The sequence below is a fragment of the Trichosurus vulpecula genome, chromosome 7 (assembly GCF_011100635.1).
Source record: "Trichosurus vulpecula isolate mTriVul1 chromosome 7, mTriVul1.pri, whole genome shotgun sequence".
NCBI lineage: Eukaryota > Metazoa > Chordata > Mammalia > Diprotodontia > Phalangeridae > Trichosurus > Trichosurus vulpecula.
Window position 1 is genome coordinate 4,681,797 of NC_050579.1, and position 72,089 is coordinate 4,753,885.

Below are 72,089 nucleotides of genomic sequence, written 5' to 3' on the forward strand. Positions count from 1 at the left end.
TTTAACCTCTACCCTGGATCCTGGCACTCACTCTCATATTGAAAATCCATAACACCCAGGGGCTGGTTTCTCTCATCAGTCTAATGTTTCTTCAATAGGTCTGGGAAATACTGGCAGCTCAGAACAGCTGTGTCTCTGTGGGATTGGGTGCCCATCTGTTTCCCCCTGCCCCTTGCTGGTATCCTCAGTGTCTGACAATAACCCTGTCAAGAAGAAATTGAACACCAAGATGGGGCAGAAGGTATTCAGAGCACTTAGCTGCCTTAAATGAGTGAAAATCTCCAGGCCCAGACTAATTATATCTCAAGGGGCTGTTAGAAATAGCATGTGTGATTGCTGATCCATGGCCAGTAATCTTTGAGAAATCATGGAAAATAGAAGAGGTGACAGAAGACTCAGGAGAGGCAAATTTTGTTCTGGTTTTCAAAAAGAGAAAAAACAAAGAATTTTGAAAACTATAATGAGGCAAGGTGGTATAGTAGATAAGACAACTGGCCTTAGAGACAGCAAGACCTGGGTACAACTCTCACCTCTGACGCGTTGGCTCTGGCTGTGTGACCCTAGGCATGTTGCTTAACTTCTCAGTGCTCTAGACAATTCTCTAAGACAACAAGGTGCCAACCTGCATTGATAGAGGATGTTTCCCCTTCTGGGAGTTCCCTATAGCAGTAAAATCATATATCCTCTATTTAGAAAGTTTCCAGTTTCATATAACACCCCAAAGCATTTTTCGAACAGATAATAAGTAGCTTAAAAAGAAAGAGAATTTTTTAAAAAGCTGTGATTACTAAGAGCCAGCCTGGGTTCACTAAGAACAGGTCATAATGAACTTCCCAATCCCCCCTAGTCACCAATGACCTCAGTGCTACTGACTCCTCCCCCTCACTCACTCTGCATATCAAATCAATTGGCATATCTTGTCATTCCAACCTCCACAATAGCTCTCAGGCAGGACCCCGTCTTTCCACTCACAAAACTCTCTCCCTGGTTCAGACCCTGATTGCTTCTCACTCAGATTATTGAGGTGGTTTCCTAATTGGTCTTCCTGCCTCAAATCTCTCCCCACTCTTCCACCCTCCACACAGTCACAAAAGTCTGACCATGTCATCCTCCTACTGAAGGAGCTCCAGAGGCTCCTTCTTCCCTCTAGGATCCAATAGAAACTCTTCTTTATGGCCACCTGACCCCTTTCCACTAGACACACCCATGACTTCTCTCCATCTTCTGTGGTCCGGCCATGTTGGGCTAACCACCCCACACAAAGATCTGGCTCTCTTCTCTGCCCCTTTGGACCAACTATCTCCCAATCTTGGAATGTTCTGCCTCACCTCCGCTTCTTGGAATCCCTGACTTCTGTCAACCTCAGATCAAGCCCCAGCTACTATGGGAGGTCCTTCTTGATCCCAAAAGTTTCACTTCCTCACCGTCTAAGGTTACCTTGTCTTGTATATTCCTAAATACATATATGTTGTCCTCTCTGTAGAAACATAAATTAAGGGAAGAGACTATTCACTTTTGTCTTTGTATTCCCAGAGCTCAGCACAGTGCCCAGCACATAGTAGGTCCTTTAGAAATGCTGATTGATGCCAATCTATCCACATTGCATTTAAGTTTAAAAAGTCAAATGCAAAAGTATACGTGTGGGGGGTGCTCTAACTTTGAAGCAAAGAATATTAAAGTGGAGGAAAGAATTGGGGACCATCTTGGTACACATCCAGATAAAGTCAAGTCAAGTACATTAGGTCCAGTAGGTTCTGACTCATTACAGTCTTGGGACTTATATGAAAAGGTAAACAGGCAGGAAACATAGACGGTTCTAGAGCAAAGGAATAATAGAGTGAAAAGAGGGCATTAGTAAGATGAAATTGGCAATGTTACATAGGCTGAGAAAAGGAGAAGAGGAAAGGCGAGGGTTTAGGATCAAGCTGGCACGTGTAGATGAGGGCCTTTGTCGTGTTGGCAGCAGTGGGGATTGGAAAGAAGTGCTGGATAAGAGTGACATTGGGAAGGAAGAATCTATAGGAATCAGAAGATGGTTAGAAACAGCCTTTGCGGAGCTTATATTCTATCTGGAGAAAGGACGAATTGATATGAGTAAACACAAAACAAGCCCAAAGTATTTTTGATGGAGAGGACACTAAAGTCTTAGGGAAATGTGAGGGAATAGATGTATGGGAGAGAGAAGAGCTAATGAGATGGGAGAGGGATTAGCAGACATTTGGAAATCAGAAGTGGGGAATAATCCCGAAATGAAGCCGAAGAATGACAGATACAAGGAAGGGAATGGGGACTGTACCATAGGAGGAGAAAGAACCGGAGATATTTAGGCTGGAGAAGAGAAACATTGGGAATGGCCAGATTGTTGACTTCAAGGATTTGAAAGGCTGCCATGGAAGAGGAGCTGACTGATTCCAGATAAATTTAGGCTGGGTCATTACAGACATAACAGATGAACATATAGAAAGGAAAGTGTCCACATGACTTCATCAGGAATGGGTCACACCAGGCCAGGCTCATTTCCTTTTTTGGACAGGATAGTGGAATGCTCTGAATATAGTTTACCTAGATTTTGGCAAAGCTTCTGATTAAAAGTGCTATGGAAATATTGGTTATTTTTATTGTAGCACCACATTATAATAAATAGCTCATTTAAGCTTGGAAGCAATATAATGGCCCCTCAGGTTCATGTGGTTCTCTTCTTTTCAGAGTTTATTTGAAATGAAATGTTATGAACTTAGGCACTAACATTTAGGCAGAGGTTGTGTTCAAATTTATCTCCAGGTAACCCCTGGCCCCTTTGTGATTAAAGCAACACTCAGTTTACTGGAAATGTTTGTGTAATGATATAGCAGGGTATATGATAATCTCTGTGGATAGACAGGCACCAGGAGGGAAAGGTGGGGAAAGAGCTGACCCTGACCTTTTCTTGGTCCTGGTCTTTTATTCGGAGATGCCTAAAGAGGCAATAAACCTTCTTGGTATCTTCCTTCTCTGTCCTAGCTTTTCCTACCTGTGTTCCTTCCTCAGTGATATGCTGGGATGCCAGCTTCAACCAGTCAGATGAGTCCTGGTCTCTAGCTAGTTCATTTATAGATAGTCCTTGAAGCATGGGTGCATCTCCTTGGTCTATCTAAACTCGATTCTGGTACAATTTCAATACAGTTCAGATGGCTTTTCCACATTTACTCTAGTGCCTATGCGTGTAAATGATTGAGGAGGCATCTCAGCACTTTACGTAAGCCAGGTGGGGCTGAGGAAATCAATCACCAGGCCCTTCCATCGTTGCTAACATTGTCATCAACATTTGCTTCTCCTCATCATGACTTCTGATGGTGGTCAGGTGGAAAGGGCCCAGAACGTGTTACTTTGTGGCTATTGTTCTAGCCTCAGCATGTTCCGTAGACTATCTCACAGAGATAACATTTCTGCTATTTGTAATTGAATAAAAGCATTGGGATGTCAGCTCGTCTTCCACAGACTCACTGAACAATTTTGTATTATGATGAGTGCGCAAAGCCTTTCAAAGGAGTGCGGTGGATGATCATGCACAGTATCACATCAGAAAGCTGAGAGAGGCAGAGAGCAGCAAAAGCAGGCCACAGGAAGTTTGAGGAGACATCTGAGGAGCAAAGGCATCCCAAGGGCGTTCAAGGCTGAACGTGGCAGGAGGTTGGCAAAGAGAAGGAAAACGAGGAAAGGAGTGCAGTAATGATTGAGTAAACACATTTCTCCACCGAGTAATGTGGAGCCACCACACTTGGACCCTTATAATCTGGTTACTTCTGGGCTTACCAGGCTGGTAGAATTGAACTAAAAAGAACAAAGACAGGGACAAGCAGCAGCCAAATTGGATTAACGTGTGCACACACATGCATGCATGCACAAGAAGAGTTATATTGGTCACTATCTGTATATATTCATATGTATATGAACTCATACATGCACATGCATATATAGGTAAAAGTATAGATGACTTTTATGTACGTGTGCATGAGCATGGATACACAGAGAAATATGTCTATATCGTCATATGTATATTCCCATACATATACACACTCATAAATGGGTGCATGCACACCTCTGGGTGGATGAGTGTGATGTGAAAAAAATCAAATAAAATAATGTAAATAAAAGTGTTTTTTCCCCAAAAGGTGACGCTGATATGAAAAGTTCTTAGATGCACCGGGCAATTTTAAATTGTTTGCTCAAAGAGGGGGAGCAGCAGGCTCTAGTGGATAGAGAGCAGGTCTTAGAGCCAGAAAGACAGGTCAATCCTATCTGTGTGGCCCTGACCAAGTCACTTGAACTTTTAGGGTTCTAGACAAGTCTCTAAGATGATAAATTTCAGAGAAGATGCTGACCTGAACTGGTAGAGGGAATTTCCTCGCTTGGGAATTCCCCAGACAAATGCAATCACTGGTCCAGACCATAATTTTACGGAGTAAAAGAAAGAAATCCGTGATTTTAAACTCAATTTCCATTGTTTTCTTCTCTCCCCCCTCCCTAAATCCGGTGGGTGAAGGGAAGGGCCCTTCGGACAGAGCAAATTTAAATAATTAAACACAGAATTGTAATCTTCCTGCATCTTTGGCTGCACAGATGGTGATCAGTGAATAGAATCCAAAGTGGGAATTTTGATTTGAGGAAAAACAACAAACCAACAAAACACCCACTATCCAATCCTTCCCTTTGGAAAGAGGCAAACAATGTTGGCAGCTGAGAGTAGCAGAGGGGGCTGAGTGGCAATCTTTTATTTCTATCCCCTTTCCATATGAATCCGTTTACCCAGCACTGACCACCGAACAGCTTCCTCCTCCATCCGGCTGGATCATTAATTGAATTCCCTACCAGGCTTACTTTCAGGGCCCCGAGAGCCCAGAGCTAGGATTAGCGGCAGGGGTCCTCCTGGTTAATGTGATTAGAAATTATTTCACCAGAGCTGAAAGTGTTTCATTATTCTCCTTTGTATTATTCAGGAGCGCTGTCAGAGCAGGGGTGCTAATGATGAGATGCTCCTTCAGGACAGCCGAGGGGATGCTGAGGAAATCAACAACATGTCTTGGCAATGAAACCTCGCACCAGATAGAGCCTGCATACGGACCTGGTGCCCAGGACTTGAGCAATCGAAGGCTGCAGTCTACTCACCAAGGCCAAACCACGGGTACTAACGAAGCTTGGCAGGTATTTAGAGTCCAAGCGCAGTTACTCACTACCCAGCTGACCTTAAGAAAATCATGTCATCCCTCTGGATTTGAGTTTCCCCATCAGTAAAATGGGATGACCTCTTGGGCCACTTCCAGCTCCATCTATTTCCAGGCAGGAGAAGGACTCTGGGGATCGCTTAAATATTACTGCCACTACTGCTAATGATGGCTAACATGCAGTATTTACTATGTGCCCAATGCTTTCAATTATTTTTTCATTCAATCCTCATCATGACCCTGAGAGGTGTTATGATTAGCCCCATTTTACAGTGGAGGAAACTGAGGTAACTAGAGATTAAGTGACTCATCTAGGGTTACACAACTAGAAAGTGCCTGAAGTGGGATTTGAACCTAGATCTTCCTGCTTCCAGGTCCCTGCGCTGGATCCGTGGTGTCACCTAGCTGCCCCCTAGTGGCACTACCTGATTCCAAAAGAAGTCGGGTACTCACAATTTTGTTATTTTTTGTTTCATCATGTACCATTCTTTGTGACCCCATTTGGGATTTTCTAGGCAAAGATACTGGAATGGTTGGCTATTTCCTTCTCCGGCTTGTTTTACAGACAAGGAACTGAGGCAGACAGTTAAGTGACTTACCCAGGGTCACCCAGCTAGTAAATGTCTAAGGCTGGACTTGAACTCAAGAAGAGGACTCTTCCTGACTCTAGGCCCAGCTCTGTATCCTCTGCACCACCCTGTTGCCTTACCCACAATGCCAGCCCACAATGTAAGTATTCTGAAGTTTAGTGAGCTAACTCTGAGGTGACTGCTGGTGGTATTCCACCTCTAGAACAAGCTTCCTCAGACTGTCCTAATTCATTTCTTAGACCTCACTCTTTCTTTACTTCACTCTTTCCCCCCATTCTTTCAGAAGGCATTGGGGATCTTGGGGAAGTACAAAGTACTTGGAAACGGGAGAGATCCAGGTGTGAATCCTGCCTTTGAAGCTTCCAAGGTATGTGATACTGGGCATCTTACTTAATCAGCCAGCAAGCATTTAGGCATCCAGCTCTTAGCACAGTGCTTGGCACACAGTAGGCGCTTAATAAGTTTATTGAGTGATTATTATGTGCCAGCCCCTGTGCTAGGCATGGAGAATACATAGCTTTTCTGACCTCACTTTGCTCATCTGTAAAGTGGGGTTGAAAACAGAGTATCCCATGGATTTGTTGCAAGGAATGTGCTTTACAAATTTCTAGAGAGACAATTCCATTCATTAACATTTATTCCTCAATAACAACCTTACTCTGGTGCCTTTTCGCCAAGTAGAGGAGAACATGAATCTCAAAGCATCATATGTCATAGAAGGACATTAGAGGCCATCGAGTCAAACCTCCCTCATTTTACACATGAGGAAACTGAGGCACAGACCAGTTAAATAGCTTTCTGAGAGACACAAGTGGTATGTATCTGAGGGGATCTTTATAAATGTTCATTTTGCTCTTGTCACTCTACTTCTGAGATCTTTGCCCAAGGACCAAAGAATGGATGTACTATGGGTATGAATTGGACCACATCAATATTGGCATCTTTGCTAAAATGGAATCCAGAAGATATAATGAGATTATAGTTGAAGAGAGCCTAGCACATTGCTTGGTATGCAGGAGGACTTAATAAATGATTGTGGACCAACTGAGAGATAAATAGATGAGCTGGCATTGATTTTATCATATTAATAAAGGTAAGAAACATCATGTCATGGGGACCCAGATCACAATGAAGAGAATTGTACCCTATGTACTGGAATCAGAAGGCCTGAATTTAATGTCCTGGTCCAGCTACTCCTTAGTTGTGTCGCCAAGTAACACAATAGATAGTGTACTGGAAAAGGAGTCAGGAAGGCTTTTGTTCAAATCTGGCCTCAGATACTTTCTAGTTCTGTGGCCCTGGGCAAGTCATTTCATCTCAGTTGAATTCTTCAACTGCAAAATGGGGATCAAAACAGCACCTTCCTTTTGGGGTCAAATTCGACAATCTCTGTAAAGCACTTAGTACAGTGTCTGGTACCTAATGAGCACTTAGTAAATGCTTGTTTCCTTCCCTTCCCCACACCCTGGACTTAACTTCTCTGGATCTCTGCTTCCTAGAAAAGGGGTGAATTAAGTAACTTGCCAGGTGCCTTCTAACTTCAAATGCATTCCTACGATCTCTTTTTCTTTCTAAAAAAGAATTTATTCCTATCTTTTGTTTTAATAAGAATTTCATTTCTTAATATATGCCTCCTCCTTCTGTAACCCAGAGAGCCATGCCTTAGAACAAATATTTAAAAAGAGAGAAAGAAAAATTAGCTCAAGAAAACCAACCAACACATCAACTGAGTCAAGCATCATAGGTGTTACACACCTTCAGTAAGCTACCTCTGCAAACAATTAGTGAGCCCAAATTCACATCTGCTGCAGGAAGTGATGAAATAAACATTCTACAAAGAAATCGGCATGCTCCCCTAAGTCATGTTGGCCACCACCTTGATCTTGAGTGATGTGAATGTCAAGGTGAGCTTAATGGAAGATGTTTATAGATGTTGGAAATGTGGCTCAGATTTAAGAAGTAAAGGTGGCCCATGGCTTGGAGATCACTCTAAAGTCAGGCATAAGGTTGGATCGATCTTCAAAAAAGAGTTAGAAAATACGGATGAAAGGCAAACAACAACAAGCAAAACAGTAATAGTTAGCATTTATCTAGTGCTTTTAGTATCATTTTATCCTCACAACATCCCTGGGAGGTGAGTGTTGTATCCTCATTTACAGGTGACTCTTGTTTTACAACATCATTAAAAGTGAAATTTATTATGTCTTAGAAGAGAAGAGATGACTAGATACTGACATGAGAATTATTTCAGAATCTTCCATGTGTGTGAGATTAGATCATCAGCCAGTTATGACACAAAATCTGCCTCAAATTAGACGAGAAGTTCTTGGTAAGAATCAAATACTGTAAATAACTGCCACGGCTTCAATCTGACCTATTCAAACAGTGAGAAATGGAAAAAGGCAAAGATATTGGCCTTGGTTATCAACATTTCCTGTAAGGATTTAAGTGCCATAAAGCACACACCATAATGAAGAGGCCAGGAGAGCCCAGAAACCCCCTTCATTAGCTTGCCAGGTTCAGCGACATGGTGGTAAATGGTAAGGGTGGTTATGAGTACAAAATGATTGATTGTGGACAGGACTTAGGATTTCAGTGGTGTAGAGAGTTCCCAGGAAGAAATCCATTCTAGCGATGCAGGTCAGTGCCTGTTCTGCAATTTATAATCTTAGAGAGTTGCATTGAGGAGTTAAGTGATCTACCCAGGTAACACAATATAACAATATTACACAATTATTATATCTGAGAGGCAGGACTTGAACCCAGGTATTCCTGATTCCCAAGATGGCTCTCTATTCACTTACTTGTAAAGCACCATGACAGAAGATGGTGAAGTATTTTTAGTAATGACACTTCACAAAAGAACCAAAAGAGAGAACAAGCCCATGAGTTCCCTTCCTTCATTCAATAAATAATATGTTCATTATGCCTGAGGCTTAGTGCTTGGGTGGGAGAGCTAGAGGTGGGAGAGTACAAAAGAACAGAGATATGGCCTAGTGTGGAGGGTTCAGACTCACTGGCAAAACTTCCAAATATAGCCTGAACCAGAATAAAATGTAATTGGGGAATGCTTAACAAAATGAACAATGTGATGTAAACAATGTTAATTTGTGGTTTTCTGTGTCAATATGGGCCCACAGGATCCATTTCTATTTGGGTTTGACACCACTGGAGAAAGTCAACCTTGGAATGAGAAAGACCTGGGGTCAATCTTGTCTCTGACTCACCCTGGTTGTGTTACCCTGTGTAAGCATGTGGCTTCTCAGTGTCTCAGTCTCTCTGTAAGTTGGAGAACAGGTCCTTATATTCACTGGGGCAATTTATTCACCCAAAGTTTCTTGTACCAGTAAAACCACAGGTTCAGGTCCTGACCCACCCATATGTTTATTATAATTTTCTATATATCGTACATAGATATATTAATATAGTTATACAGTAAGCCCATATGTTACTGTAGTTGGAATGTAAGCTTCTTAGGAGCAAGGATTCTTCTGATCTTTGTCTCTGTATCCTTCATGCCTAGGACAGTGACTGTCAAATAGTTGGCTCTAAATAGATATTGTTTGTTGATTTACTGGTTATCAGCATATGCCCCCTTTACCAGATAATAAGTGCCATGAAGATAAGAACCTGTCTTAGCTAAACTCAGCACATTTTCAGTGTCTAGCATCGAACTTTGCAAACAATATGTTCTTCTCAAACATTTGCTGAATTTATTGGAATTGTTGTGAATTTGAGTCTGAGTTAGAAAGATGCTTAATGGTCATTTTGGCTGCAACCAGAGCTATAACAAGGGTGAGGTGAACAAGATGTTTGACTCAGGCACATAAAACTGAGGAGGCAGAACAACCATAAAATATAGATGTGTTATCCTGAAGCAGCACCTCATACCATCTGTGTGTGTGTGTGTGTGTGTGTGTGTGTGTGTGTGTGTGTGAGAGAGAGAGAGAGACAGAGAGAGAGAGAGAGAGAGAGAGACAGAGAGACAGAGAGATAGAGAGAGAGATTGAAATTTTATATTCCATCCTTGGGATCAAAACAGTATTGCCTAGAATACATTATTCTTTTCCAAGATGAGGAAAGAGCCAAGGTATATCCTCATGCTCACCCTCCGACTTTTCTACCAGTTATGATATTCAAGAGAAATAGAATGCCAGTGGTATCATGTTTCCCATGTTTCTCTGACTACTTATCAGAACTTGTCTATATCTCGATTTGCAACTTCAAGATAGCTTGATGCTAATCCTTTGAGTCACCTGCTTCCCTGTGGGGCAGGTAGTTCTTCACAACCTTCTCTGCAACAATAAATGATAATGAAGAAAGCATCCCGGCAACCTCAACCCACAACTGATCCACCCGTTGCCATGCCATTGCACAGTAACACAACCCCGGGCTCTGGTTGCCACTGTGCATCTGGAGTTTGCAGAGCACTCTGGAGAGCTCAAAATGAGAGGATCAGCGTGGAGAATAGAACCGAATGGAAGGAGAAGAGAGTTCACTGATCTCAGTGGCCTTTTCCTGTGCTGAGTCCAAAATTTTAGCATTTTACAATAGAGAGAAATCTACGGCTGATGTGACAGGGTAGGAAACAATGTATTTTGGCAGACAACTAGAAACATATAGAGAAAGCTTTCCTGAAAGTCTCTAAACTGTACTTACAATATCAGAAGGGTATTTTTCCTCTTTCTTTATGATACTTTTGGGATCTGTGGTCTCGTCACTGTGGGTGCCTTATTCAACACTGTAGATTCCCTATCGTTCCATCCATGCCTTCTCAACCCATATTATCCTTGTCAAGGCACATGATGACATAACAGATAAAGGACCAGCCTTAAAGGCAGGAAGACCCGGGTTCAAGTCTGCCCTTTGCTATGAGACCATGAGTAAGCCACTTAATCTGGAGCGCATGCTGGATTGGAAGTCTAATGACCTGCTTTCAGATCCCAGCTCTGACACCCTGGCTGTACAGTACTGGGGAGATTATTCAGCCTCTGAGCTTCAGTGCCTTCCTCTGTGAGATGAGGGCTCACACTACATATTAAGAGCAGCTGACATTTATATAGGGCTTTAAGGCTTGCAAAGCACTATACCTCTCTCTCTCTCTCTCTCTCTCTCTCTCCTCTCTCCCCTCTCTCTCTCTCTCTCTCTCCCCTCTCTCTCTCCCTCTCTCTCTCTCTGTCTCTCCTTCTCTCTGTCTCTCTATCTCTCTCTCTCTCTCTCTCTCTCTCTCTCTCTCTCTCTCTCTCTCTCTCTCTCACAATCTCTATCACTCTATCTCTATCTCTCTATCTCTCTGTCTCTCTCTCTCTGTCTCTCTCTCCCTCCCTCCTTCCCTCCCTCCCTCCTTCTCTCTCCCTCTTCCCTCCTTCTCCCCTTTCTCCATCCCTCTCCCCTTCCCCCCTCTTTTTCTCATTTAATCTCTAAGGTCTCATCTACCTCCAAATCTATTATCTTCCAGTTTCCAGTGCCCCAAGCAACTCTCCAAGACTATCAGGTACAGAAGAGTTGCCATTCTGTAGGAATGGAGTGAGTTTCTGCACCATGAACTCCTACTGAAATAATAATTCTGAACCAAAAGCAAACAAAGTATTCTTCCCAGAGTCACAAAGTGACAGACTTTGAGAGTTGTGAGGGGCCACTGTGTCCATCCACTCCAACCCATAAATGGGAAGACTCTTTTCTCCATAAGCTTCCTTTTATCCTTGAGCTTTCAAAGCAACATTGATTGCTTCAACAAGAACTGGTGGTCCCTGCAGGCTCTACGTATCTCAACCTTGCCTATTGGCTCCTGTTCGACCCCCTACCCTAGAACGAGGAAGAAGGAAGGGCCTGGCTACCTACAATGCACTGCTTACAGACATGTCCTCACCAGATTTCAGTGTCCTTTCTTTGTTTTCAGGTCCATGCATACCTACCATTCTCTCCCCATTCTTACTGCTGTCATCCAAAGGTCAGGTAATTCTTCCAGCTCTCTCCACAAATTCAGTAGCTAGCTCATGCTCTTTATCTCCACCCTCTGCCATTATCCTCAAGTCATATTCAATTCAAAAGTCATATTGATGAACCGTTTATCAACCAGACCACATAATTCCCCAATCACTTCAATGCCAATGGCTTCCTTCTCCCCTTTTCAGCTATATACCAATAACATCTTCCCTTCAGTATCTCTCAGAATGGCACCATCACCAAGGTCTGAGACACTGAAAATCAACTCTCCAACTATAAACTCCTGTCATTACACTTCTCCCTCTGCTAAAGAGCTAGGATAGTGACTTTCCCAAGGTCATAGATACTAAGTAAAAGAGGCAGGGTTTGAGCTTATGTCCTCCCACTCCAGCCAGTGCTCTGTACAATATACAGAGTTTCTTTCCTTAAAACTCAAGCCAAGAGAAGCTGTCTTGGGTTGGCTACCTAGTAAATGTCCAAGGCAAGATCTGAATTCAGGTCTCTCTGACTCCAAGTCTAAGATTCTATCCACCTAACTTGACTATGTATTAATCAAAAAGCATTTACTAAGCACTATGTGCTATATATTGGTCTAGCTATGGGAATATGATGACAATAATTAACTAGTGTTTGCCCTCAAGGAGCTTATATTCTATTGAGAAGACACTATGTGCACATATAAATACATACAAAGTAACTTCTTTGCAACTTTTACCATGGCCATTCTCTCTTAATAGTCTTTGCTTCTTTGTCTTCTGAGATAGCATTTTCTTCTGGCTCTTCTCCTACCCCTGTTACCACTTCTTCTCTGCCTTCTTTGACCTCATTCTCTGTCAAACCTTTTGAGGCATTTGTGCCTAGGAGACCACCCTCTGATCCCCATCTCTTCTGTCTGTACTTTCTTGCTTAGCTAGCTCATTCACTTCCATATCTTCAACTCTCACCTTAACACAAATGATTCTCACATGTTTTATTTGCTCTTCATCCATCTTCTGCTCTCTTGACAGAGGTGCCCCTTGCTCCAGGCCAGGGCTGTCCAACCTTAGGTTATCTTAGGGCTGCATCAAAATAAAATAATTATTCGAGGGCTGCAGCCAGAATAAAAAATACAATACACAAACAGAAAGTGGGGGAACACGCGTCATCAATACGACAGGCGAAAGTGCGAAGAGTGAAAGCAGACACAAAACAACAAAGCGACAACACAACAGTATAAAGGTAGGTGCATACTGACTAGTCTGCACCGTACAGACGGAACGCATCCCACAGATAGATCGAAAATTCCGTGTGATATGTTCCGTCGGTAATACTGCTTAGAAACCCCAAAGAAAATTAACACCAACGACATTATTAGTGATGGAATTAAAAAATCTAATACACACTCCATGCAAATTATTATTTTATTTTTTCTCTTGTGAAAACTAAAACCCACAGGCGGGCTGCATTAAATTGTATTGTGGGCTGCATGCAGCTGGCAGGCTGTGTTTTGGACAGCCCTGCTCTAGGCAAATAGGTAGAGAGACACTAGTGCACTGTTTGTGGAGCCATGAATTGGTGCAGTCATTCTGGAAAGCAACTTGGATCTATTCCCCCAAAAGCCATTCAACGAAACATACCCTTTGACCTGAGTGATCTCCCTATCTCAAAGAAATAAAAAAGGAAGAAAAAGAGTCTATATGTAAAAAAATATGCACAGCAGCTCATTTTGTGGTGGCAAAAATTGGAAACTGAGGGAGTCTATATCAATTTGGAAATGACTATAGAAATTATGGCATATGAATGTGATGGAATACCATAGTGCTAGAAGAAGTGACCAAGGTGACCGGTTCAGAAAAACTTTGGAAGACTTGCATGAGATGATGCACAATGAAGTGAACAAAGCCAAGAGAACAATATATCTAATAGCAATAGCGTTACAAAGACAAACAACTCTGAAAGACTTGGGAACTTTGATGAACCCAATGACCAAACCGTGCTTCCAGAGGACTCATGATGAAACATGCCGCCCACCTCCACATTCCCTAGAAAGAAAGAGAACCAAAACTGTTTTGACCATGGCCAGCACAGGCATTTGTTTTGCTTGGCTTTGCATATTTGGTTTTTCTTTCTTTCTCAGTGGGGAGAAGGGATAAGAGAGAGGAAAGTCAGATTGAAAAAAAATATTTAAATGGATAAAAAAGTAATCTCTAAGAGATCTTTGAGTGGCTGTGATGAACCTGATTTACTTCTCTTTTTTTACACTTTTCCCCTTAATCATTTCATCAGCTCCTACAGATCAAATAATCCTTTGTGGGTATATGACTTCGACATTTACATATCCCATCTTTACTTCTCTCCCATCTGCCTTTTGGACATCTCCACCAGAATTTCCAGACTCATTTTAGGCTTGCCACATCCAAATTTATTCCCATCACCTCAAGTCTGTGCCTCCTCCACCCTTCCCTATCACTCTGAGGGTCCCATCATCCTTCTAGGCATGCAGGTTTACAAATGTACATCCATCCTAGAGTCTCTTCTCTCCTTTGCCCTCATATTGAGAAGTCACCAAGTCTAATTGATTCTGCCTCTACAACCTTACCTGCATCTGTCCCCTTCCCTCCACTCACAAGGCAGCTACCCTGGTCTAGGCCCTTGCCATCATCTGCCTAGATTATTGCAATCATTTTCTAATTGGTTTTCTTGCCTCCTGTCTCTTTGCTTTCCAATTCCCCTTGTACACAGATGCCAAAATAGTGTTCCTATAGCACCTGAGACACATGGCTCTCTTGGCTACCCCAGAGACATGATGTGCTGGAGGTTGGCATCCATTCAAAACTGTAGTTCATAAGCCCCACCCAAAACGTACACTTTTACCCATCATGATGAGGACAGAATTCAAAGCAAAGACGTTTGATGAAATAGCATAGTTAGAGAGGTCACAGTAGAACATTCTCCCTTAAGCCTGAAGCATACTCTCCTAGAAATCGACGGACCATCAGTGAGAAGTCCAGGCACCCCTAGAGATCACCCATGAGCATCACATCTGTGGAGAACACCAGAGGCCAGAGGATGAAAATGAAGGCACATCATGCCTCTGGTGTTAAAAGCTCGGGGCCGATGCATGTTGGTGATGTAATTGTGGCTGAGCTAAATGTCTGCAGAGATGTTTGCAGATATCCCATCTGTCCATCATGAGACTGACTCGCCTCCTTCTGTGCTTCTCTTTTATGTCTGCTCTGCTGACATTACATTCAAGCTATCGCTGGCGATGTGTTGGTGCTGACTTGAAGGTGGCAGTCATTTGTCCCTTCTGCCTCCTGTTACCTGCCAGCTGAAAAAGAAGAGTTTTGTTTATACCTTCAGGTTTTACATTGTATTCATTTCTGGAAATCATTATATCGTTAATTTTGTCTTTGTTTATTGACTGACCTTTTCAGGCATTGATAACATTAACAAGGATTCACACATTGCCTTAAAACGGGCAGAATGATTGACAGGTCTTGTCTCACTGGAGCCTCAGGATAAACCAGGGGCTGAGTGCTATGGCTCTTATTACTTTCATTTCCAGATGAGGAAAACAGGTTTCAGAGAGGGGAAGTGATTTCCCATGAGTCACACCCCTAGAAAGGGGTGGGGGTAGGATTTGAACCCAGATCTTTCTGACTCCAGGTCTAGTGCTCTGTCTAGTAAGCTAGATCCGTATCTCCTCCCAGTCACTCAGCCAGTGAAATCATCTAAGAAGCATTTTTCTTTTCTTTTGTGTGACTTGTATATGCAGCCCCAGAGCAAACAGCCTGTTGAGAAGTGAATTCGGCCATGTGTAGGGCACCTTTGTTCACTTTCTCAGAATTTTCTGGCTGCTTCAAGATCTGATGGGTATCCTGCCTGAAAGGACTTGGGGCCTGAAGGAACAAGAGATGGGAGGCTGGTCTTGGGGATGTTCGTGTTCCTCGTAGAGGGGCACCAGGCAGGATGGAGCCCAAACCCAGGGTGAACAGACGGTCTGTACAGACAAACGCAAGCTTTTTTGTCAGCTACCTAACAAAGTAAACTGGCCAGGGACAGATCGTGGGGATCCTCCAACTCCCGCCATCCCCATACACACGAGGCGGGCCAACAGGAGTGTATCATGCAGTTGGGGGTGAAGAAATAGGTTGCTTGGAGTTCAGTTCAAGTTCAGTCACTTTTCGGTTGCGCCTCATTCTTCATGACCCTGTTTGGGGTTTCCTTGGCAAAGATGTTGAAGTGGTTTGCCATTTCCTTCTCCAGCTCATTTGACAGATGAGAAAACTGAGGCAAACAATTAAGTGTAAGTCCAAGCCATCTGAGCTGCAAGGACATCTCTCTAGTCATACATTACATAGTCTATACAAAATACATTCCAGATAAATACAAAGTAATATTGAGGGAGAGGCCTAAGCATCTGGGGACTCAGGAAAAGCCTCATGTAGGAGTGGCCCTTGAAGAGAGATCTGATGGAACCCCCGGGTTCTAAGAGGTGAAGGGAAGGAAGGAGGAAGCTAATTTCATGCCTCGACACCAGTCTGTGGGAAGGCATGGAGGTGGATGGACAATGGAATATTGCAAGTGAGTAAGAAGGCTGCTTTGTCAGAAGCCTGGAGTTTATAATCAGAGGGGATGCTCAGAAATGCAGAAAGGCAGCTTGGAGCTAAATGGGCTCTAAATGGGGCTTTAAATGCCAAACAGGTGCTTTGTTCGGATCCTAGAGGTAATTGGGAGCCATCAAAGGTTACTGACTAACAGGGGATATGCTGTTTCAAGTCCACTCCATGCCTAACACATTGTGGAATCAAGGAAGACTTGAGCCCCACATGAGAACAGCATTTCAGCTGTTCCTGTCAGCGGTGACCACGGCTGTGGAGGAAAGAGCCCTTTACATTTGGGAAAGGGAGAAGAATGAGGGAGGCAGGGAGGCCTGAGGAGGCAGCTAATGAAGTACCTGTGCCAGCTGTGTTGGGAGTAACCCAGGGTGCCTGGGAATCTGGCCATTTCAGGCCACTAAAGGTAGCTATAGCTGCTACCTGTGCCCTGTTAACATGTTTTCTAGTCCTGCGAAGGCCATCTCTCCAAGCCCCCAATCCCATTGGATTTCTGTCTTGCTGGCACTGGATGGTGGCCAGAGATGGAAACAGAAGGCAATAGGAAGAGATGGGGGGATGATGAAGAAAATAAGCAAGGAAGGTCAAGGGTCTCTCTCCCATTTGTTGGGCTTTTACTGAAAGGATTAGGGGTTGTTGAGCTGGAGGGGACCTTAAAGACCATCTAGTCCAAACCTCTCATTATCTAGATGAGGAAGCAGCCAGAGAGAGGAAATGACTACTCCAAGGTCACACCAGTACCACACAGCAAATTTGGGGTGTAAAGCCAGATCTTCTGACTCCCAAGCTGGGATTCTTTGCATGACACCATGACTACTGTCTTCTCCTCTACCTGCTTTAGCCTCTTGGATTAAACATAGACTCCTCAGTCTGGAACTTCAAGCTCTTCACAACCTGACTCCCAGCTCCCTTTCCAGCCTTATTCCATATTCCCACCCTTCAAGCACTCACCATTCAAATCAAACTGGTCAGCTGGTTGTGTTCCATAGGCAATCAAGGTCATCCCATGGCCCATGGGAGGAGTCGTCCTTCCTAATTCAGATCAAACTCACTCTGACATTGGGTGTATTGAAGGTGAGCCAACTGTACTGAATACCAAGACTCAATACTGAAGGATGTGGGGGCTTTGTATGGATGAAGCCGTCTCCTCACTGGCTGCAGCCTCATGCTCCATATCTTGCTTCAGCTCGCCTCTGGAGCAGGTGGTGCCCTCTGTCACTGAGGTGGCTGTAGAAGGATGGGTGGCACACCGCACCCCCACCCCACAGGGAGCATGGCTTTACTCCGGGAGGCAAGCCTGTGCCCGAGTGGCAGGTGGCCATTTTGGCTCTGTGTTTCCTTTTCTGAGCAGATGACTGAACATCATTTTTGAAGTAGAAATGCCCAGGCTTGGAGGAGACCTCATAGAGGGTGGACCCTCAAAAGGAGACCTGAATGCCAACAGGGGAAGCTTCTGCATTGGAGAAAATGTTGATGGAGAGGAAGAGCCCACATCTCTGGTCTGATTGGCTTCGCCTGGGATTGGAGAGTGGGTGGAAGAGGGGGGAGTGCAGGGCCAAATGCTTCCTCAGCAGACCTGCAAACTGCCTTATGTTTAGTTGGGTTTAAAGGTCAAACTTCTGGCATAAGAAAATCAAAATTGGTACTTAAAACTAGTTTGTGTTTCTGCTTTGTCAAATCCCAGCTTTTGAGTATTTAGGGCTTAGCATTGCTTTTGTGGCTAAGAAATGACTTGATTTTTCCATATTCTACAATGAGGACCATTTTACTTCAATCATGCCCCTTGACCCTCTGCCATTCCCCCCTCTCCCCAGATGATCTAGGCATGTAATGGTGGTGGTGGGTTAATGAATCAAAGGGTCTGAGAAAAGGAAATCTGGAGCTCAGCCTCTCTCTTAGAGGCCAGGTTCCCCCAGGGATGAACCCAGTTCAGATCATGCACATGGGTCCAGAGTCAAGAAGGGCCCTTTAGGGAGAAAGGGTGGGGTACCATGCCATGTCCCCTTGAGTTCTGGAGTCTAAATGTTAGATGCATGACCTCTATGCCTCTGTCCACCCGTCTCCTCTGCCTAGAATGCCCTCCTCCCCTCTGCCTTTTAGGATTGATGGCTTCCTTCCAAGCATAGCTCAGAGGGCCACTGTTACTGGGGACTCTGCCTTATTTCACCAAATGTGAGCTCGTTCTCCTTTTGGAAATCACCTCATCTGAGTTTATGGATCTGGATATGTGCTATATATAGCCTCTAAGTAGAGTATAAGCTTCCCGAGGACAAGGCTAGACACAGTTGTGCCTTTATGTCCTTGGAACCCACCACAGAGTAGGGTCCTTGTTAAAGGTTTGCTGAATTCTGTTGCGTGGTACTTGCTACCACCTTCCTTTTCCTGTGACCCCTATTAGCCCCCAGGGCCCCTGTTGTCTAAGAAATGGCATTTGATACTTGGCTTACAAATGCCACTTGGAGAGAATTGATTCATCAACATGAGCCAGACTTTTCAAAATCCCCAGAAGTGATGTTTTCAGTAGACTTGGGCTCATGGCAAGCCCGAATGGCCACCCTGTCTGGGGCTTCTGCCAAAGAGACCAAGGTGATTATTACACAGAATGCATCTCAAACAGAAGTTGGGAGCAAATGTGGCCCCAAAACAACCATTTCTCAAAGGTTAAATGAAAACCAAGCCAACCCCTGGAGCATCACATGACAGTCCTTGAACAGGTGGAGGAAAAAGCATCCTTCTATGGCCACGTATTTAAATGACTTTACAAAGGATGAAAATACTGACTTCATAGGATCACATGGCCTCTTTGGAGGTCATCCAGCTCAATTCATTCCTTTTTTTATGAAGTGGGAAACTGAGGCCTATACAGGAGAACTGACACATCTAAGGTCAGAGGAGGAGGGAGGAGGATGATAAAGAGAAAGAAGGAGAAGGAAGAGGGGGAGGAGAAGAAAGAGGAGGAGGAAGAGGAGAAAAAAGAGGAGGAGGAGAAGGAAGGAGAAGAAGGAGGAATGGGAGAAAAGAGAGAGGAGGAGAAGAAAAATGCCCTTCTGCAACAAAGGGAGGGATATTCATATAATGGAATTTTTGAAAAATTCAGATGAGGCTGAACCCATTTCATATAGTCTAAGAACTGGTGAGAGGGAGCCCAGAGCAGGTATATTGGGTATTATTTCACAAATAACACATGGGAGGCACTGGAGTTTTGGGATTCAAGCCTCTATCTAACAGGTTCCCTCTTAATCTGGTCAGACAGGAAGGATAAGAAGATAGCTTCAGAGACGTTAATGATCTTACTTTATTCTAGTCTAGTCTTCTCAAAGGGGTTGCTGATAGTAGGAGCACCAGCTCCTACAGTTTCCCTAATCACCTTTCTCACAGGGGCCAGTGAGAAGCGGGGGAACTATCCCTACATTTCGATGGGATCAATTGAGGCAGGCACAGCATTCCAGCTTGTGCACTCTCCTACATCCCTTCAAGCCTCAATGAGGCCAGTTGAGGCAGGTACATGCATTCCTCTATGCATTACCCAAATCCCAAATGAGTTCCCCATTTACTGACCAGTACCCACTTGCTTTATAGGGCAACAGATACAGAAGGCTTATTGCCAACAATTGACTCACAAGTTTACATTATCTCGCCATTATATCCCACTGCACAATCACAGTTGATATTTACAATTTTAAACACAAAGGTGTTTGAACAACCTGGCTAGCAGCTTCTATGGGGGTATAAGATTCACCCACAGCCAGCACCCAGAAAGCTGCCAACAGCACAGGTTCTTCTGATCTGCTTAAGCAAGAGAAGCAAGGTGAAGGGGTTGACAAGCTTACTTTTAATTCAGCATTCAAATATCATTCAGTTAGTTCAGGGGAAAAAGCCAGCACCCTGAACTTCAAAACAAAATGCAAACAAATTACAAACATCAACAGACTTTATCTGATTCAATCCCAACACAGAGTTACCAGAGTTCAACAAAATCTCAACATCCAGGTTTACAAGCTGGAGGGCTCCTTTGCTACAGCTGCCCAGAGTCTCCTCATCAACACCGTCTCCAGAGCCCCGCACAAATGGCTTTGTCCTCCCTTCTTATAGGGCTTCAGACATCATCAAACATCATCTGAATCACCAGAGCTCAGGCTCTGGTGATTGGTTCTTGAGTTGGGCCCTCCCCTTAGGACCCTGGAAGGTTCACATCCACATGGATTACATTAACACCTAATGGAGTTTGGGCCTGGGGCTTAGCACCTAGTAAAGCTCACTGAGATAAATTGAGTCACTCAAAGAAAACAAAGGCCATTCTGGTTACAAAGGGTTTATATTATTTATCATTATATAAAGCTACACAAGCATGGTAGAGATGTTTACAAGTCAGGAGCCTGGGAACTAGAGATTGTTAAGGCCATGGATCCTTGGAACTATCCCCTAAAAAGAATAACAAACTCCTCTTTACTTACAGGTATTTAAATTGGACATTTTCTGTTCTATTTGAGGTTGAGGATCAGAACAGAGAGCCAAAGGCCTATAGAATGTTACCAGTAGGAGGGGCCTTGGAAGACATTGAGTTGGATCTCTTCACTTGACAAAAGAAGAAACTGAGTCCCAAATAGGAGAAAGTCTTTGTCCAGGGCCTCACATGCAGCATCTGCAGCCACAGCATCTCTCAAATATGCCAAAATTTGAGGGAAAGAGTGCTGGCTTCAGGCTCTTTGAGAGCGCAAGGGAACTCTGCTCTCAACTTCCTGTGAGAGATGAAAATGGCAAACAGAGACAAATACGCTCCCTTATTCAGCTTTCTGTCCATGCTGCTCAGATACATTTTCCTCACAGTAAATGCTGGCAATACCTGGGCCCTGTCCAGTCAACAAGCATCCATTAAGTTTTGACTATATATCTGGCACCATATTAAATGCTGGGGATAAAAAGGGAGAGCCAAACAGCTGAAGTTACTTCAAGAAAATGAGAATGAGCCATTACAATGCAAAATATGTTAAGAAAAAGACGTGCAATTCTTGCTAAGGCCTTTATTAATCAGGTAACTGTTGTTAACAAGAAAGAAAGCCTGTGAGGTCCCCACAGCCCATGTAAAGCAGCAGCTGCAGAGCTCCCACGACGGCCGAAGCTGTGGATTTAAAGTCAGATGTGGGTTCTAGTCTGAGCTCTGCCTGATAGCCGTGTGACTTGGGATGACTCTGGGATGGATAACTCACTTAGCCAACATGAGGTGGGTCAGCCAGATGGGCTTAAGGTCTCCATGGTTCTAAGGATTGTAAGCCCGAGAACAGTAACTATGTAGGGGCTTCCTATGGAAGAGGGATTTGCCTAAATCTGCTTGGCCTTGAGAGGAAGAGCCAGGCCCAATGGGGGGAAAGTACAAAAAGACAATTTTACTGCATTTCAGCAAAAGCTTCCTAACCATGAAAGATGTCCTAAAGAGAAATGGGCTTCCTGGAAAGGTGGAGGCTCTCCCTCCTTGGAATCTTCCAAGCAGAGGCTGGACAAGAGCTGGTCAGGGAATTCTTGTCCAGATACGGGGCAGCCTAGATGGCCCACAGAGATACCTCATGGCTCTAAAGCTTGGTGATGCTGAGTTTCTCATGGGAACAGCCTTGTAGGAAGAGTCCAGCCCCAAATTTCCTAATTCGAGGAAGAGATAGAGACTCACTAAGTTCTAGCCAACTCTTAACCATGTTACTTCATGAGTCAACCTCTGATCAGGATATTAAAGATCTCTTTCTAGCAATTCCCAAGACTCTGATTTCCTGAAATTTCTTTTAAACATTCCAGACCTCTCAGTTTTTATTTTCACATATCACAATTTTCACTAACAGGCCAAGGTGAAAAATTTAGGCTTAGTCTCATCTTTCTAAAAATCATTTGAATTTCAAAATAGGAACTATACCATCTCAAGAATCTTCATTCTGTAATGAAATTAAAAATAAGGCAAGATGGGCTATAGTCTGCTGGTTCCGGAAAAAAATGAGACAGGTATGATGGTGTATTGGGGAAAATGCCTATCAGCTAACTAATGACTTTCCCTGTGTTCAGGGCCCTTGGAAGCTTCTCCATCCCGTGGTTTAAAATTAAACTTAAGCCTTTCTGGTTTTTGTCATATGTAATTGACAAAAAATGACTGTCTGGCATGAATAAAGGAGAAGACCCAAAAGCTATTTTAAGACATGAAATGAATCTTCTTAAAAACATTTTATGAAAATTATGAAATTAGAAATATGCAGATTGAAGTCATGTATCTGGAGGTTTAACAGGAAATAAACTATGTTTTGGTATTAGAAAAATCTAAGACCTTTGAAAAGCGTCAGATTTCACAGGGGGTATGTGTTAGTAACCTCACCTATCCAGAACTCACCAATCTGGAAAGTTCATCTTCCACCCCCTCAGGGTACCCTCCTGTACCTCTCCTCCCATTTACAGACAAACTCCTGGAAAATGCTATCTATACTAAGGTACGTACAGTGCCTCTAAGTTCAAATCTAGCTATCAGGCCATGGGCAAATCACTTAACCCTGTTTGCCTCAGTTTCTCATCTGTAAAATGAACTGAAGAAGGAAATGACAAACCACTCCAGTATATTTGCCAAGAAAACCCCAAATGGGGTCATGAAGAGTCAGACATGACTGAAATGACTGAACAGCAGCAGCAGCAGCAGCAACACCACTCCTCCTCCCACCCCTCAAACCCTTCCAGTTTGGCTCCTCACCCCACTGGCTCCTTTGCCACTTCACTTAAAGGGCACTGTCCAAGGTCCTTTAGAAAGTAAGTGGCAACGTGGTGCCATGATGTCAGTTTGGGACTCGTTGAGTTTGAGGATACACCTACATGGAGCTGCCTTCGAGCCATGGTAAAATTATCGTTGGAACACACCATATAAGAAAGCAGAAGCATCTGTAATACACTTTAGCAAGATTTCTAATTAAAGTGGTTACTATAAAAAGAAGGTATCATTGGTTAGAGACACTTAGTCCTGGAGGGCTCTAGATGGCCACACATTTGTCTGAACCAATTTATTTCTTGGTGGAACCCTTCCATCTCCGGCCTCTTTGCTTTTGCCCAATTGCTTCCCACCCATACTATGTCTGGTACTTGCTTACTCCTTCCAGATTCCTAAGTTCCCACCCCATTGCCCTCACCTTTGAAGATATTATAAATGTGTGAAGAAACAATGAATTTTTATATATCTATGCAAACATATCTTTCTTGGGAGAACAAAAGCTCCCTGAAGGCAGGAACTGGTTTTTTTTTATCTTGTATTTTGCCTTTGTATCTCTGGCACACAACACAGAGCCTGGCACAAAGGAAATGCTGAATAAACATGTGTCTTATCGAATTGAATCCATTTTTATCCCTGAAGCTCAGAACTGTGCTTAGTCCCACCAAGGCTGTCACACTGGGAAATGGGTGGTAATGGGATAGGGCTAGCCAAGAGGGACTAAGAAAAAAGTCAAGCTAAATGGGAGAGGATTGACAGATACTACTAGTCCACAAAAAGGGCCAAGAAGGTCAAAACCAGAGAAGTCAGCTAAAGTAGAGGGGCGTGGCTAGGTGCCATGGGTTTAAGAAGGGTAAAAAGTCTCAGAGGTCAGACAGTCAGCATCACAGCCCTAGAGAATGAGAACATCTGGTGAACTCTAATCTGAGGGCCTATGCTATTTCCCCATGGCCAGCTGGGCATGAGCTGTCCAAGAACTACAAGAGTTAATCAGCCCAACTGAAGTCAGAAGACTAAAAGTGAATCTGCCCATCAGAGGCAAGAATACAGAAGTCAGTTATTTCACACAAAGATTAAAAATGAAAACATTTGTAATAATTGTATTTTCTCTGGGTTCAGAGAAAGGTTATGGCTATAATATAGAAAGGCAATTTGAAAAGGACTCATAAGGAGAGGTGATACATTGGTACTTCTTAATCCTATTCAGCAGGCACTTAATTGCCAATGTGCCAAGCACTGTGCTTGGTACTACGAATACAAAAAGTCCAAAATAAAAGAGTTCTTTCTTTCCCAAGGAGATGTGAATCAGCAATAGTCAAATGATTGCCTCTGTCAAATAAGAAGCCACTACTGGATCCAAAGGGCCAGGGTGCTATGCCCCCTGATTCTCTATTAAGTGGATCCCTCTCTCAATTATGGAATTACACACACAGTACATACCAGGTTCAGTCCTAGGAAATACCTGTCCTTGGATGACAGGGGTTAGAATAATTTTCTTGTTTTGTTTCATTATGACTCTACCCACCTAGGCACACTGGGGACAACTTACTTTTAGATTAGGTTTTGGCTCATGTCTGAAGTTTCCCCAAAAGTACAACATGAATGTACAAAATGAATCAGGCATGGGACAGCTATTTATTTCCTCTACATAAAAGAAATGTAACACAAAATTCTCACAAGCACCCGTTGACAGAAAAACTTAAAAGAGGACTCAGTAACTTACCTTATAACTATAGTTATATTCTCTGGAGGCTGAGACTTAAAATCTCCTAAGACCATACAGCTGTTTTGTGGATCTGCTGAATAGGAGCAGTTACATTTCACCTTGGCTCTGCACTGTCTCTCTAAGTCCATATCTACTGGCCAGACAGTCTAGGAGCTTAGGCTCCTCTTCTCATGAATGGCCATTTTCAGTGGTGAAGAACTTCCTCTGCCATCAGTCAGCTATGCCTGATAGACCTCATAATCTCCAATGTCTCCACCTCATAAAGCCACCTCCCAGCCTGTACAAATCCATCCCAAAATTAGTGTTCAGTTCACCTAGGAAGGGAAGAAAACAGAGCAATGAAGGTAGACAGGGAAGCAGGCTCCTGCTCACCTAGGTGATACTCCTTTCTCTAGGGGCCACATGACAGCACATGCCATCATTCTATGATGAGGGAAAGGTTTTCAGAACAGCCTATGCTTCCTAGACTTTCCCAGGGACACACCTAGCAGAGAGCATGAGCCTGAATATGTAAGGAAAGTCACTCAGGACTCTGCTTGCCTGCCACAAGGAGGGTTCCTTCTGCTCTCTTGCTCTCCCTCCCTGCTGCCTTCTTCTGAACCTTTTTTCTCAGCATCTGGCCAGGATTTTATGGCCCCCTTGTCACAGCACTGTCTGACTTTTCTTCCAATCTGCCTCCCCACTCGCCCTTTCTCTGAAAGACTGGGGAATAATAAAAACCAACCCAGCTATTCCCTCTTGGCATTCTCAGTATATTGTTATTAGTAATGGGCTGCTGGCCTGACCTTGACAAGTCTTACCTCCTTTTCCCCCAGGCTCCTCTCCTTCCTGCTCGAGGACTCTCAGCTACCTTCCTCATGTTGTGAAGGATGATAGATAACTCTATCTCACCTTAGATCATGATTTTGTGTTGGCACCTTGTGGTCCTTGTGCCCAGGTGACCTTGAAATTGGGCTTTCATTGCAGTGGAGTCCCTCCCCCATTAAATGAAAGCTCCTTAAAGGCAGTATCTTTTTCATTTTTGCTTCTGTGCAACAAGTTCCTGGCACATAGTAGGTACTTAATAAATGCTGGTTGATTGATTGATTAGTCCAGTTGGGAGGAGGTTCATGGCCCCATTTCCAGTCAAGGAGAGATATGCCCTGCTGCCTGTATCTTTAGGCCAAATGGCCAGGACCACCACACTAAGTAAGACCATAGGACCCAATTCCATGTCTGTCAGCCATACTAGGTTTTCTAGGAATGCACTGTTAGACAGTTTTGGGGTTCTTTAATTACTTTAGGGTACTCTCGACCAGCACTATTTCTTTCCACACCAAGATATATCTCAGCACCTGACCTCGTCACTGCCTATGTGTGGCAAATGGTCTTGTACTCTGACATTCAGCTGACCGTGACATGACAACTTCTTGTTTTCTGTGGTGATATCCTGATGTAGCTAGGGATATGATACAGCTTTAAAGGGCTAGTAATCCTCCAGCAAAAGTGTGTGTGGATTTTAAACTCTCTTCTGGCATTTGAAGACCATGTCAAGGGAGCAACCTTGTTCCACTTGGCCTGGAGGCCAGAACCAGGAGAACTAGAGGAAAGCTTCAAAGAGACCAGTTTAGGCTGAGTATCAGGGAAAAATTTGTAACAATGATCACAATCACAAAAGGGACTGGATGCCTTGGGACACTGTGGATTCTTCCTTCCCAGAAGCTTTTGAGAAAAGCTAGGTGGCCACCTGTTGGGTGCGTGGTAGAGGGGATTCAGCACCACTTAGTCATAGGTCAGACTAGATGGACTCAGGTCTATTTTGACTCAAAATTATGTGATGTTGATGCGGAGTTGAGCAGACACTGCCCTAAGAGGAATGGTGATTATTGCCATCATCTCCAGAAGGTGACCAAGGTTTTTGTTTCTTCTGTCTCTGTTATGTTTAATTATTTCCTGATGTGAAATGGACTTTTTCAACACCAGGGAAAGTGCTGTGTAAGGCAGGCCTAGAGTGGGAGCCTTCCTGCTGAGTTCAGAAGGTCAGCCCCCTTCTGCTATGATAGCTGATGCCTTAAGCTTCACAATGTCCTAACCAAACTTTCTGGTCTGATGAGCAAAGAAGGAGCAAATTACTTATATCCTGATCTCTCTGTCTGGGCCATGCATGCCTAAGAAAGGGCACAGAAAGGGAGCCAAGAGCACAGACACTGATGACCTTGTACCACTGAGTCATCATTCTCCGCTCCAAAGACCTCAGGCAGTTTTCAGCACGGCTCAAAACACTGCACATGCCCTGGGGATGCATAGAACACAACACATAAAAACAGACATGCAGAGAAAACCATTCTGAAACACTAGCTCCTTGGTGCCAAGATGCTTTTTACTGTAAGAAGAAACCCAGAAACCATATAATTTAATATATACATAGCTTCAAAATGTGGGGTGGGAGAGACAGAAATGAGAGAGAGAGAGAGAGAGAGAGAGAGAGAGAGAGAGAGACAGAGAGAGAGACAGAGAGAGAGACAGAGAGAGAGAGAGACAGAGAGAGAGAGAGAGAGAGACAGAGAGAGAGACAGAGAGAGAGAGAGACAGAGAGAGAGAGACAGAGAGAGAGAGAGAGAGAGAGAAAGAGAGAGACAGAGACAGAGACAGAGAGACAGAGAGAGAGACAGAGAGACAGAGAGTCTGGAGACAGGAACAAACACAGGTGCCAACATCTGGGTCACTGGCAGCGCCTTCTGCCTTCTAGGCTTAACAGCAAAATGCCTTAGATCTCTGGCTGCATTAATTAGTGGATGGTTAGAGCTTTGAGGGTAGGGACCAAAACTTACTTCCCCACCCTACCTAGCTCAGAGCTTTCGACATCGGAGTCATGTATATGTGTTAAATTGAAGGCCAATGAAAAGCTGCTATAATTGCTAACAATGACACCCAGTATTTGAGCCAGCTTCCTGTTCTTCCTTATTGAATGGGCATTCCAACTTTCTAAGCTATTTTTAAAAATAAAGGGAGAAAGGAAATCATTCTGGGGTTGGCTATTCATTTGGCATCCACCACTGTGTTTAGCCATTACATAAGGAGAGCCTAAGCCTTCTAAAATTAAATACCCATACCTTGTTGAAGTTTCTGGATGGAATGAAAGACCCTTTGTCAGTGTGAACACCTGGAATGAGAAAAAAGAAATATTTATTAATGCTCCAGATTCGAGAATCAGAGGATATTAGGAGCAGCTAGGCAGCAGGGTGGATAGAGCATTGGACTTGGAATAAGGAAGCATTTAGGTCCTAAGCAAGTCAAGCACTGTCTGCCTCAGTTTCCTTGTCTGTAAAATGATAGTAATAGCGCCCACACACCAAGATGGTTGAGGCTCCAATGAGATGACAATTGAAAAACACTTTACAAACCTTAAAGTGCTATAAAAATGTTAGCTATTATGTTAAATATGGTGGAAATTATTGTGATCATATAGTCTAGTGCCCTTGTTTGACAGATAGGGAAACTGAGGCTCAGGGAGGTGACCTGAGAGATTTGAAATCTGTGAAAGGACAACAACGACACCAGGACAGCTGGAACTTCTGACTCAGCCAGGCAACAGCTCCTGATTTCAAGGGAAATCCCACGGTCAAAGCAAGTTCAGTTCAGCAGAAGAATGTGGGTCGCTGGGCGGAGTTGGGGGCTGTGGGGTTCAGTTTGGATGGCAGAGTTCCTGGAGTTAGGGGATGTCTCCCAAAACCGCTTTGTGCTTGGGCTCTGACCTTGGCCAGCTCTTGCTCCAGGGAGTTAATCCAACAGGCAGTGAGCTTTGCTGAAGTGCCCCATGTGACCAGGCACTGTGCTAGGCTTCTGGATACAGAACCCGGCCTGCCCTCAACAAGCTTATTTACTATATTGAAAGGAACAATTCATTCAAGCAACAAGCACTTATTAAGTACCTACTGTGTGCCAGGCCCTATGTTAATGACCAGGAATATAAAGACAAAAGTGAAACAGGCTCTGTCCTCCAGAAGCTTATACTTTCCTGGGGTGGTGGTAGAGCAGTATCTATATGAATAAGTTTCAGTGAGAGTGGGAGCGGGGGATGGGTAACAAAAATCAGGGAAGGGCTAACGTAGGATGTGGCATTGGAGGACAGAGGTCATTCCAGGCATGAGGCACAGCCTGTGCAAAGCATTGGAGATGGGACATTATGTTGAGTAACCTGCGAATTGGTCACTTTGCCTAGACCACATGAAGGAAAGAAGAACATACAGTATATTCAGAGGTCTGAGAGAAGAGGAGCTGAGCCAGACTGTGGAGAATGCTAAGGAGCTAATGGATAAACCTGCATTTATATTGAGGCAATAGAGCTTCTGGAGCAGGGAATGATGGAGTGCTTTAGGAATATCCTTTGGCTGCTAAATGTAGGATGGACTGAGAGGTGTGGGGGGTGGGGACCTGGAAAAAGGGAAGGTATTGCAGGAGTCCAGGTGAGAGATGATGAGGGCCTGAAGTGGGGAGACAGCCGTGGGAGTAAGGAGAAGAGGATAGATGTGTGTGTGTGTGTGTGTGTGTGTGTGTGAGAGAGAGAGAGAGAGAGAGAGAGAGAGAGAGAGAGAGAGAGAGAAAGAGAGAGAGAAAGAGTGAGGAGAGAGAGAAAGAAAGAAAGGGAGAGAGAAGAAGAGATGGGGGGGGAGAGAGAGAAGGAGATAGAGAGGGAGGGAGAGAGAGAAGGGGAGAGAGAGAAAGAGAGAGAGGAAGGGAGAGAAGAGAGAGAGAGAGAGAGAGAGAGAGAGAGAGAGAGAGAGAGAGAGAGAGAGAGAGAATGGGCCCTGGGTGGATCCTGGGGGTCTGTGCAGCTCACCTGTATGGAGGTGTGTGTCGTGCTAAGAATTACCCATGATTCCTAAGGAGACAGTTTCTACTCCTATAGTACAGGCTGGTAGCAAAGCACTTGTGAGCTGTAGGAGAACTAACCCTGCTTTGATAACAATTGTTGTAGTCAGAGTCTGGTTTAGCAAGTGCCACTATAAGGGCTCTGGCTCTGGCAGGTCGATGCTTCTCAGGATTCCCTCTGAATTTGAGATATTTGAGAAACCAGGCCAAATTCTGTGCTCATCATCTGAGGTGCAACATCCCAGGCATCCTACTATGAGTCCTCAACATTCCTGGGATCTGGGATGATTAGTCTGAGTCCTCCTCGAGTCAATGGGAAACACTGACCATTTGTGCCTTTGCTGATGGTCTTTGAGAGTTGATGTGGCACAGAACTTTTGTACCCTGTACCCAGTTTAGAGGTGAGCTTCTTTGAATTTAGCACTTAACACAGAGTCTGACACAGAGTTGCCACTTCAAAAATGTTTGATGACTTGACCTAGCTAGGCTGATCTTCAGATGACAGATGTTTCTGCTCCCATGCTTGAAAGTCTGTCCAACTTGCTAGAACCACCAGGGGTTAAAGAGAGAAATGTTGCCCAGTGGAAAGAGCACTGGACCTGGCATCTAACGAAGACCTGGGTTCAAATCCTAGCACCTGACACATATTGCTTGCATGTCTCTAGGAAAGTCACTCTATCTCTCAGTTCCTTGGTTTCCCTATTGGTAAAATGGGGATATCCCCCTTGATAGAATGTAAGCTCTTTGAAGGTAAGGATCCTTTAGTTTTTGTCTTTGTATTCCTGGCACCTGGTACATAGTAGGTGCTTAATAAATTATTGATGAATGAACAAATAGAATAAAAGGTCCTTGATGGCAAGGATAGTTACATTTTGGTCTTTATATCTCTAGTATTTAATCCAGAGTAGTCACTTAATAAACATTTTTTCTCTGGAAATGATGAGAGATTACAGTCATGAAAAATTACATTTAGTGTAAGACATTTTCACTGTGTTAGCTTTGCTCAAATCTGTTCCTTCTTTAAAATTTTTATTACAAGGGATAGCTTTCTTTGAGGGTGTGTGGGGGATAACAGTGAGGGAATCTAGGTGACATAAAAACAAAAACAAAATCAATGCAAGTATCTTTAAAGTAACATGGGACCTGCTTTACATGATTGTTAGTCCCAAATAATATCATGTATGTGAAGTTTTTTTTTAATCAACAAGCATTTATTAAGCACCCACTAACACCCAAGTGCCAGGAATGCAAAGACAGAATTGAAAGAGTTTTTACCTCCAGAGGTCTTACATTGTACTGGAAGAGACAGTACATACCCGTATAAGGATGTACTATATATATTTCTTTTGGAAACTCAAGTCCAGTGTAAAGATGGTGTTTATTATAGCTTCTGGAAGCCCAGGATCCCTGCTACACCATGATGAGGCATCAATGTACCACCTCTGGAGGTATGTCACAATGGAAGCTAGAAGAGGGAGTAACTTATTTGAGCTAACTTGCATGTTTTCCATGGCCCAACTCTTTGTCAGTGAAACCAAGCTTTTTACAAAGGCAGAAGGCTATTTCATGGAATCCAAGTCAGTTGAATTCAACTTAATTCAATCCAACAGACATTTAGTAAAAACCTATTATGAGTTCCTGTCTTCAAGGAGCTTATAGTGCAACAAAATAAATGTATCCATAAACAACAACAAAAATATGATTTTCCAATGAACAGCCAAGGAAGAAAATTGTCCTGGTAACAATCTAGTTATTCAGGAGTAATTGACTTATCAAAATGACATTGGAGCAGTATCCACTTGAATGTTGAGGGAAACCCATGAAATGGGGCTTGTGGGTTTTGTTAGAAAATGGGTTTTGTTAGAAAACAATGCAGAGCCCCTCATAGTACCCTTAGAGTCCTGAGGAGAGATGGATTGGTAGCTATGTCCTAGAAAATGCACTCACCAGTGCTTCTGTGGGGGCTGTGGGTGAGGAGAGTAAGTAAAGCCAGAGCCCATAAGTACTACATTATTCAAAATAATCCCTTTTGTGTGTAATGAGAGACAGTATGTTGTAATGGATGGAAAGCTGTTGTCAAATCTAGGAAGACCTAAGTGTAAGTCCTGCTATGTGACCCCAAGAAAGTCAGGTAACCTCTCAGAATTCTGGGCAACTCTTGAAGAATCTAAGTTGCAGAGAAAGGAGGTTGAAGATGGGATTTTGTCACCTGGAGTTCCCTGTACCCGAGAACTTACAAGTCCATTCCCTTTCTCAATCCCTCACCTTAAATGGGTCATAATAAGCACTGGCATAGAGCCCTTTTGTTTTTCTAAGGCGCTCTACGTACTTGATCTCCTTGGGACCTCACAGCAGACGTATGAGGAAGGGGATTTTTTTGGTGTCCAGTTGTTTCAGTCATGTCTGACTCTCTGTGTGGCCATTTTGTGTTTTCTTGGCAAAGACACTGGAGGGGTTTGCTGTTTCCTTGTCCAACTCATTTTCCAGATGAGCAAACCGAGGCAAACAGGGTGAAGTGACTCGCCCAGGGTTAGACAGCTAGCAAGTGTCTGGGGCCAGATTTGAGTTCAAGAAGAGGAGTCTTCCTGACTCCAGGTCTGGCAGTCTATCCATTGTGCCACCTTGCTGCCCCAAGGAAGGTACTATAGAAATTTTACAAATGGGAAGACTAGGCTTCAAGAAAGGGCATGACATCAGAGGCAGGATTTGAATTCAGGTTTTTCTTGACCTGATCCAGTGCTCTGAGATCTATTAGTGACTCATGGATATAACAAAACATATTTTCTCGAACCATGATCACATGTGTTATCTCATTTAAGCACCCCAGTCCCAGAAATTGGCAGGGCATATTGCCCCATTTTCAGATGAGGAAACTGAGATACCTAGAAGGAAAATAATTTGCTCAAAATCGCTTAATTAGTAACAAACTCAAAAGGAGCACCCAGATATCAGTCATGGCCTTGTCTGCTTCACTCCAAAAGTCAGATGGCTTAGAGGTGGGCGTGGAAAGGGAGCTTGTGTATGCAAACATATGTGAGTTGTGTGTGTGTGTGTGTGCATGCATGTGAGTATGTGTTCAGGGTTGTGCTTGTGGATTGGTAGCAGTGGATGGAATATCGGTATGGGAATTAAGAAACTCTCAAACATGCCTCTGCCACAACTGGCCATGTGGCCTTGGTAAAGTCTCTTCCCCTCTCTGGGCCTCAGGGGTTTCATGTGTAAAAGGAGAGGGCTGGAGATGATCTCTAAAGTTTTTTTCATTTCTACCATTCTGCAAGTCCATGGAATGGAGCACAAGTGAACTCTGTGTGTGTACACACATATATATGCATATATATGTGTACGTATTCATATACGTGTATATATTCATATATATATACATATATATATATATATATATATATATATATGAAACCCATCTGGTGAGTTTCCCCCAACATATACACACATGCATGTATGTATGAATAAATGAGTATATATGCATATATACTATATCTATAGCCCTCACCTACATACCTGCTTGTCATTAGGCATGGGGCTGCAGAGATGAAAACAACATAGTTCTTGCCCTCAAGGAGCTTCCATTCTACTAGGGAAAACAGCTGATACAGAGGAAGTGAATACTAGAGAGATACAAAGTAGATGTGCTGTGTCGTATCAGGGGAGGCCATTAGCAATGAGTTGGGCAGGGGGAGTGAGGGTGGGCTGTCTCTTCTGTCATCCCTATTCTGGCATCTGTATTTCATCTGTCTCAAATACATTGTGAGCCCTTTGAAAGAGAACCACAGATCATTTATTTCCTCCCAGGCATAGAGGCTGGCCCTCTGATGATGATAAAGCAAAAGAAAATAGATCAGAAGGAGAAAGAGGAGAAGAAATGCACCATGCTGAGACAGGCAGAATGAGCTCAGTTATGGAAAATTCCAGGAACATACCATGTGATGATGCCTCATCAATCCAGGAGGATTAAGGCTGATAACATGGTGGGGCAAGGCAGGGGATATCCCATTCAGGGCAGAGAGAGGGAGTTTTCTTATTCTCTATTCAATTCAATTTTAAAAAGTTTTATGATGCACTTACCAATGTGCCAGGATTATGCCAGCTGCTGAGACACAAAGACAAAGCTGAGAGAACCCTTGCCCTCGTGACGTACACAGACAAGCAGATACAAATGCAATACCGATGATTCGGAGAGAGGGGCATTCCCTGAGCCTCCAGGAGAAGCCAGCTCCTGGCACCTGTGCTTTCAAGGAAGCTGAGACATGGAGGTGAGGAGAGAGAACAGCATACCAGGTATGGGGCACAGCCTGCACAAAGTCAGGGAGGCCGGAGGAGGGTAGAATTGATCAACATTTATTAAGCACCTACTATGCTCCGGGTACTGTGCACCATGCTCCATGTCTGCTGAGGTTTTGGTTTCCTCTGGAGGTTTAACTAAGCCTAAACAATGATAAAGCGATAACAATGATTAAAAACTTATTTCTCTAATGATTGGTTTCACAGAAAGCTTTCCTCAAATCAACCCCATGGGGGAGATAGCTTATTTCATTTCATATCCACAAGATCTAGAACCTAGAAAGGACATCAAAGAGCATCTGGTTCAACCATCTTGTTTCACAAATAAAGAAACCAAGGCCCCAAGGGGAGAAGTGATCTTACAAGGTTACTTAGTGCCAGACAGGACTCAAACCTGCTCATCCAGGGTGTTTCCTCAACACTAGATCGATGGAAATATTGGATATCAGAGACACTAAGTAACTTGCCCAAGATCACACAGCTAGTGTCAGAGACAGGGCTCACCTCCAGGCTTTGAGTTGTCTTTCTGAATGAGGCTAGGGCTCTGGAAATGGTGACAGTGACTGGAAATTCTCATGTGGGGAACTCTATTATAGGATATGTTCAGTGGGGTGGGGCTTTAATTTTATTTTAAAGTTTTATGTCCTTTATGGTATGTCATAGTTATTACAGGACATGCCCCTTTCTCCCTAACACACACACACACACACACACACACACACACACACACACACCAAAGAAAGGGTTCAGCCAAACTAATCAAGAGATTCTGACAGCATCAGCAACATTCTACAAGAATAGTTCCCTAAAACTCTCCAAAGAAAGGGGAGCAGATCAGCACTAACAACTGAGGAAATGTAGAAGGACTTCATGTAGGAGGTAGCCCATGAGCTGAGCTAGGGGCTGTAAGTCAGGGGCAAGGAGGGAGAACATCCCAAGTACAAAGGCCAGACAAAGATGTGGAGGTGGGAGACGGATCATCCTAGGATTATAAATGGACAGCTGGACAGGGCCTTAGAGTTCATCTAGGCCAACCTGTTCATTTTACCAATAAGAAGCTGAGGCCCAGAGTTCCCATGAGTATCCAAAGGTCACACGAGGTACTATGATAGGGCTGAGATCTGAACCCAGACCCTCATGCTCTGATTTCAGCATTCTTTCCAGTGTATCATGTATGTACAAGAAGGAGTTAAATAGATCAGTTTGACTGGAATGCAGAGGGCATCATGGAAGGGCCGCAATCTGCCTCAGCAGAGGAAGTAGGGCCATGGACCCAATCTCTAGCCGTTGAAGTCTTGTAGCCTTGGAAGTCTTATTAAACACAGCTGGTGACACAGATTGTTTCTGGGAAGAAAATATGATTTGCCCCAACCTCCAGACCCCGAACAAGTCCACTTTCTGACTATGCAAAGAAGTGAGGCCATTTGAGGAATGTCATGGCCATTAACATGGGGAGATTTATTGGACAGACAAAGAGCTTTTGCTCTGAGGCCTTGAACCAGGAGGAACCAGGGAGATTGTAAGAAATCAGCACTGAAGAAGAAATCTCAAGGCTTGGCTTTAAACATCTGGAAGATTTCACGGTGCTCTTTTTAAAGAAAGGAAGAGAGGAATGGACATAAATGATGAAGATAAATATAAAGCTGCTAAAAGATGTTAATTCTGGAGAGAGATTTAGCAAAGAGAAGAAAAACAGCCTGAGAACACCCCTCCCTGAAACAGCATCTTTGATTCAAGTGTTAGAAGGGACTTCAGAAAGCACAGCATCCAATACCCTCATATTACAGAACAGGAAACTGAGGCACAGAGAGAGTGACTTTCCCAAGGTCGTATAGTTACTGATCCACAAAGACCAGAGTTACAGCCAAGACCTTAAACTCCCAATCTAATGCTCTTTTAACTAATAGAATATTCTTTGGGGCCCCTTCCTGCTTTTCATCCACAACCTAATGATGTATAGAAGACCCACTCATACACAGCCCTTTCATAAACTCCATGAAAGCCATACATGTGTATGATAAAGGGTCATGGCTTCCAAGCTAGAGGGAGCCTCAGATGCATCTTTTCTATTCTGAGAAATTACAAGAATCCCTTGTGTAACATCCCTGACAAGGGGTCATTCAGCTCTTTATTTTTAAGAGCTCTGATAAAGGGGACCTCCCCACCTCCCAAGGCAGCTGATTCCCTTTCAGGACCACACCAGTTGGTGGGAAGCTCTTCCTGACATCCAGCTGAAATTGTTCTCCCATTTGTCTTATTTCTGACCTTGGGGCCCATCTAGAATAATTGTAATCTCTCTTCTTTGTGACAGCCTTTTAAGTCCTTGGAGAAATAATGGCCCCACCCTCCACCTGTGTCTTCTTCTCTTCAGGATAAGCATCCTCAGTCTCTTTAATCAGTCCTAATGTCAAGTGATCTCAAAGCACTTTACTGCTTTGGTTGCTTTGCAGCATATCAACATGCCTCCTAAAATGTGGTGCTCAGAATTAAGCGCAATACTTCAGATGTGGTTTGATCAGAGCAGAGTATGACAAGATGATTGCCGACAAGATGATTGCTGCCCTCTCTAGCCCTGGACACTATGTCACTTTTAAAGTGGTCTAAAATGGTGTTACCTTGTTTTCACTGTCTTATCACATTGTCAGCTCATTTTCCACTTGTTATCCACTCGTAGTCCGAGATCTATTCCATATGAACTGATGGCTAGCCATGCTTCTCCTATCTTGTCATTGCAATGTCAATACATGGGAAAATAAGTGTAGGACTTGATATTTATTGCTATTAGGTTTCATCTTCTTAGATCTGGCCCAATGTCCCCTCTAGGCATGATTTGGGAGGATCCAGATTCCACCAGTTGGGGCATTAGGTCCTTTCCCAGTTTTGTATCATCTGCAAATTTGCTAAGCACATTGTCAATGCTTTCAGCCGAGTCACAGATCCACGTGATTAACAGAGCAGGTTTCTGGGCACGCCAATAATGAAGGACCTCTGGAGCTGATACTGAATCATTGATATGAAGTCACCTGTGTGCCTTCCAATTCAACTGATCCCAAACCCACCCAATTAGACTTTCACCTAGCTCATGTCTTTCTAACTTTTCCACAGCATGAAACTCTATTAAAAATTGTGCTAAAATCAAGGGAGATTCAATTTCCCTGTTTTATCCATTAAGAAATCCTGCCACTAGGGCAGAGCCAAGATAGCGTCTGGAAAGCAGGGACCTGTGTGAGCTGCCCGCCAAGTCCCTCCAAAAACCTATAAAAAATGGCTCTGAACAAATTCTAGAACTGCAGAACTCACAAAATAGCAGAGGGAAGCAGGGCTCCAGACCAGGACAGCCTGGATTGTTTCTGGGTGAGGTCCATCGAGCACGGAGCGGAGGGGAGTGGAGCCCAGCCTGGGCGGCAGCAGAACCAACCAGACCAGGAGCCGTCTGGGTGGAACAGGCCCTAGTGCCCTGAATCAGTGAGCTGTTGCAGTTACCAGTCTTCTCAATCCAGAAACACCAAAGACAACAGAGAAGGTTAGTGGGAAAAACTGCTGGAGACAGAGTGGAAAGAGTTCACAGTTCAGCCACCGCCCTGGGGACAGCGGGAGTGGTGCAGCTACAGAACTACAGCTGCAGTTGCTTCCGGCCCCAGGCCCACCAGGTGGGAGGAATTAAGTGGCAGATCAGAGCAGGAGTGCAGAGCCTGCTTAAGATCTGAGTCAGGTCCAGGTTGGCAGTTCTTGGGGAAGGAGGAGTGCTGGTGTGGCAGAGCTGGCTGTATAGAAATAGCCCTGAAATCAACGGCACATCCCCTCAAGCTTGGAACAAAGTACTCTTTACTCTACAAGTAACCATACCCTGCTGAAAAACTCAAGGGTCAAGTAAGTTGGCTGGGAACATGACCAGGCAGAGAAAATGGACTTGGATTCAGACTCAGACTTTGGAATCTTTCTTTGGTGACAAAGAAGACCAAAACATACAGCCAGAAGAAGTCAACAAAGTCAAAGAGCCTACATCAAAAGCCTCCAAGAAAAACATGAACTGGTCTCAGGCCATGGAAGAGCTCAAAAAGGATTTGGAAAAGCAAGTTAGAGAAGTAGAGGAAAAATTGGGATGAGAAATGAGAATGATGCGAGAAAACCATGAAAAACAAGTCAATGACTTGCTAAAGGAGACCCAAAAAAATACTGAAGAAAATAACACCTTAAAAAAATAGACTAACTCAAATGACAAAAGAGCTCCAAAAAGCCAATGAGGAGAAGAATGCCTTGAAAGGCAGAATTAGCCAAATGGAAAAGGAGGTCCAAAAGACCACTGAAGAAAATACTACCTTAAAAATGAGATTGGAGCAAGTGGAAGCTAGTGACTTTATGAGAAATCAAGATATTATAAAACAGAACCAAAGGAATGAAAAAATGGAAGAAGGAGGAAGAAGATAAAAAAGGGGGGATGATAGAAGGGAGGGCAGACAGGGGGAGGAGGTAATAAAAAACAAACACTTTCAAAAAGGGACAGTGTCAAGGGAGAAAATTCAATAAAGGAGGATGGGTTAGGAAGGAGCAAAACATAGTTAGTCTTTCACAACATGAGTATTGTGGAAGGGTTTTACATAATGATACGCACGTGGTCTATGTTGAATTGCTTGCCTTCTTAGGGTGGGTGGGAGGGGAGGGAAGAAGGGAGAGAATTTGGAACTCAAAGTTTTAAAAACAGATGTTCAAAAACAAACAAAAAAAGTTTTTGCATGCAACCAGGAAATAAGATACACAGGCAATGGGGCATAGAAATTTATCTTTCCCTACAAGAGAAGAAGGGAATGGGGGATGGGAGGGAAGTGGGGTGACAGAAGGGAGGGCTGACTGGGGAATGGGGCAACCAGAATATTTGCCATCTTGGGGTGGATGGGAGCGTAGAAATGGGGAGAAAATTTGTAATTCAAACTCTTGTGAAAATCAATGCTGAAAACTAAATATATTAAATAAATTAAATTAAAAAAAAGAAAAAGAAAAAGAAAAGAAAAGAAATCCTGCCAATTACTTTAAGGAAGTTGTTCTGACATGATCTGTTCTTGCTGAATCTCTGTGATTGCTGCTTCCTTTTCTAGATGTTTAGTAGCCATCCTTTTAATATATGCCAGAAAGAAAATGAATATACTGGGAATCTAAATCTATCTATCTATCTATCTATCTATCATCTATCAATCTATGTCTCTCCTACCATCTCTATATCTATCTATCATCTATCTATCTATCTGCTATCATCTCTATATCTATCTGCTGTCATCTCTATATCTATCTATCTGCTATCATCTCTATATCTATCTATCTGCTATCATCTCTATATCTATCTATCTACCATCTATCTATCTATCATCTATCTATATATATCTATCTGCTATCATTTCTATATCTATCTAGCTATCATCTATCTATCTATCCATCTATCCATCTATCCATCTATCTATCTCTATCTTATATACTATATATGCCAGGAATAGAAGTGAAAATCACCAGACCAGCTTTTAGACATGATTCTTTTATTTTTGTTAAAATTGAAAACAATTCAATTTTTTCAGGCCATAGCACCTCTCCCACTCTCCACAGTCTTTCAGAGGTCACTGACAGTGGCAGTCACATCTGCTAACCCTTTCATGGCCTAAGGCTGCAGTGCAACTTCTCCTGGTGAGGGGACTTCAAAGGCAGCTAGGGGCTTTCTGACTATCTCCTTATCTAACTCCTATATTGAATCTGCATTAACCATGTCTGCCCTATCCTTTCCTATTAAAGGATGATTTTCCTTGGATGAGAAGACAGATATAAACTAAGAATCAAGCAGCTCAGCCTTCTTTGTGTTCACTTACCCAGCAACTAAGATGTGTTGAGTCTCCACTATGTGTCTGGTGCTGGGCTACTTGCCGAAGATACAAACAAAGCCAAAATCATGTTAGTTACTATTACTATCCACCCCAGGCAGCCATACTATCTCTATCCCTACCTTCTTCCTTTTTAGCATCCGTAGAGCGCCTTAGGGTTTGCAAAGTGCTTTACAAACATTAGGTCACTGTATCCTCACCACAACCCAGGGAGGTAGGTGCTTTTATTATTCTTATTTTACAAGAGAGGTAACTGAGGCTAGGAGGGAAATGAAATGTCCAGGGTCATACAACTAGTAAAGTTGTTGCAGCAGGATTTGAATAAATAAATAATAACAAATATGATAATATAAAGATATAATAATAAATAAAGTTAAGGCAGGATTTAAACTCAAGTCTCCCTGACCACATCCAGTGCTCTGTGTTCATTATGCCACCCAGATGCAATAAGCCTTTTTTGGGGGGGGAGGGGAGGGAAGAAGAGCTTTCCTCATCAGCATCATCTCATTCTGAACCTTAGCAATCTGACACTACTATTATAGGATTGTTTCATAAAATTATATTCATTCTGTATTATTATTTGTGCTGCTATAGACATATTTTTAAAAATATAAGTTGGTTGATGAATTCTGAGCATCTTGCCAGTCTCTTTAGACCACTTTCCTGTTTTTTCCTCATCAGAATTGCTTATTTTCTCATCTTTAATGTTTTGTTATTGAGAGCTCCCATCCCTCCTGGGAAGACTTTCCCTGCAGAATTTTCGTTAGGAATTCTATCTAAACTGATTCTGGACCTTTGAAATCTGCTCATCCAGTATCTTAGGTGGGAGCCAGATTATGAAATACTTTCCTCTTCTTTCTCAAAAATTCTAAAATGGAATGGCCACCTCCTCCCAAGGGTCCCATCAGTTTTATTCCAGAAACAAGCTTCTCCCTTTTTGGGATATTTGGATCCAACATAGCCTTTCCTCTCATCACTTCATCCACATTTTGAAGTATGAAATCATCATAAGGGTAAGACAGGAAATTGTTGCTCTCATTTTGGCAGAGAGAGAAATACAGATAATTAATGTCCCATTCCAGTAGGAGTCCCATACATTGGTGCCAGGCTTGTGGCTCATTTCCCACAGGCCTCATCCACTTTTCTGGTCTGCAGTTTATTCTGAGGACTATGTTTCTTCTGTTTCTATCTCTACTGACCTTCATCCATTAACTCTTCACCATAGGAAGTCTATGGCCAAGCTGTCAATGAACATCTCTGAGCTTAGGTAGGCTATTCCTTGGACAATAGCCACACAATCCATTATCAGTCACATGCTCAGAGCTTTCTCAGCCTACTCAGACCTTATAGAAGTCATGCTTCCCTGACATTGCCTTCACAATCCCATGCTGACCCACACACCATGATAAGCCACCTGAGGAAGATGGTAGTGGGGCTTGCTTCTGTCCTAGCTACAGGAAAATCCCCATCCTACCTGGCCAAATAATGGATTTCACCCAAACTGATGAGGAAGTGTGCCAAAGAACAAACTGAAAAGAAATGTGTCTTTCTAAGTCCTCCTCTTCTCACTCTCCTCTCCTGAGGATATGTTGGCAAACTCCCTTGGCCCACCAGGTCAACATGACAACACAAACCCACCTCTGGAGATGAGATGAGGTTCTGGAGGGGGAAGAAGCAATTTGAGGAGGATCTTTCTCTATTTTGAGAAATTACACATCTTGTTGACATTTCATGGGGAGTGATTGCAAGCTGTCCCTGCCAAGTTCTGTGCCTCTGGATCTGGGGACATCTGCAGAGGACAAAATAGGCTGGAGCAGGCAGCATAAGAAATCAAAAGAGTGATAGTGATGGGAATTATGAGTCAGTCCCCAACCCTGGTAAACAGCCATGTAATGCTTGAGAGAGGCACAATGGGGCTGCTCAAAGACATGTCCTTACATGCAACAAGCTTCCTGTTTATTCCCCTCACCATAGCTGCTCTTTGATCCCATGGCTCAGTGTTGGTGGGGAATGCATTAGGAAGGATGCAGGCCTTGGTGCCTTTTTAAAGTCAAAAGCACTAATGTACCAACGTTGGGGTGGCAGGGGCAGGGAGTCATTCATTTACGGCCATAACCTGCAAAACACAATGGAATTTAGTTTTTATGAGAGCAAAATAGAAAGCGTTCAACTCACCTGCTCTTTAAATTATGAGCAAGAAGCATGAAATCTTTTTGAAATAAATACAAGAAATAACAAAAATGTGCATATCAGTTCTACTTTTGGTCCAGTTAAGGGAAGTGGAGAGGAGAGAAGAGGAGAGGAGAGGAGAGAAGAGAGAGAGAGAGAGAGAGAGAGAGAGAGAGAGAGAGAGAGAGAGAGATACAGAGACAGAGAGAGACTGAAAGTGGGAAAGAAGGAGAGAGGGAGAAAGAGAGAGAACAAGAGAAAGAGAGCTAGAAGGGCAGCTAGGTGGCACAGTGGACAGACAACAGAGTCAGAAGGACCTGAGTTCAAATCTGTCCTCAGACACTTACTAGCTGTGTGACCCTGGGCAAGACACTTAATCCAGATTGCCTCCAAAAAAGAGAGAGCTAGAGAAGGAAGGAGAAAGATAGAGATAAGGAATGAGAAAGAGACAGAGACAGAGAGAGACAGGGAAGACATAAAAAGTGAGGTGGAAGGAGAGTGGCCATTCTTGAATTAAATTGACGTTAAAGTCATAAATTTTAAATTTTTCATGTGTGAAATCAGCATGGTTTTAAACAGTAATCTTAAGTAGCCCACAAATAGAGGAGAGATATAGGAAAATTCTTCATAAAATTAATGAATGAAGTCATCAGCAAACATTTATTAAGCCCTTATTGTGTGCCAGGTACTGGGGATATGAAGAAAGGTGAAAACAGTACCCACCATCAAGTCTGTCTCATCCAAGTCAGGGAGACAACATCCAAATGCCATATAAAACATATGCAGGTTAAACTGGAGGTAATCTCAGAGGGAAGGCATTAGTGGGATTGTGTGTGGGGTGGAGGTAGGAGGGGGATGACCAGGAGAGTTTTCTTGCAAAAAGAAGGTGGGATTTTAGCTGACTTGAAGGAAGCCAGGGAAGCCAGGAGGTAGAGGCAAAGATGGAGAGACAGTGGAAAAGCAGAGATAGTAGATGCGATTTCATGTTTGAGGAATGGCATAGGGGAGAGACAGTGGAAAAGCAGAGATAGTAGATGCGATTTCATGTTTGAGGAATGGCAAGGAGGCTAGAATTATGTGGAAGAAAGTAAGGTATAAAAAGACTGGAAAAGTAGAAATGAGCCAGGTTCCCAGGTTCTAAAAGGTTTGATATCCATACGGAGAATTTTAGGGAGCTGCTAATAGGGAGCCGCTAGAGTTTATTGAATGAGGAAGTGGTCATGCACTTTAGGAAGATCACTTTGGCAGCTGAGTGGAGGATGGATTGGAGTAGGAAGAGAGTGGAGGCAGGGACACCAACCAGCAGGCTGGTGTAATAATCTAGTCATGAGGTGAGGAGGGTCTCCCTCAGCGTGGTAGCTGTGTGAGGAATTAATGAATAACAAAAAATAATTTATTAATGTATGAATATATGGTAAGCTCTGTGCTAAGCACCAGGAATATTAATACAAATAACAAAGAAAATCCCTGTCCTCAAAGATCTTATCTTCTAATGGGATAAGGGGTGCTCAGGGAGGGACACTATGGTTTAGAAAACTCAAGAAGAAGAAGAGTCATGATAAGAGTACATAGAATGGTATATTGACACAACCCATCCAGGAACAATATCAAGGTAGATTTGACCATTGTTCATGAATCACGAAATGGAAATTTGGGATGGGGAGAATTAAGAGAAAAGGGTACATATGTAGCTATGATGAAGTAACCAGAGACTCATGGAGGAAAGTGAAATATGTCTGAGACTTTGCTGAACCAGTGGACCAAGAGTAGTCAATGAGTAGTCAGGATAGTGGGGACCAAGTGTGGAAGTTCCTGATTAAAGAGTCTCTAGTGTTAGCAATGTGAGTGGTTTGGCAAGACTGTGGAGGAGATAGCTGGAGAGAAACAAAAGTGTCACAAAAGATAATCCATTAGTAAGGATGTAGTGACAATCCATAGCATGTTATTTAAAACACACATTTTATATATATATATATATATATATATATATATATATATATATATATATATATATATATATACATATCTATGTAAAATTTTTCTACCAATTATGTTAAAATAATTTTTAACATTTTTTAAAGTTTTGAGTTCCAAATTTTATACTTTGCTCCCTTTCTGCTTCCCCCACCCTGAGCCAGTAAGCAAACATTTATAGGTTATTCATGTGTCATCATGTAAAACATTTCCATGTTAGACATTTTGTGCTCGAAGCCTCAAATTAAAAAAAAATAAAGGAAATGAAAAAATAGTATGCTTCCATCTGTTTTCAAATAATATCAGTTCTTTCTCTGGAGGCAGATAGTATGTTTTATCATTAGCCTTTTGGGATTTGCTTGGTTTGTTGTATTGCTGAGAATAGCTAAGTCATTCACAGTTCTTCATCAAACAATATTGCTGTTACTGTGCACAGTGTTCTCTTGGTTCTGCTCACTTCACTTTGCATCAGTTCATGGAGGTCTTTCCAGGTTTTTCTCAAATCATCCTGCTTGTCATTTCTTATAGCACAACAATATTCCATTACAACCATATACCGCAGCTATTTTAGCCATTCCCCAATTTATGGGCATCTCTTCAATTTCCAATTCTTAGCCTTCACAAAAGAGCTGCTGTACATATTTTTGGACAAATAGGCTTTTTCCCCCTTTTTTTGATGTCTTCGGGAGATAGACCTAGAAGTGGTACTGCTGGATCGAAAGGGGGTATGCACAGTTTTATAGCCCTTTGGGCATAGTTCCAAATTGCTCTCCAGAATGGTTGGATCAATTCACAACTCCACCAATAGTGCATTAGTGTCCCAGTTCTCCCACATGCCCTCCAACATCTATCATTTTCCTTTTTTGTTATATTAGCCAATCTGATAGGTGTGAGGTAGTACTTCAGAGTTGTTTTAACCTGCATTTCTCTAATCAATAGTGATTTAGAGAATTGTTTTCATATGATCATAGATAGCTTTGACTTCTTTGTAAACTGCCTGTTCATATCCTTTGACCATCTATCAATTGGGGAATGACTTGTATTTTTATAAATTTGACTCAGTTCCCTATATATTTGAGAAATGAGGCTTTCGTCAGAGATATTGCTGCAAAATTTCCCCCATTTTCTGCTTTCCTTATAATTTTGGTTGCATTGGTTTTGTTTGTGTGAAAACTTTTAAATTTTATATAATCAATATTATCTTTTTCACATTTTGTAATGCACTCTATATTTTCTTTGGTCCTAAATTCTTCTCATCCATAGATCTCACAGAAAAACTATTCCATACTCTCTGAATTTGCTTATGTTATCGCTCTTTATGTGTAAATCATGTACCCATTTTGACCTTATCTTGCTATATGAAATGTTGGTCTATACCTAGTTTCTACCATAAATCAATAGCATGTCAAACACCATATTAGAAGAAATCAACTTACTCTTTCCCTACCCAGATGACTGTATAAGAATGAAATGGTTTTTACAATCTAGAATCCTTCCTCTAGATGAGTTCCAGAACTACAATCAATTCTGGTGTAAATGAAGCCAATTCATTTCCTCTGGTCAGGGGACAGTTTGGATTATATCTGGCCACCTAAGCACTCCAAGGTGATACCTCCTGATTGTCACAACAAATGGCCTGCCCAATGGACTTGGGCTGAGCCTGCAGGTTGCTTCTATAACTGGGCCGTTCATTGAATTTAGTCAAACAACCAGGAAGTGTGTGCATGTTCATGTATGGATTATAATGTTTAGCATCTTGCTGGGTGGGATGAACTTGAAGGCTCCCCTTCCAGCTCTAAAACTCAGAAAAGCATGTGGGTGGGGCAGGAAGAGTGGGTGGGGGAGGGAAGGAGGAAGGAAGGGAAAAGGAGAGAGAGGAAGCACTATGGACTGCTGCTGGTCCCAAAGCACTGGGACATTAAACCCTCTCCTTTCTCCACTAAGGGCCCCATCTCACTGGAACCACATTTATTGGAACCTGGTAGGAACCTGGTATGAGAAAGAATAGACTGCTCTTCCCAACAGACACTCCCACCCAGAGGAGCTGGGGAGGAAGAGCTGAAGGTGTAGTTTTGAGCTCCTTTCTTCTCAGAGGGGCAGTAGGAAGGGGCTCATTATACAATATGCATTGAGTATGGGGGAGTTATTTCCTTCACACAAAAGAAATGCTAAACAGAGTACTAGCATTGATAGAAAGTCTTAAAACAGGCTCCAGTAACTTAGCATCCCACTACTGTTATACCCTCCTGGGAGGTTGCTAATTAAACCTAAGCAGACAATAGAACAGCTTTTAGGAATACCGAATAGGCAGTTTTACATTTGGCTTCAATTTTCACTGTCCCCTCAAGGTCTATCTCTTGATCATTTAGATGTCTGCTTACCAGAGGATGTCTTCGATGCAGAAGCTCCTCACTTTAATCAGTTGCAGCCCATAGACCCAGGACCTCCAGACCTTTCACTCACAAGAACTCCTCCACCTCTGGAAATGTTCATCTTGAGGTCATTATATTTGTTAAGCTAAGATTAGACATAGAAACACAGAAGAAATAGCCCAAATTCAGAGTCTCTAGCCATGATATGTGCTCTATCCACCATGTGATTAGCATGGAATGCAGTGCCCCCTCCTTCTTCCACCAATAGGACGGTTACTTGCCACATAGACATTCCAAGGAAGAAGAGAACCATGGGTGGAGTTACTCCCTTTTTAAAGGTCCAGTGAGTCACTGGCTCTTTCTATTAAGTATCTGGAGGATGGCTTTGTCAACTTCCAAATGACCTTCATTGCCCAGTCACCAGAAGAACCAAGGCCTTTATCATCCTCAAAGAAAGAGAAATTGTTTTTTTTTTCATTTGTGAACCAGTTGAGTTGACATTTGGTACACTCAGCCCTTAAACTTGGTGATTTCCAGGGCAGGTTCTACAGGCTATATTTTTCTAGGTGTGAATGGTACTTTCTGTGAACTCAGATATTCCTTACTAGGAAAGTCCCATGATAAGAAAACCAGGATAAATTTAAAAGAGAAATACAGGCAGCTAGGTGATGTAATGGAGAGCACTCTGGGCTTGGAGTCAGGAAGGCCTGGGTTCACATTCTGACTCAGACACTTGCCAGTGATACATCCATGAACAAATCATTTCGCCTCTCAGCCTAGACTTCTCAACTGGAAATTGATTACCTCTAAGGGCTCTTCCAGCTCTAGACCTGTGTTCTTTTGTCCCTAATGATGACAAAGAAGCATGTCATGGAGACCGTGACATTTGTGTTCAAGGTTTTTAGATTTTTCCGAAACCCCAAAGCACACATGAGTCTGTCATCATGGTTTCCATGCCCAGGCAACTACTGGGGCAATGAATTAATCAATCACTCAAGGACCTATTAAGTGCTAACATGTCCCCAGGGCACAAACGGTTAACGATGGCATTTCGAGAGTGCTTTTAAAACTTCACCAAGTGCCGAATGTACACTGATCTCAGCTCACAACAAGCTGGTGAGAGAAGTACATAGAGATATTATTAATATTTTTATGGGTGAGGAGACCAAGGCTCAGAGTGGTTAAGAGGCTTGACTGTCACCAAAAATCAAGCCTAAATCTTGGGATCAGAGGGACCTATCAATCTGTCTACATGCACTGATTAGGCATTTAATGTGTGCTAGGCACCATGCTCAGCACTGGGGAGGGATTTCAGGCTGGCAGGGCCACTAGACATTGTGCTGCAAAACTCCCCTATTTTTCTAGACGAGGAAACTGAGGCTCAGAGAAGGGTGTGTCCCTTCCATGTCACACCGTAATGGACTCAAAACCAGAGTCAACTGCTGTGGCTTGAAATTCAGCATATCTTGAATAGGACCATAGCGCCTTCTACTTTACAGATGAAGAAACTGAGGACAGAGTGGGGAAGGTCAAGGAAGCACAAGGAGTGAACGGCATTTGAGCCTAGGCTTCCTGGACTCTAGGTCAAACATTCAAGTCTCTACACCTTGAAGTTGAAGACCTGGCCCCCCATCAGATATTACAACCTCTTTGGGAAGATGAGATGTACAGACACTTTTATGGATAGGAAATTTGATTAATGGAGAGAATTTGTGATATACAAACTTATCTACCAAGAGGCATGAGAACTAATTAGAATAAAGAGAAGTTATGGTCATTCCTTACTGTATTAATACTGAAGAGGGGTGGAATGGCAGAAAGGGTAGAGAACCAGTCCAGAGCCAAGACAGCCCAAGGTCAAATTCCATGTCTGACACATCTTGGCTGTGTCATCCTGGTGAAATCACTTAACCCTTCAGTGCTCCAAACAACTGTAACAATGTGAGGTACAGATGGATGGCAAGCTGCATCAGTGGATTGCATTTCTTTTTATCTATCTATTTATTTATTCATTTATTTGTTTGTTTGTTTATTTGTTTGTTTGTTTATTTGGATTGCATTTCTACATTGGGAGTTCTCCCAGGCTGAGAAATTCCAAGTCCAGCTTCTCCTTTCCTAAAAAACATAGTCCTTATTTGGGCCATCCTCCCATACAGGCCACTCTCCCAAAATGTGTTCTCTTTGAAGAAGCTTATGCTCTGTCCCTAGAACCAGCATGGAGTCTGAGAGCTGAACCTCCACCTTCTATGGCCCGGAAGCAGGCCCTCCTCTCACATCCCAGCCATCATCTCCAAACTATGCTGACTTCTGTCCACTTTTCAGTTGCTCTCTAGGACTGTTTTCCCTCATTATAATGTAAGTTTCTTAAGAGCAGGAATTGTCTGGCTGGCTTTTATCTGCATCTCCAGAGGTTAGCACCATGCTTAGAACATATCAAGCTTTATCATTCATTCATAGGCACTAAATACACTGACAAATAATTCCACAAAGTGGTCAAATACAATGCATATGGTACAATTTGGATGGCAGGACAATCTGAATGTGGTTGGGGCAGAAACCTTCTGGATGCAGGACCTTCAGATACCTTGGATAATTCTTGCACCTGTTCTGGGCAAAGGAACAAGGGGGTGGAGTGAAGAGGGAAGAGGATGGAAGAAGAGGAAAGTGAATTCCAAACCCCTCCCCCCCAATCCCACCCCTTTCCTTTGAAGGGAGAGAAGCAGGCTGGACAAGAGGCAAAGGAAAACAATTCTAGGTTGTAGCCTGGATTGGTCTAAGTGAGATTTAGAACTGTGGAATGGGCAGTCTTTGGGCCCATGTGGTGGTAGAGGTGGCCTTTTCTGACGGAAAGAACACTAAATACAGAATCAAAGGACATGGGTTTGAATTCTGGCTCTGCCCCTTGCTAGGCAAGTCCTTTTATCTCTCTAGCCTCAGTTTCTTCATCTGTGAAATGAAGAGACGGGACTTTGAACTCGAAGGCCTCTTCCAGTTCTGAGTCTATGACCCGATAATCCTATGAAGAAGTCACTTCACTCTCTCTGGGTGTATGTTTTCTTGTCTGAAATGTGAGAGAACTGTTTTGGATCTCTAGGGCTCCTTCGGGTTCTAGATCTCTGATCTTAGAAATCCCAGATAATTTTCATCAGGTCACTTCATCTCCGCAGTCCTCAGTATTCTCGTCTTTAATATAGAAGATACCAATATTTTGTGCCCAGCAATATGCTTACATAAGTGTGACCCAGCATTCATATTTATGGAGTCCTAGATAGAGGGAGTGGCCACTTAACAGTTAAAAGTCCTGGGATCCCTGTGAGATTGGTCCTAAGCTTGCCAATGGGACAGGAGGTGACCAGAAATTCCCTTCCTCTTCCCTCTTCAGAAACTGTATTCTTGCTATTCTGTTTCAAGTCTTGGACAATTGTAAAACTGATTAGAAAATTTTGGAAGACTCCTCCCTGAGAGACAGGAAACTGGCATAAACTCTTACAATAGCTTCTGAATAGCTCTCCTGCCTCCTGGCATTCCCATGGCTAATCCTCTCCAGACCTGCCAAATTCATATACCGAGAACTAGGCTTTGACTCTCACTTTTTTGCTCAAGAAGCTTCAGTGGCTCCCTATCCTTGAGGATAAAATACAAACTCTGCTGTTTGACATGGAAATCCTTCATGATACAATTCCTCTCTATGTTTCCAGGCTAATTCCACATTACTCCTCACATGGAGCCTACCACTTAGCTGGAGACCTGCCTGTGTCAGTGACTTGTGTACATTGGTCTTTGCAAAGAGAAGTAGTTCTGAGATCGATAAGTAATGTTATTTGTGGTTTTCATCAATTTGGGTATTTGAGGGGGAAAAAAGAAACCTATACCTCTGCTGTTCAATTGGGATTGTATTAATTTGAAGGACTAAATTATAAAAGCTAAAAATTGACTTCTAATAGAGTCAAAGCTCTGCCTCCATATAAAGTCCCCTCATAAGATGATTGCTATGGACTTTCAGGTGTTAGAATGTACAGGTAACTAACAGCTGGTCCAGACCTCAGGAAACCATAACAATGATATCCTTCCAACAGATGTCTTTGGGAGGTTGCAGCTGGAGAGCGTTACCTGCACTTGCATTTTTCTGGGTGCTTGGACATTCGGGATTCCTCTTTAAATCACTCTCATTGGTTTCTACTGTTTGGAGCATCTAAGGAAGAAATCCAGGAAATCTACTTTGAAATTATTTTGCTTTGTATTTGGAAAAAAAGTTGATCTGAAGTAAATTAGAAAAGAAAAACATATGCCACCAAAAAGGGGAAATTACTCTTCCAGATGGAACTCACTTTTCACCCATTTCTGAAAGAATAAGGGTGATGGACCTTTTCCACTTTCTGTGCAAGCAATGAAGAATGTCAAAGAAAAAACAGAGGGAACCAAAAGATCCGAGTCTGTTGGTTCAGGGCACAGACTGAAGACTTGGTCTCCCTAATGTGACTTTTTTTTCTTCCCAAGTTGCCAAATGATGGAGAAAATGGATTGGATAAGAAGTTGAGATCAGATTGATTTGAGATCATCCTGAAAACTGGCCTCACATAAGAAATAAACAAACAAAAACCAAGGTATATTTTTTCTGGTACCTCTAGGAAGTGATTTAGGATCTGTCTGTGGGGCTTAGGGCATTTTCCTTGCCTCCTTTCTAGGTGATTATCACTAAGTCCCTGGCAGGTTGTTAATCTATTTCTTCATTAAATTGCTTACCCATAAGTCTTGCTGAACCTTATGAGGGATTTGACTAAGATAACTTACAGCTTTGTTTTTGCAGAGAATTGTGAAGTCAGGCAAGCTATGTTTCCCCATAAATCCACCCTCCTAATATAGATGTTTCACAGCATATGTTCATAGGGTCCACTGAGTTTCCTTAGGTAGCCCTAGATTCATTCTGTGGCTGTTTTTCTCCATATAAAAAAAACAAAATTTGTCCAACATCCAAGGGTCCAAGGTAGCTGAGGTGGTCAGCAAGTTGAAGAGATTCTTTCCTGAGGCAGGCTTATCATGGGGGCCCTTAAAAGAGCTCTGAGATCAGAAATAATCAAAAATTGAAATCCCCATAAGTACACTGCCAGGAAATTTCAGAAGGCTCCAATATGGAGTTCAGTCTGTTCTAGAAGCCATTGCAGGGGATGCCCAAATAGTTCTGGTAAACGTAAGAAAAGACAACTTAGTTTCCCCAGGCAACTAAAAACTGACCTCTTCCTTGCTCTATTCCATTTGACCAGCCCCTTTGCAATAGAGCTGGGAGAAAGGGCAAGGGTTTATTTTAGTGAACTCTTAGTGTGGTTTGACAGATATCAGGTTTTACTTGGGTATGAATTTTGTAGTGTTTTAACGGAACAGCATGGTAATATGGTCCTCCCAGGTACCTTTTCCCTTTAACCCCATTGTAAATAAGCATGTGTGAAACAAGATGAAATTATTCCATTAGAAACTCAGAACTTGGATTCTGTCTATTCAAAATGTGTGCAGAGAATTTGCAATTTTAAAAAAAATTGAAAGTATTTCGATCTGAATATTGAAGGTAGTAAAGGATTCATAGTTTCAGGTAGAATCCTCATTTTGTGGTCGACCAGGTTCATGAAATACTCTTTTTTTGATGCTTATGTTTGGAATAAAAAGGAAATTTTTTTAAAAGAAAGTAGTATATTTTTATCTGTACACTACTAAAATGCAGGCCATTAGTCTGTGAATGGGGAAGCTTCATAGGTGTGTGTGGACCTGATTTTTATGTAGTCTTTAAAAACCTACTCTCTCTTTTCAGCACATTTGACACTCTGTCATTCTCTTTGCTTATTAAAACAGAAGATACAAGAAATCCATACATGCTCAGAGCAATCAGTTTAATGCCATATCTGAGTCGTTTCCTTCCCTCTTCCTGAATTAGTTCATCAAAGTATTTGATTGTGTACATGTCTCACTTCATCTCTCTGGGCACTGATTTTTTCCCCAGCACAATAAGTATAGCTACACTGCTGGTACCTTTCTTACATGGTCATTGGGAGATATTGTATGTAAAACACCTTCAGAATTTTCTCTTCAGTTTCGATTGCTACCTTTTTCTCATATCACTTTCATTTCTCATTATATACTTCCCCCTTCCTTACCCAGAGAGCCATCCCTATAAATACATAATAAAAATGAAAGAGAAAAAAACGGTTGATTTGTATACTTAAAAGCCAAATAATTATACATGGCAATCAAACACTTTCTCCTAGAATGACCAAACTGCCACCAACATGGGAATCCCCAGAATCACTGGTCCTTAGTGATGGTCATGCCTACAATATGGCCACAGGGTGCTTTTGTATCCTACCTGATAAATAGACTACATGTGTCACAATAGAGGAATCATTATTTTAGATATTTTCGTGCTGAAGGGAGTGAATACTGGACTAGACGTCTGTGTTGGTAACCAAAAATGGGCTCCTTAGCACTTAGTCAACAAGTGCCCTTGAGTAGTTTGGCTTTTTTCCCCTGAACTGAATGCTGTTTGTATGTTGGATTGGAGTGAGCTTGTTGGCCCCTTCACCTTGCTTCCCTTGCTTAAGCTGATCAAAAGAACTTGTGCTTTCCCGGTCAACTCCTTCACCTTGCTTAAGCAGATTGAAAGAACCTGTGCTTTCCCCAGTGTACCTTCCACCCCAGCAAAAGTCAGATGGTTAAAAACAGCTTCCGTTGGAGCCAGAGGCTGCTACAGCTACAGCCACAGCCAAAGCTGAAGCAGGAGCTGCCGGTAGCAGAGCTGACCTACGGGAGGAAGCTGAACAAGAACTTGAGACCAGTGGGTAATCTTTTTACCATAGAGGGGAAGCATGTATATGATTTTGCTGTACACCATCATGCTTCTCTGTGGCCTCGTGGTTACTCTTGTGTGGTGTACTTATTGGGCCTGGAAGCTTTTGATCAATATATCAAAATGGGGATGCTGGTTCATGGGTTGGTTACTGTGGAGCCTAAATATATGCTTTGATTCTTCTGCCTCTTATCTTGAGAATTTCTTATATCCAGCAGTTCCGAACCTTTCAGACATATATATGATCCTCTTTGAAATTATAAACTCTGCCCTCCTAATACATTTGGCGACGAGGATGGGATCACTAGGTATAAGATCTCTATTTAGAAGCAGAACAACTTCAGAGGAAGAAATGAATATCCCAGGGTGGGAGGATCCATTTTATTCCTCCCTAGCAAAAGAATTGGCTAAAAAAGCTGGACCCTGTGAAAACTGGGAACCAAGGCTACAGAGAGGAGATCCTAGGGATCTGGAAAGGTGTTTACAAGAGGTTGGGATTCAGTCAGGGGCATCACTATCTAGGCAAAGCTGGATAGTGTTATCAGCCTACCGGCTAGTATATGAAAGATTGAGATTAAGCGAAAGAGATGGGGGCACTCCTACCCCACGGCAAGAAGGGGAATCTCAGATAGCAGGAGAACAAACTGACTTTTCTATTAATGTGGCTAGGAACAACAGGAGACCAAATAAGCCAAGAGTGCATTCCAACCCAGGCCAGACAGAGCCTGACTGCCTGCTTTGTCCTTGCCATGGTGGCAGGGGAAGTGAGTGGGGTGAAAATGAGACAACGTCAGGGGCTGAGGCACAAAACACTACTAGGGTTCAGGACATCCCTCGCATAGAGAATGGGAGATGGTTAAATGATCAGACAAGGGCTCGACCCATACAAAGGAGGAAGACAGAAACCCGAGGTGACAATTCAGTTACAAGGGAAATTCAGAAATATTTCTCACCACAAGAGGTCACAGATATTTTGAGTAGATTCAGCCAAAGAATAGGAGAACCATTAATATCTTGGATGGTAAGGCTCAGTGATCAAGGGGCCAGTGGAATATCAGTAGATAGGACAGACTGTATGAGATTCATAGGTAACAGCCTTGATTCTCTAGTTCAGCAAGCTTTTAGAGAACATTGTCAGCCAGGAGATGGTGATGGCAGGACTACTCTGTTGACTTTAGCCACTGCGGGATGCAATAAGAGATATGCTACTGAATCTATGTGGCCCATTGAGCACAGACCCTGGTATTCACTTAGAGATTGTATCATGAGACTAAAGGAAGAGGTAATGAAGACTGCTATCATGATAGGAACTGCAGACAAATATTACAATGATCCCATGGGAGTCCCCCATAGGAATTTAATAATTAGGACAGCTCCCCCTGCTTATAAACAACTAATTTTGAATTTGTTACTTGGGGAAGTAGGGAGCTGTCTTACAACGGTGATAAATAAGATTTTACAGTTACATGACTTAGGAGACTGGGGAAGGGATAGATCTCCTCGAAGGAGAAGGGTGAATAACCATCAAACTTGGTGCCAAAATAGAGTAACAAGAAAAGAAATGTTTACTGCTCTATTAAGAGCAGGGGTAGGTTTTGAAATGATAGATGGCATTCCAACCAATGAATTGTACAGAATGTACCAAGATAAAGGACTCTATAACAGAAGAAATAGGGAAATAAGAACTGCTCCTGCAAACCCACAAGCCACTCAGAGGGAAGGTGACCTTGTGTGATTAACGGATGAAAACTTGTACATCTGGGGAGAGGCTGGGAGGACAATCCTAGTCTCTACCTAGGATGGGATCCTCTTAGTTTAGTTTTCCCATTGTGTTTCCTTGTACATCTGGGGAAAGGCTGAGAGGACAATCTTAGTCTCTATCTAGGATGGGATCCTCTTGGTTTCCTCATTATGTTCCTTTTGAAAAGAAACATTTCCCACCTGAGTTTGGCTCTGATATTGGATCTTTGTATAACTGAAATCTCAACCAAACTGGAGATGATTGTATTTGAAGGATAATAGCCCCATACTTGCCTACTCTTTTTGTTCTTTGTTTTGGCTAACGTTGTTGCTAGTTCTGTTTCCTTTAGGCTTAAGCACCCTGCACTTTCTGGTGACTGCCTAAGCACATAGCATTCTTGGAATTCCTGCCAGCTCGTTAAAGAACTGACCTCTGGCATCGGACTTTTTGGGGCAGGGACACCTCTACATCCAATTTCAGCAAGAAGAAGCTATGGCAAATGAGACCTTCACCCCTTACCCCAAAATTTTGAGCCCCAATTGTTCGAGGGGGGTGGGAATGATGATAGTGTTCTGTGTAATTATTTTGTGTTATCCTTACTCTGTTGTTTTATTGCTATGATATTATTGATCCTATGTAATGGATAGAAGGATCTAGGGGTGGACATTTGAATTATTAATAATTATTTTGGGGATGATTGATTAAAGAGATTATCTTGCTGGGACCTAGGGGTGGATCACATTTGAATCGTAAACCAGTATTTAGGAATGTCACCAAATGATATGTTTTGCTTTATTATGAATGATATGTTTTAGTTTCCTTTGTAATTGGATCACAATGTATGTTCTAGGATACATGGCTGATTAGATTATGTATTCTATAACAAGGGGTGGAGTGTGTTGGTAACCAAAAATGGGCTCCTTAGCAATTAGTCAACAAGTGGCCTTGACTAGTTTGGCTTTTTCCCCTGAACTGAATGCTGTTTGTATGTTGGATTGGAATAAGCTTGTTGGTCCCTTCACCTTGCTTCCCTTGCTTAAGCTGATCAAAAGAACTTGTGCTTTCCCGGTCAACCCCTTCACCTTGCTTAAGCAGATTGAAAGAACCTGTGCTTTCCCCGGTGTACCTTCCACCCCCGCAGAAGCCGGATGGATAAAACAGCTTCCGTTGGAGCCAGAGGCTACTACAGCTACAGCCACAGCCAAAGCTGAAGCAGGAGCTGCCAGTAGCAGAGCTGACCTACGGGAGGAAGCTGAACAAGAACTTGAGACCAGTGGGTAATCTTTTTACCATAGAGGGGAAGCATGTATATGATTTTGCTGTACACCATCATGCTTCTCTGTGGCCTCGTGGTTACTCTTGTGCGGCGTACTTATTGGGCCTGGAAGCTTTTGATCAATATATCAAAATGGGGATGCTGGTTCATGGGTTGGTTACTGTGGAGCTTAAATATATGCTTTGATTCTTCTGCCTCTTATCTTGAGAATTTCTTATATCCAGCAGTTCCGAACCTTTCAGACATATATATGATCCTCTTTGAAATTATAAACTCTGCCCTCCTAATACAACATCACAAGACCTTTTCACGTGACCTTGGACATAACCCCTCCTAAGACTCACTTTTTCCCTTCTGCAGAATGGGGCCATGCTTTGCTGACTTCATAGAGTTGTCATTAATTTCAAGTGAGAAGTAAAGGGCATTTGAAAACAGTAAGTGACCTTGTGGGGGGGAGCAAAGATTTCAAGTTGGAAGGGACCTTAAAGATCCCCTAGAACAACTGCCTCATTGTCTAGGTGAAGAAACTAGGGCCCAGAGAAGGGAAAAGATTAAAAGATTTAGCCAAAATCACAGAACCAGTAAGTATGCGTGTGTGTGTGTGTGTGTGTGTGTGTGTGTATGTATGTATGTATGTATATATACACACATATATACACACATATGCACATATATGTATATATGTCTTTATGTGTATATATGTAATTTATAATGATAAGTGATTTACAATTACAAAGTATTATTTCTTGACCCTGAATATACATGTGACAATCAGAAGGAGTATACACATTTGGATAACACTAGAAAAATTGGAATCACAAAATCTCAGAGTGGGAAGAGATCCCACTGACCCCCTCAGCCAATCCAGACCTGAACACATCCCTTCTGTGATGTCACTGACAAGTGGCAATCGGCCTTTTCTTGGCAAGTTCTCTCCCGTGCGAGGTAGGCCATTCCACTTTGTGACAGCATGAAGGGGTGGCCTCTTTGCACCTTCCCCCACTGCTCCTGATTCTGCCCTCTAGGACCAAGCAGAAAACATCTGATCCCTCTTCATCTTTGAAGATACCTCTCATGTTCCCACTCAATATTGTCTCCTTCAGATTCAGTCTCACAATTCCTTCAGTCAGTCCTAACGTAACATGTACTGAAGGCCCCTCGTCATTCTGGGTAACCTCTCCTGGAAGGCCTCCAGCTTATTAATGTCCTTCCTATAATGGGCCCTCAGAGCTGAGGACAACTCTCCTGATGTCTACCCAGGGCAGAATATAACAAAGTTGGTCACCTCATGATTCCTTATTCATCTGGTACCATCCATTTGTTTTTTTAAAACTCTGTTGAGTTCACATCTTTTTTCATAAATCATATCCAACATTTCACAAAAGAGGACTGGTTTTGACTTCAGACAACCTGGGTTTCAGTTTCTACCTTGCTACTCACTAGCTTTGTGACCTTGGGTAAGTCATTCACCCCTCAGCCCACCATGTTCATCTGCAAAATGAGGGGGTTGGACTAAGGTTTCTTTCAAATCAATATCCAATGACCCCACAGGACTGGCCCTTGCTCTCTCCTGTGCCCTTTCTGCCTCTTTGGGCACCAAGGAGTAACTCCGAGGTGAATCACCCCAGCCCAGGCTGCTGGAAAATGTCAAGGGCTCCATAGGTCAGGAAGTCTGAGGGAATTTTTTAAAAGACTGAGGTCATTATTTTCCTCTCTCACACACTTTATCTTATCGTTCCCCTTTCTCTATTTTGTTCTCTCTCTATCTCTTGCACTAGGCCTTTCATTCTCTCTTCCTCTCCTGTGTTCTCTCATTCTAGGTCTCTGTTTCTCAGTTTCAGTTGTTTTTCTTTTAATTTCTCTGCCTACCAGGACAACACTGTGCAAAGTGACAGCAACATTGCATGATGACCAACTTTGACAGACTTGGCTCTTCCTAGCAATGCAAGAATCCAAGACAACTCCAAAAGACTCATGATGGAAAATGCTGCCCACATCCAGAGAAGGACCATGGAATCTGAGTGCAGATTGAAGTAGACCATTTTCTTTTTGTGTTTTTGTTTGTCTTTCTCATGGTTTTTCCCTTTCGTTCTGATTCGTCTTTCACAACGTGACTAATGTAGAAATATGCTTAATATGATTGTACATGTATGACCTACATCAGATTGCATGTCATCTTGGGGAAGGGAAGGAGGGAGAGAAAATTTAAGACTCATGATCTTATAAAAGTGAATATTGAAAACTAAAATTAAATAAATACATATTTTTAAAAATTCTCTGTCTTTGTCTATTTATCTCTGGCTCTGTTGTCCTCTTTCTCCTTCTCTGACTTTCCATATTTATGTTTATCTCTGTCTCTGTCTCTCTGTCTCTCTCTTTCTCTGTCTGTCTGTCTATCTATCTGTCTGTCTTCCTTCCTCTCTTCCTTCCCTTTAACCCTGGGCTGGCAGTGTGTGCTTGGCGAATAGCCGCTCTTTTATTCTGACCGGAGTTGTTTCAGGGAGAAGACAGTGAGAAAGCTTTGGACTGTATATTCTCCTGGCTAGTAGCCACCAGCTAGAAAAGGAAATTCCCACGGAAGCAACCAGATAGTGGAAGCTGATGATGGAGAGACAGTTTCCTCCTCCCCTTCCCTCCCCAAACTGTGAAACCAAGCCAGGCTTTGTCAAGTCTATAGGTGACCTAGTAATTTAGTGTTTAATAAATTCAAAGACTCCAACTCCTCAGTTAAGAGCTCAGTATTTGACCAAGACTTCTGGGAATATTGGAAGGGTGTCAGGTAGAAGCTAGGTATAGACCAGCATCTCACACTGTATACCAAGGTAATCTCCAAATGGCTATATGACCTCAACATTAAAGATGACATCATAACAAATTAGAGGAAGAAGGAAGAAATTCTTTTTCATAGGAAAAGAGTTCATGACCAAACAGGAATAGAGAACAGTACTGAAGATAAAATACAATTACATAAAATTACATAAAAATTTCCAAACATTTTTGCACAATCAAAATCAATGTTAATAAAATTAAGGGAAACAAATAACTGTGGAAAAAATCTTTGATGCAACGTTCGTTGATAAGAGTCTCATTTCCACGATACATAAGGAAATGATTCAAATCAGTAAGAACAAGTGATTCCGTAATTGACAAATGGCCAAAGGATATGAATGGACAGTTTTCTGGGGAAGAAATTCAAGCTCTTAACAACTGCATGAAAAATGCTCTAAATTATCTATAGTTATCAAAATGCAAATTGAAGCAACTCTAAAGTTCTGCCTCACACGTATCTTATTGGCAAAGTTGAAAAAAAAGGAAAATGACAAATGTTGGTGAGGCTGTGGACAACTAGGCATCTTCATGCACGGTTGGTAGAACTATGAACTGATGCAGCCTTTCTGGAAAGCAGTTTGGGACTATGGCCCCAAAGTCAGGGAACATACCCTTCTACTCAGCAGTTCTAAGGTAGCAACACTCACTACCAGACATACAGCCCAAAGACATTTTTTTAAAAAGAGAAAAAGGACCTAGATGCAGAAAAGTATTTAGAGAATCTCTTTTTGTAGTAGCAGAAACCTGGAAACCAGGGAAAGGGGGAGGACATCAATTGTGGAATGGTTGGACAAATTATGGAATATGAATATAATAGATTACTATTGTGCCTTAAGAAATGATGAAAGGGATAGCTTCATAAGACCTGGGAAGACTCAAGTGAACTAATAATAAAGGAAGTGGGAAAAACCAGGAGAATATTTTATACCGTAATAACACACACATCCTAGATTTTTGATTTTATGATTCTATTGCACCAATCTTCACAATGAATTGAGATCCCAAAATGGGACTCCAGTCTCTAGTACCAGTGCTAGAGGGATTTTCCAAGATGGGGGACTTGATTAAGTAATGTGTTGTCTTTCATCTACATTATGGCCCATTTCCAGAGAGATGACCATTTTTAAATGGGCATGCCTCTTCGCTAATGGCCAGATCAGACCCAGCCTAAGAAGAGAGAATCTGTTTTCTAGGCTTAAGCTCACAATTGGTCTGTGAATAGAAAAGTTTTGCAAACTTTAAATTGAAGTTTAACAAAGCTTTCAGAAGTAACTTACAGAAGGAAGAAACCCTGTCCAGGATATCCTTCTCACCACCTCTGTTTCTAGTTTCTCCAAAGAAAAAAGAAAAAAGCTTACCATCACAAACACATGGCTACTTCCTTTTTTTGGCCAAATTCCCAAGGGAGAGGCAGATTTGCAAACACCAAAATGGGAAATTTACATAAAAGTTTAAAAACCTTCACAAAACATGAATAAGATTGATGTCCCCTTTCATGCTATCCCATCTCAAAGCAGATGTGCCAAAATGGTGGACATGAGGCCAAGGGCGGATGGGCCACATCTGCATCTTTGCAGACTTTCATGCTAAATATATAGGGATGAGTTTCTTTACATTTACCTAGTGAGCACATGCTGGCTGCCTTTTTGCAAAGAGTTATTTCTCTAAAAACAAGAGGAAAGGCCATATTTCTAAAAAGCAAGGTGAAAGCCAGAGAAGTTATAGTATAAGCAAAGCAACATTAAGGAAGTCATACAAGAGTTACAGAGAAACTTTAGGAGCAAAGAGAAACATAAGAAGTAAGCATAATGAACAGCGATAAAAGACTAAATAAATATAAACTGCTTACATTCTGATATAAGGAGATGATGGAAGCGTCCCTTCTGAACCCTATCATCATCAGGGTTCCTAGAGGAAGTCCCATTAGACAAGGCCTGGGAGTGGTTCTGTTATCTTTTGATGATCTTAAAAAAATGGAAAGAGGGGAAAGAGCAATACACTGGGATCAAGAAGAAGGGAAAGAAAGGTGAGATAAAGTTATCTCCTGTTCTGAGTGCACAAGTAAATATCTATCTGTACTATCAAGGAGAAGGGCATGAGGAGGAAGCGGCTGAAATTTGAATCTCACTCTCATCTGAACTGGTCAAAAAAAGAAAAAACACACAGAACTGGGGCTAGAAATACAGACATATATATATATATGTATATATATATATATATATACACACACATATATATATACATACACACATATATTTACTGAACAGAGAAATAGGGAAAGGGAGAAAGAGGGAGGGGGAATTAGAGGAAGAGGAAGACAAAGGGAGAGATTAGTCTTAGGCAAAACAAACTCTAAGGATATACCAAAATACTTATGACTCTTTTTGATGAGGCAAAAAATGGGAATCTGAAGGTGTGCCCGTAAATTGGGAAATGGGTGAATAAGTTATGGTATATAAATGTAGTAGAGTCCTATTGTCCTGAACTGTTATTGGCATAATCGCCAACCAGGATTCCAGAATACTGATGATGAAACATGTTCCTGCTCTTGATAGAAAGGCGAAGGACTCAATGTAAAATGAGACAATTTTGGGGAGGTGGAGGGGACATGGCCAATGTAGAAATTAGTTTTGATTGGCTATATATGTTTTATTTTTCTTGTGCTCTCAATTGGGGGGCGGGGCAGGACTAGGAAGGTGGGAAGACAGATCTTGGCTGATTAAAACAAATAAAATATTTTTTTAAAGGAAAGAAGGTAAGGACATGATTCATCCAGTTGCTGTGTGACTTTGACAGTTCAGTTCACCAATCTGGGCATCAGTTTCCTCCTACGTAAAAAAAGAGTGTTGTACTAAATGATCTTTAAAAGCCATCTCTACTCCAATACTAGGAACCTATGCACTGTTTTAGGCAGAAAACATTCTCAAAAAACACAGCTCAGTTTTCTCTAATAAAATCCCCAGCAAAGTAAGGGATGCTGTAGAATAGTGTGTGGTACCATGGATAGAGTGTGAGAGGATCTGGGTTCCAGTCCCCACTGTGACACATGTCACCTGAATGACATTGGACAAATTACTTCACTGGGTCTCAATATGGTTAAAAACTACGGGTGGACAAGACAGACTTTAAGGGGCCTTCCTGCCCTGAATTGAACCTGTCCAGCTCCTTGTTGCTTCTTCCTTCCAATGTGCATAGTTGAGGCCATGTACTTAAACTGCTATTTGTAGGTTCAGCCCTTCTCCAGGTGCTGGTACCAATTCAATTGCTGGTATGAAAATATTAGGAGCCCCAGGCCAGCAGCTGCTCCATGACTCAGCAGCACCCACTCAGCCCAGCTGAGATGCAGAGAAAGTCTCCCATTCACACTTGGGCATGACAGTTGACTCTCACTTTGATCTTGTAGACTAGTGACTGAGATAGTGTAAGGGCAGTGGGCTCACAGTAAGAGGACCTGAGTTCAAATTTCAACTCTGCAAGGCTGTTTACCTCTCTGGCCTCAGTTTCTTCATCTGTAAAATGGGGGAGGGGATGAACAAGATGATCTCTGTGGTCCCAGTTTGTAATACTATTATAAGCTCTTACCTTATGTGACTAAGCCCTACCTTCCACTCCAGATCCAGTAATTGGTCTCTACTTGGTTCCTATCTGGCCCATATGTTTCAGTGACCCAGACAATATCCCTATTCCTCTAGACCTGAAGTTCTGGTCCCTCTTCTCAGTTTTCCAAGGACTGGCATCTCAATACCTGGGTCCGTAACACCAGTTGTCAGACGTGCTCTGATTGTTCTGTACCCTTGCCTAGACCTTGTCTTGTCCCCTCCTCCCTCACCTCTGCCCACCTGTCTGCTCCAAGCCTCTCTCTTGGCCTCCTCTGCTTGACTGTCTGGTCTACCACTGGGAGTGTTCTCATTTCCCTCAAATTACCCCGAAGTAGGAGCTCTTAACCTGAGGTCTATGGCTAGATTTCAGACAGTCAGGGAGCTTGAATGGGAACGAAAATGTCACTTTATCTTCTCTAACCTCTAACCAAAATTTAGCATTTTCCTTCAGTTATTTAAAAAGCTGGTTCTGAGCAGCCATATGCTTTACCTGACCACCAGAGACCTGCAGACGGGAAAGGTTTAAGAAGCCCTGTGACCTAGAGTGCTCACCCCAGTAACTGGTCCATCAGAGATGTCAATACATGCTCATTAGGCAGGAGGTAATGGGGACCTGAACCATGGCAGTGACTGTGTGAACAGAAAGAAGGGCCCAAAAGGCTGTGAAAGGGAGAAGTGGGGGACTTGGCCACTGGTTGGCTGTGGGGGCAGGAAGCAGATGAGGCAGAGGGATGGAACAAGAAACAAACAGTTTGCTAAGCCAGGAGAAAAGAGACAACGCTGAGAGAGAGAGCACCAAAAATAGTCTTAAATCCCCCAGCTGGATGTTGGTTGAATTCACTGAATTAACTCAGCCAGTCAAGACACAAGGAAATGTCAGAAGGCTTGGTATTAAGGAAATTAGGCAAGGCCTTTGAGCCTAAATCAGAATAAGGAGGGGCATGCTTCAGGGCACAATGGGGGTGAGGATCTGCCAAGTCGGTGAGGCTCCTCATCTGGCCCAGTCCTTCTTGGGGCATAAGCAGGGATGTGGGAAACCTAAGCTTGGAGCAGAGCCTGGCTCACTCCCAGCTTTTATTTCCCTTCAGACAAAGATATTCCCAGTGTCCGATATTCATTTTCGGAAAAACTAAAGCAAACAAAAGAAATCTGCTGGAACTTAGGCCAGGGATTCCTGAAGGGTGTGCAGTGTCTCACCACAATGGAACTGAATTGTGTAAATAAAGACGCCTGGCTGAGAGGCAGAGGCAGGCGGGAAACCTCTGTGGCTTCTGGCTCTTCTTGGAAACAGTCAGCCTGGGATGAGCTGGTCAACACCTCTTCTGACCCAGCACCCAAACCAACAATTGTGGTGAGGAAACACATACACACACACACACACAGCACCCATTTCCCCATAATTCTGCACTTTAATCCAAGGAAGGGATGAGGAGAGGAGGCTCGGCAGGTTTCTACATTTGGGCCAGGTAGTGTCTTAAGGTGGGATTTAGTACCTCCTTATTGGGACTGACCCATTCATGCTAAAAATAGCACTGAGTGACAAGGTGTTGGCCTGCCCCCACCTGAGTGCAAGAGAACTGTTACAGTCAGCCTACGAGCACAGGCCACATCTTTAGCTTAGCTACTGGCCAGTTGTCTTAGGACCCTAGGGAAGGGAGGTGACTTATCCAAGGTCACACTGGTCATCAACTCAACATCATCCTTGACTCCTGATGCTCATTCCACATAACAAATCTCTTGCCAAAGCCTTATCAATTCTCCTTCCACAATGACTCTAGTGTGCACCCTTTTTCTCTATTTGCATAGCCACAACCACCCTGAGGGGCAGGCTCTGCTTCTCTGGACTATTAGCCTAAAGCCTTCTCCCTGGCTTCTCTGCCTCACATCTCTCTCTTGAGTTCAGCTGCCACTCAGCTGCCAAGTCTGCTCGCATCATTCCCTAGTCAATAAATTCCCTATCACCTTCCAGATCAAGTATCAATCCTGTGCTTGGCCTTTAGAGACCTTCATAGCCTGACCCCTTCCTGCCTTTCCAGGGTCCTTATACATCCCTCCCTTTCATGTACTCCACCATCCAGAGACGTCAGCCTCCTTTCTTTTTGTCACATGTGAAACACCATGTCCCATCTCTTTGCCATAGCACTAAATATTCCCCCTGCCTGGAATGTTCCACCTCCTAATCACTGCCCCAAATCTGACTTCCTTCAAGACAACCTTCAGGCCTTTGTCTTTTCCTCACCTCAACAGGTTTTGCTATCCCCCAAATTACCTGGTATCTATTCTGCATTTTGTTTTTGTTCAGTCATTTCAGTTATTTCTGACTCTCTGTGACTCCATCTGAGGTTTTCTTGGCAAAGATACTGGAGTGGTTTGCCATTGCCTTCTCCAGCTCATTTTACAGATGAGGAAACTGAGGCAAACAGGGTTAAGAGATTTGCCCAGGGTCACACAACTAGCAAGAGTCTGAGACCAGATTTGAACTCAGGGAGATGAGTAGTCCTGACTCTAGGCCGGGTGCTGTGTGCACTATGAAGCTCCCTAGCTGCCCCACTTGGTCTACAATGGCACTATAAGTTATCCTCCTTGGCTATACTGCAAGCTGCTTGAGGGCATGTATTCTTTCTTTGGAGTCTTGGAGAGTTGCCTGAGACACTGAGAAGCTAAGTGACTTGCCCAGGGTGACACAGACAATATGTCATGCCACCAAAATCTAGAGATTGAAGGGACCCCTGACGCCATCTTGTCCAACCACCCCATTTTACAGATTAAAAAACAAAACAAAACAAAACAACTAAGGTCCTAGCAAGTGAAATAACCTGTCCAAAGTGACTGGGAAGGAAGCGTCAAAAGAGAAATCTGAGCTCAGGCTTCAGCCCGACCCCTTCCTGTCGTCCCACACCATTGAGCAAGAAGCCAGATTCAAACCCAGGTTCTCCTGACTCTGAGATCAACTCTGCAATGCCCTTATCATTCTGCTGCTCACATCATGTGCACAGTAGGTGCTTAATGCTGGCTGAATTCAGCCTAAGGACACCGAGCCCTCTCTTGCCTTAGGCCTCAGAAGCCAGTGAGCTGGGATCCAGACCCAAGTCTCCATCCCTGACCCCGGTACGTTTTCCTGTCCATCGCCTGGGTGCCTTCTACCCAGCCAGGTAGCACCTGCTTGGCAGCCATGGCTATAGTTGGGGAAGCTAGGGACCAAGTGAAAACCCATGAAGATGGCGGCTGGGCAGGAGCAGAAGCAGGGGCACTGCCCTTGGGAGGCATGTTAGCTAAACCAAGCCCAACTGGGCCTGAACTGGCAGTGCCACAGGCAGGCTTTCCTTGATTCTTACAAAGCCACTTCAGGTGTGGGGAGGATGTCCTGCGTTGTGCCGAATGGCCATCTCCAGCCATGGCTTCTTTGTGTCTTTCCAGGTTTAATGAGCAGTTCCTGTGGGGATTCTATATTTAGCCAATTACGTTTATGCTGCAAAGTCCTTGGAAGGTAGAATTTCCCAGTTCAGAAACAAAAGGCTGGTGTGTGTGTGTGTGTGTGTGTGTGTGTGTGTGTGTGTGTGATTGTGGGTACCTGTACCTGGTAAATATGTGCTATTGAAGATGAGCAGGTTTGTGATCTGGGGTTTCTGTTGTAATTGTGAGTGACTGGGACTTGAGGCATACATGTCTGTGTGAATATGTTTGCATAATGTGTGAGGTTGTGACTGTGTCTATGCTTTTCTGTGATTTCGTGATTGTGTATTTATGTTGTGTGTGATTTGGAGCACACGTCTTTCTGTGGGTCTTTGCATTTGTACTATTGTGCAAGATCGCCTTGCAAGTATGTATGCACGCATGTATTTCTGTATTCTAGTGTGATTGGGTGTAGTATTTGTGTGTGCTTGTGACACTGTGAATGTGTTTGTACATATTTATGCTTGCGTTTGATATAACCCCTTGTGTTTTTGTCACATATGATTGTGGATATCGTTGAGTTATACAGTTTTTTAATATAGATAAAGAGAGAGAGTTAATATGGCGAATGACATTAGTGTGTGTTTAGTACAGATGTTTGTATGTTTTGTGCATATATGTATTATCTCTGTGTGTTTCTTATTGATTAGGTGTCAGCGTGATTGCGATTGTATGAGTATGTTTATACTTGGATGCCTTCATTCTATGTGATTGTGCCCATGAGCATTGGTGTACATGTGCTTGTATGTTGTGGGATTGTGTCATATTTTTGCATGTGGTTATATTTAGTACTCGTCTTCATGTCGATCTATGATAACCAGATTTCAAATATGAATCTGGTTTGTCTGACATAAGAAGATGCCCACAGGGGAGGAGCCCAACAAATATAATTAAGGTGCCAAAGGCTTTATCAGAGACCATCCATTCATGGGCATCCTAGAGAAAAGCCCGCTGTGGGTAGTGAGTGCGGGAGTTGTCTAACATAGCAGTCCCATGTTTGTAGACATCAGAAGATTTTGAGTTTTTGTGTGTTGTATGTGTTTGTCCTCATGGGTGTGTCTACATTTGTGTTTGATCTATGTATTGTTGCTTGTAAGGTATAGGTGTTTTAGTGTGTTATATATTGTGTGTTAGTGGGCATGTGTGTGTGCTTACCTGATTCTACCCAACCAGTTACCTCTTGCTTATGAAGGCTCATCAATTATGAATCTCCTTGTTCTGGTTCCAAAGGCTGGGGAGTGTCTTATTTGACTCTTGACTTATTTGCCTCTGAGTGTGTGCATTTGTCTAAATGTGTGCTTTTCTCCCTGCACATCCACTCATGTATCCATGGGAACCACATGTTCTCTGTCCATCCCTCTCTGGCCAGTCCTTGGTCTCTGCCCCTGCCCCACCCAGCTTGCTACCAGCACTATGCCTTCTGCCTCCTGGTGTCTCCTGGCAGTGGGCCACAGCCCCAGGGGGTTTCAGCGGCTTTCAGCAAGAGCCCAAATGTTTCACCATCCAGGTTTCTTCCCCTGAAAACCAGCCATTGTCTCCTCATTGCTTGGCTTTTGGTGAAATTTGCCTTGGGAAAGGAATCTGCCTTGTTGGAGAAGTGTGGCACACAGGAGAATCCCTACAGCATAAGGACACTCTCAAGGTCTCCCTTAAGAATTTTGGAATTGATTGTGTGACATGGGAGACACTGGCACAGGAATGCTCAGCATGGTGTGCCCCCATCAGAGAAGGTGCTGTGCTCTATGAGCAAAGCAGAATTGAAACAGCTCAAGAGAAACACATGATGCGCAAATTTAGAGAATCCACCCCTATTTGTGCGTGATCTGTGGTAGAGCATTCTAAGCTCATATTGGTCTGATTAGCCACAGTCAGACACACTGTAACTTGACTCTCCATAGTGAAGTCATTTTGGTCCTCTTTGAGAACAAAGGTCAACAATCAACCAGGGCTCCCAGAAGCTCGTGTCAGGAACAGCTAGGAAAAATTGCTCCTGGGACATTTGGCTTATCTAGGTGAGGTTCTCAATTGTCAGTAGAGCTCTGTGCTTAGAAGCGGCATTGTTTTATTACCATTAGTGATCAGACAATGTTTCCTTCCCACCATCATTTTATCTGTTGAAAACTAAGAAAATTGAGTTCTTCAGAAGGGCTATTTTCTGTATAGTTGGACAATTGGATCACAGATCTAGGGCTCAAAGGAAACCTCTGAAGCCATTTGGGCTTTCACCTTCAGAAACTGAGGTTCAGAAAGGTACCCAAGGTCACAGGGGGTGGTGGTGGCGGTGTCCAAATCAGGATTTGTATTCAGGTCTGCATGCCACTTACTGTTCTCTCTGCTGACCTACAATGAATCTCAATTTGGTCCCAATTTAAGAAATCAAAGTTTCAGCAAGAGACCTAAGTGATCATTCAGTGCAAAACTTTTATTTAACAGAAAGGGCAGCTGAGGCACAGAGGGCTTATGTGACTCATCTACGATCAATCAGAAATATGTACATTCCGTTTTGTCTCATTCCCTGTCTTAGAACATAGGATCAAAAAAAAAAAGAAAAGAACGTAGGATCCTTTCAAGAAGCTATTGTTTTCTTCTGTGTTCTTAGAACCCCAGCACCTAACACAGGGCCCAGTATAAAGTAGATCCTTAATAAATGCTTGTTGACTAATTGATGGTGACAGTCCCAGGAATACTTTCCTGATGTGGTGGTCTATACTATCTCCCAACTCTAGCATTCTATGAATCTACAAAATCGGGTTATTGTGGGAAATGGATCAGTTCTATCACAGAAGATGGTCCTTCACAAGCCAACTTGTGAAAACCATACTTGGCTTCCAATCCCCTCTACAAGGGACCTGACAAGTTGTTAGCCAGTTTTCTGGATAACCCCACAAGTGGGGAACTCAACACTTTCACTAGCAGCCCATGCCATCCTGGGACACCATCAGGAACTCTTTTCTGACATTGAACCTAAATTTTCATCATGGCAGTTTCCCCTCATTGACAGTTCCAATTCCTTCACTGGATGCCATCCTTATGTGGCATGGATTGTAGATTCTGCAGCATCCTCAGTGCTCGACCCTATGTGCTCTCCAGCTAAAAAATAGAGGAGGGGGAGGAGGGGAGGGAGGATAGGTATCAAATACCATTATGGCAAAAGTGACTCAAGACAGTTATTTTTAAAAGCCTGTAGAAAGTTATTGGAAGGTTACAATATTTCTACTCCATACCCACTAGAAAATCCAAGTTCCATAGCACCCAAGTAAGGTAACCTACGAGAAACATGTAGAAAGCAATCTAGAAAGCAAAACTATGTCAGAAATTCTCAATTCCCTCCAGTTAAGCTAAGCACTGGGCATGCAAAGAAAGCACAGTCTCTGCTTTCTAGGGGCACACTTTCCTGGTGGAGAAGCGAGGCATAAATGGCCATCTCTGTACTAGATGTAAACAGAGGAGGTGGGGGTAACTATGGGGGGCCAGCAGCATCTTGGGGGACCTTTTGCTGGAAGGTGGGACTTGACTTGGATCTTGAAAGAAACTAGGGAAATTAGGCTTGAATGAGGGGGGCGGAGCATGGAGGTGGGAGATGGATTCAGGCCCTTGGGGCCTGGGAAATCAGGAATATACACCTTGAGTTCCTTGAGGGCAGGAATTGTTTTGTATTTTGTCTTTGTATCTTCAGAGCTTGGAGTAGAGGTCAAGTGTACATCTGGAGGTTAATAAATGCTGGTTGATGAATTAGTGTCCCTCCCCCAAATTAATTAGATCACTCCTGGGAAGTGTTGTTTTTTTCCCCTTCAGGACCCTGCTGCTAGTGGCTTGTCATGGGGCCAAAGCAAGACTCCTGATTTTGCTTGGTTCTGTATCTGGGCATTTCCCACATCACTGCATAAAGTAAAGCATATTCAGAGCTTATTTCGAGGTGATCAAAGCTGCAGGTCGACCTCCTCCTTGCATGCCTTCCTTATGCTCCAACCTCTTTCCTCCCAACCTAACACAGAACACTGTGCTTCAAAATTTACAATGTTCCTTCCATTTTCTCCTATTTCCTTCAACCTTGACATGCCACAATTATTTATGAGCCCAGCCAGAGCTGAAATTCCAACACTTCTCTCGTTGACACGTCTGTGCCATGCTAGTCATAAACACTCAAAATACATTTGCATCCTGCTAGGAGACAAAAAATGCCAGGGTCTCTGAACCGACAAGATTTCTAGCTCCTAATAAGGAAATGGATTCTGAATTTGGTGACTTAGAACAGTTCATATAGTGGACCCTGAGCGAATGTTTGCTGTGGGCTCAATGATGGGGATGACGAATCCCTGATCCTAGCTTCTAGCCTCTCTTGGCTGGCTAGTTTCACAGTTTGGGGGCTAGAGCAGCTTGGAGCTGTCACTCTCATGAAGTAAGTGGGGCAATGTCTAAGAGACCCAGCTTCTGGGTGGGGGCGTGTTCCTCAGCTTTGGTCCACGCAAACAGCCTTCACAGCCCAGTCTTGTTGCTATGGCGCTGCTCTCCCGTCCTTCTTTCCTCCAGTCCCCGTAAAGCCAAGGACTGGCCGGCCCCTTCTCTCAGCATGACTGGTCAAACTGTTATCTACAGTTCCTTTCTTCCCTCTCTGGCCCCAACCAAGCCCCATATGGCTTTACTCCACAGAAAATACTTTCTCCAGGCTTCAGCATATATAATAACTGATTAGAGCTGAATGAAAGGCTCCTGGCTCAGCCAGCAGGAGCACCCAAGTAGGCTTGCCTCAGGGGAGGGGAGGAGTCCTTAACTCTGGACCCTCAGGGGCTCCACTTGGTTAGTTCTCCCAGCTGTATTCAGGATCTCTGAGGCCAATCCAGCCATCCCAATTCTCAAGACATTGGCCTATCGACCAAAATTCCAATTTACTCTTTTTTAGTGAGAGAAAGATCTTTGGGGGACCGGAACACCCCTATCATCCTGTCCCACAATCCACACTGACATGCAATTGTGTTGTCATGGAAAGAGCACTAAGTTTGGAGCCAGAAAACCTGAGTTCAAATCCTGCCTTTTCTACTTCCTACCTGTAAGATCTTAGGTCTTTAATTTCACTGCTCTGTGCTTCAGCTATAAAGTGAGAAGATTCTCATTGAAGTTGGGAAGACCCAAGTTCAAATACAGCCTCTGGCATTTACTATCTATGTGGCCCTGAGCAAGTCACTTAACTACTACCTCAGTTTCCTCAACTGTAAAATGGGGAATAAAAATAGCCCCTAGTCATGGAGATTAAATGAGATATTTGTAAAGTGCTTAGCCCTGTGCCTGACACATAGGCACTGAATAAACCCTTCCTCCCTTTCTTCCTTCCTTACTTCTAATAATAATAGCTGACATTTAGGTAATGCTTTAAGATTTGCAAAGTTCTTTAGGTCATTGAAGCCTCACAACAGCTTTGCAAGATAGGTTCTACTATTATCCCCACTCTACAGATAGGGAAACTGAGCCTGGGATAGGTTAGGAGACTTGTCACACAGTTAGTGAGTGTCAGAGTCTGGACTGGCATCCAAGTCTTGACTCCAGGTTCAGCAGTTTTTCACCACATCACAGTGTCAACGTGGTACCTGGAATAAACATGCTGAAGTCCTAAAGCTGAAGGTGAGCCGGAAGGAGAGCCAGTGGAGGCAGATGGGTTTTAAGGTGATTCACTCCAATGCATTGGGATAAGTTCAGCATTCAGAGCCAGAAATCTGGAGCCCCTGGCACTCTCTTCTCCATGCTAGCTCTGTACTCAGGCCAATGGGAATAGCCGGATTAGCCCCTTCAATAGATGTGATGCACAGCAGTATTTTACAGGCTTTCTCAAAAGATTGCCAAGTGTTTCATGGGCATCAGCTCATGAGGGCCCCAGGATTTCCTCCCAGGACATAAGACATGGATTCTACTGAGGTGTGAAAAGGTTAGTTGACCTGTTTAAGATCCAGATGACCTCAGAGGGCCCTTCCACACACAAGGACCAAATACAAATATTCTTATATCTCTGTCTCATATAGGACACTGGAAGAAGTCATTTAATTTATCCAAAATCGTCAG